The sequence below is a fragment of the Miscanthus floridulus genome, chromosome 11, assembly GCF_019320115.1.
Source record: "Miscanthus floridulus cultivar M001 chromosome 11, ASM1932011v1, whole genome shotgun sequence".
Taxonomy (NCBI): Eukaryota; Viridiplantae; Streptophyta; class Magnoliopsida; order Poales; family Poaceae; genus Miscanthus; species Miscanthus floridulus.
This window is the reverse complement of record NC_089590.1, coordinates 47,123,233-47,193,294: the sequence shown is the minus strand read 5'-3', so window position 1 is coordinate 47,193,294 and position 70,062 is coordinate 47,123,233. Positions and strand designations below refer to the sequence as shown.

General features: G+C 45.4%; 5 protein-coding genes and 2 long non-coding RNA genes across 14 annotated transcripts in view; 3 read left to right on the top strand and 4 right to left on the bottom strand.

Annotated features, from left to right (window-relative positions):
• The window catches only part of LOC136490867 (uncharacterized), a 2,505-nt gene extending 610 nt beyond the window's left edge, over positions 1-1,895 (bottom strand). The window contains exons 1-2 of the long non-coding RNA XR_010767896.1: positions 1,352-1,895; positions 1,167-1,224 (exon numbers count right to left, since the gene is read on the bottom strand). This is a non-coding gene — a long non-coding RNA (uncharacterized lncRNA). The remainder of the gene's footprint in view (positions 1-1,166; positions 1,225-1,351) is intronic.
• A 1,029-nt stretch (positions 1,896-2,924) lies between these two features.
• Positions 2,925-7,110, top strand: LOC136493061 (U-box domain-containing protein 33-like). Of its 3 annotated transcripts, XM_066489096.1 has the most exons (8): positions 2,926-3,283; positions 3,392-3,620; positions 3,715-4,156; positions 4,250-4,372; positions 5,091-5,636; positions 5,916-6,207; positions 6,289-6,632; positions 6,742-7,110. In XM_066489096.1, the coding sequence occupies exons 1-8, from the start codon at positions 3,064-3,066 to the stop codon at positions 6,925-6,927; spliced, it is 2,382 nt and encodes a 793-aa protein (XP_066345193.1). In that variant the 5' UTR covers positions 2,926-3,063; the 3' UTR covers positions 6,928-7,110. The 3 variants fall into 3 exon arrangements, with proteins under 3 accessions (XP_066345191.1, XP_066345193.1, XP_066345192.1); XM_066489095.1 differs by having other exon boundaries at positions 2,928-3,283; positions 5,916-6,632; XM_066489094.1 differs by having other exon boundaries at positions 2,925-3,283; positions 3,715-4,372; positions 5,916-6,632.
• A 558-nt stretch (positions 7,111-7,668) lies between these two features.
• LOC136490604 (elongator complex protein 1-like) lies at positions 7,669-12,971 on the top strand. Its single transcript, XM_066486812.1, has 5 exons — positions 7,669-8,183; positions 8,440-8,757; positions 8,844-11,944; positions 12,115-12,213; positions 12,292-12,971. Exons 1-5 carry the CDS (start codon positions 8,013-8,015, stop codon positions 12,608-12,610), a joined length of 4,008 nt encoding a protein of 1,335 aa, XP_066342909.1. The 5' UTR covers positions 7,669-8,012; the 3' UTR covers positions 12,611-12,971.
• A 20,631-nt stretch (positions 12,972-33,602) lies between these two features.
• LOC136490600 (mitogen-activated protein kinase kinase kinase 3-like) lies at positions 33,603-39,050 on the top strand. 6 transcript variants are annotated; one of them, XM_066486802.1, is made up of 11 exons: positions 33,605-34,262; positions 35,003-35,686; positions 35,869-35,956; positions 36,073-36,135; positions 36,415-36,575; positions 36,669-36,744; positions 37,265-37,324; positions 37,418-37,525; positions 37,619-37,855; positions 38,228-38,334; positions 38,405-39,050. In XM_066486802.1, exons 1-11 carry the CDS (start codon positions 33,853-33,855, stop codon positions 38,655-38,657), a joined length of 2,247 nt encoding a protein of 748 aa, XP_066342899.1. In that variant the 5' UTR covers positions 33,605-33,852; the 3' UTR covers positions 38,658-39,050. The 6 variants fall into 6 exon arrangements, with proteins under 6 accessions (XP_066342900.1, XP_066342902.1, XP_066342903.1 ...); XM_066486801.1 differs by having other exon boundaries at positions 38,402-39,050; XM_066486803.1 differs by lacking the exon at positions 37,418-37,525 and having other exon boundaries at positions 33,603-34,262; positions 38,402-39,050.
• Positions 39,051-39,968: 918 nt separating this feature from the next.
• LOC136494358 (U-box domain-containing protein 25-like) lies at positions 39,969-41,572 on the bottom strand. The gene has a single exon (XM_066490524.1). The coding sequence runs from the start codon at positions 41,344-41,346 to the stop codon at positions 40,165-40,167; it is 1,182 nt and encodes a 393-aa protein (XP_066346621.1). The 5' UTR covers positions 41,347-41,572; the 3' UTR covers positions 39,969-40,164.
• A 12,958-nt stretch (positions 41,573-54,530) lies between these two features.
• Positions 54,531-55,969, bottom strand: LOC136494465 (uncharacterized). Its single transcript, XM_066490623.1, has one exon. It carries the CDS (start codon positions 55,799-55,801, stop codon positions 54,671-54,673), a length of 1,131 nt encoding a protein of 376 aa, XP_066346720.1. The 5' UTR covers positions 55,802-55,969; the 3' UTR covers positions 54,531-54,670.
• Positions 55,970-62,689: 6,720 nt separating this feature from the next.
• Positions 62,690-66,006, bottom strand: LOC136490598 (uncharacterized). Its single transcript, XR_010767820.1, has 4 exons — positions 65,992-66,006; positions 65,313-65,894; positions 64,170-65,215; positions 62,690-63,079 (listed from the first exon to the last, which is right to left on the bottom strand). It is a non-coding gene; the product is annotated as an uncharacterized lncRNA (long non-coding RNA).
• Between the last annotated feature and the right edge of the window lie 4,056 nt (positions 66,007-70,062).

Below are 70,062 nucleotides of genomic sequence, written 5' to 3'. Positions count from 1 at the left end.
TCAAGTATCCCATTTCACCTAGATTATTTTTTTCATAAATAAAAAAAGAAGGGCACATAAGAAAGCATGCCTGCAAATCCTGAAAAATGCAATATAACCTGTGACGTCTAATGATTACACTATTTAAGAAAGAATGTAGCTTTGTAATGTGTTAGTAGTGATTAAATTTGGAAACAAACAATTGAGATCGTGCCACTTTCAGGGCTCAACAAACACCCAGGTAACATTTTCTGTAGCAAGAGATCATTATCTGAACTCTAAACTACTTGGGTTCTAGAAAAAAAAAGTAGGTCCGGGACCTCACCTTGTGGTCACAGATGAACATACAATAGTAACTTGGTAAAGAAACATACTTACTGTACTTTGTTGAATATAAACAAGGATTATTAATTGATTCAGGAACGATATACAGACCGTTAATAGATACACCATCCGTATTTAAATATATGACATTTAGAACAAGCTAATTAGTTCTAGCCTGTCCTCAATGTCATATATTTAAAAATGGAGGGAGTATAATATATGACATTCACGGATTACATTGAATGGCCATGGTTCATTAGCAGATTGACCACTACCAAAGGTTTCTGTTGTCTAAAGTCTTAAAACCTATAAGATGTTCCTTGAACTTGCATGTTTTATATGCTTTACAATAAAGATTACCAATGTTCTTCCGTGTAAAGGTTTCTCTGTTCATAACTTCAACATCAACACAGTATTTTTCAAGTTGTTCTAACCTGGGAACCTTAGAAAACCTTCAGATCATGCAGTTGTTGTCAGCATGGCACTGCACTTTAGCAAAATATTACATTTCCTACTACTGCAAAATTATTGATGCACTCAAGTCAACCATCTCTACTGCAAGTCGGAACTAGGGTTTGCCAGAGCATCGAAATTAAAAATTACAGGGTAGAACCATTTCAATTTTGCTAACCATCGTTTCTGTGAGAAAAGCACTTCTGAAACTACACCCACAGAATCTAAAAAGCCAGACGACTCCACATGTTCATATCATCCTTAGGCCTTAGCTGCAGGACGCATTGAACATCTAGACTACAAAAAAATCGCACATTCTAGCATCCCAGCATTAAACTTGCAGGTCGCAATGGGCATGACAACCAGGCAATCTATGAAACAAAATCACAGAGAGGAAGGGAATGCATTACCCCCGTGCGCAGCCTCTTGATGAGAGGCATCGGCTTCCTCTTTAGACCCTTCTAGGACCTAAATCCAAACATATATTGAAAAAATGAAAAAGCATAAAACGCAATCAAAACAATAGGAAACATCAATCATCCAGCACAGAAATCCAGTCGCCAACAACACCATTTCTGCTGCAGCTAGCGCTTACCTTCTGCGGCATGGTCGAGATGCCTCGGGTCGGCGTTGGCAGCAGCAGCTGCTTGGGATGGAGACGAGCGGCCGGAGAGCCTTCGCGGAAGTTGCCTGCATCGGCGTCATACGACTCTATGGCGCCCACGTAGGTGGCAGTACAACTCCATGACGCCCACGTAGGTGCCGAAGCCCAGGAATGCCTTCCGCCCCACCCGTCCCACCAGCGCCTCCATCCCTCGCCTCCACCAGCGCGGGCATCGGGGGCATCAGCGGCCTGGGAGAGGCCAAGCAGAGGCGGAGCAGTGCCGGCAGTCCCGGCACCTTGCCCACGACGAAGAGGTCCTTTCCCAGCGCCTCCACCTCCTAGATCTGCGCCACCATCTTGCTAGCGTTGAACACGCCACGCTCGCGGTACTCCACGGTCGCGTAGCTACCGGCGGCGTGGACGCTGTTGGCCTGGTCCAGGAACTCCCGCAAGGGCCTTGCGCTCCTTGATCGCGTCGAACTCGGTGACCATGAAGCTGACGTCGTTCTGGGAACCGAAAATCAGGAAGTGGAGAGATTTCTTTTTGGAAACCGAAAATCAGGAGAGGGCGACGCGCGAGATCGGGAGGGGAAGTTTTGTCTGGGGCATGGTGCGGCGATCACACGAGCGAGGCAGGCGTTGAAGCCTGCGTTGAAGCATGGAATTCTCCGTGGCCACACGATCATGGTGAAGCCTTCTGATAGCAGATCTGTGTCATTGGTTTGTAAGCGGAGGTTTTTCTGGGTGCAAATTCTTGGATGAATAGAGCATAGGTCATCTCTGGAAGGAGCAAATTCTTAGATAGACCAAGCATAATTTTGATTGGTCATACTTATAACAAATATATTTATATTTCTAAATTAAAATGTATTTTCTTCATCTTAAAATAAGTACACATCTTGTTTATTGAGGAGTCATTTTTAAAAAAAAAATTGACCAAGTATATATAAGAAAATGTCGATACTTTTAATATGTAATAATTATCATTAGATTCGTAGTAGAATATAGTTTCATAATAAATTTGTTTGAAGATATAAATATTAATATTATTTTTTATATATTTAGTTAAATTTAGAAGAAATTTGGTTGGTCCCTAAACGAGATATGCACTTCTCTAGGAGAGAGGGATTACATAAATTAGATACCTGATGACACTTCTCACGAGATATCCTTAGGCTGTGTTTAGTTCGTGAAATTTAGGAATTTGACTACTGTAGCACTTTCGTTTTTATTTGACAATTAGTATTCAATCATGGACTAATTAGGCTCAAAACGTTCGTCTCGCGATTTCCAACCAAACTGTGCAATTAGTTTTTTCGTCTACATTTAATATTCCATACACGTAGGATGACTACTATATCACTTTTTGAAAAAAAATTTGGGAACTGAACACAGCCTTAGTTTTAATAAATTGTAGCATTTGGCCTCTTTCTTTCGTTTCCAGATTCGCCACCGAGAGTACTGTCAACTTGTCAAGTAGTACCATTATACAATGACGACAAACATAAAGAAAAGATAGACTTTTTATGGGTCAGAGAAGAGTAGGGAATATTACTGAAAGATTCGTTTGGTTCTCTCTTTTTCTAACCCTATACGGAGTAGTAGGTAGTATATTGGTTACTATAAGCAGTTCTGTATATCGGACAAGACAACGCCGTTGACTTCTTCACAGAAACGTCGAAATCACACTTGGATCGCCGGTGATGGAGATCCAGAGCCCGTCGCCGCCGCCCAGCCCCTGCCCACTCCTACGCTGCCGCGGCCGCCGGGAGCAGCACCACGGCGAGGCGTGGGTCCACGTGGCCGTCGGGAGGTCACCGGAGAAGACGCTTGGGCTGATACGATGGGCCCTGCGCCGCTTCGGGTGCGGCCGCATCGCCCTCCTCCACGTCCACCAGCCGTCGCCAGTCATCCCAACCCTCTGTGAGTACTCTCGACGACTCAATCATCATCTGTTGCATTTCTGTAGTTCAACCATTCACCATTCATTCATTGAACAACCAAACTAAATGAGCTGGGGAAAAAAACCAGTAGGAAAGATCCCCGCGGCGCAAGCCACAGAGGAGCTGGTGCTCTCCCATCGCGAGTCCGAGAAGGAGGAGATGAACAAGATCCTTCACACCTACTTCGCCTTCTGCCACAAGGCCCAGGTCCAGACTAGGCTTCTTGTCACGGAGAACGACCAAATCCACGATGGCATCCTTAGCCTGGTCGACCAGTACAGGATCACCAAGCTCATAATGGGTTCTGCACCTGATAAGTATGCTTCTCATCATATCTCTTGAAGCTAGTAGCACACATTATGCTCTACTATTTGTCAGTGAACTGTATCCTGGCCCGCCAAATGCGTGCAGTTGCTTCAAGTTAAAATATGGCAAAGAATCTTTGATGGCCAGCAATGCTCCTGCATTCTGTCAAATCTGGTTCGTGTGGAGAGGAAAGCACATCTGGACCAGAGAAGCGAGTGCGGCCGCCGACAACGCTACCCCTGTTCAGTACCAAGATGATGTGATGACTACAAAGAGAATTAGGTTCAGCTCATATACTAACAACACTGGACCCATACTTGATGAAGGATATCTTGCGTGCGAGGCATTAACAACAGTTGATCTAGATCAAGGCGTCGTTTCAGATTATGATCGATCTAATGATTATGAAGCTTTTGGGGCACATGAAGCCAACCATTTCAACAGTATGAGCATGTCAGATTGGCAAGATGATACAGAAGCTGCACTCAACTTAACATTCTGGTCTGATTCTTCTGTACATGTTGATACATTACAGTTATATTCTAAGGTGGTCACTCTGCTTCATTTATCATTTATATACATATGCATCAGTAACTCATGCTTGAAACTTGTGTTAAACATTATGTGGATAGTATTTCAGGAATTATTGGCCAGAAATGTCAAACAAGTAATGATGGAAGCTGACAGATCAAGGAAAGAAGCTTTTGTTGAGCTGATGAAGCGCAAAGAAATGGAGTCAAAAGCTGTAAGTGCTTTTGCCAAGGTATGTGCCATCTATTCCTCACCATTTAACCTATCGTGTACTCCCTCCATTCCAAATTATAGTTCACTTAGCTTTATCCTAAATCAAACTTTTCTAATTTTCACCAAGTTAGTAGAAAAGTATATTAACATCTACAAGTTCAAATAAATGCATTATTAAGACATTGTATTGCATGGAGAATTTAATGAAACTAATTGTAGATGTTAATGTATTTTTCCATAAACTTCGTCAAAAGTTAAAGAACTCTTTCTTTCTCCAATGCGCAAGAGATCTACGTAGATTTCATTAAGCGAGGAGAAAGGCCAAAAATAGCCAGGTACAACGACCAAAATCGACTGAACATGACCATGACTTCCACGACCAAGATCACTAACCATAAACAATAACCTCAGGAAGGATGATCTTACAGCACCAAACAAACCCCCAAACACCTTATCGGACCAAAATGAAGCCTATACAAAAAAACCATGAAGACCTATATACTCTCCAACCGTCTCAAGAGGCAACATGACCAGACCTAAGACAAAGCTAAAGTGAACTATGTTTTGGAACGGAGGGGTTATTTACATTAGTGCCTTATTCTTGTAACTGTACATAACATTTACTATAACACCAGTTGAAATCCAGATACTCAGCAGTAAACATTTCATGTCAGTTAATGCGAAGAAAACGATTGCACTTGTTCATTTGTCTTAACCATCTCATGGTCTTTATGCAGACAAAAGATTCTGATTCTGCTAAAAAACATGAAATGAAAATGAGGGAGGAACTTGAAGTTGTATTGGTAGCCACAAGAAAGCAGCATGAAGATCTCATAAAGAATAAAGAGAGAGCAGTATCAGGGCTGGACTCATCTATGAGAAGATTAGCTATCCTAGATGCCCATTTTGAAAAAATAAAGCTTCGGATAGATGAGTTTTCAGCAGAGCTTGAAGTGATCCAATCTTCCATAGAAAGTCTTTGCCAGAAGAAACTAAAAATGCAAACGCTCGAAAACAGACACATTCACCAGGTTAAGGGGTGCACATACAGCCATGCCACACTGTCAAATTGCGTCTCAAATGCTTTTGGAGATGATTTGTACAACTTCAGAGAATTTACAATGTTAGATATGCAATCTGCTACATGTAAATTCTCAGAGAGCTTCAAGATATGGTCACAAGGTCATGGGTGTGTTTACAAAGGAGAAATTATGAACAGAACTGTGATGATTTATAAGCTGCACTGCCATAGCATTGAGAGTGTGAGGCAGTTCCAGCAAGAGGTATTCCATGTTTCTCTGATTTTCACACCAATGCACTCTAGAACTTATGGAAGTAATTTTGCGGACATGTGAACACATGGTACTGGTGCATGACACATTTTTCACTGGGCTTGCAAATTTCTGCTTGTTTGCTGCATATCTTAGATCTGATGGCAATGCAGATGTATTTGGAAATTGCTATTGAATTCATGGGAACCTTTTATCAGTTATGTATGTGTCTAAGAACATATCCTTGGTTAGCTGAAGATACTTATTTCTGTTTTTCGTTTTCTATGTCAGGTTTATATCCTCAGCAAGGTGAGGCACCCTCATCTAGTGACACTGGTTGGGGCATGCCCAGAAGCACTGTGTCTCGTTTATGAATATCTGCCGAATGGGAGCCTTCATGACCTATTCAGCAGAAGCAATAGCCGTCCCTTGCCATGGAAAATTCGTGCGCGCATTGTTGCTGAGATCTCGGATGCATTGGTGTTCTTGCATTCCTGTAAACCTCAGATGATCGTACATGGCAACTTGAAGCTTGAGAACATCCTCCTAGATACTGAATGTCATTGCAAGATTGCCGATTTTGGTATTTCTCGGCTATTCACGGATGACATGAAGGATTACCCATCAGGTGGTTCTGAGCTGAAAGGGTCTTTTCCCTATGCAGATCCAGAGTACAAGAGAAGCAAAGTATTAACACCGAAGTCTGACGTATACTACTTCGGCATTGTGATACTCCAGCTACTGACCGGAAAACAAGAGCCTGCAGGGCTTGCTGGTGAAGTAAGGCGTGCTATGTCTTGTGGCAAGCTATCAACAATTCTCGATCCGACTGCTGGGCAGTGGCCTATGGAGGTGGCTGGAAGGCTAGCAGAATTGGGCCTGAGGTGCAGTGAAGACAGCAGCCGAGATCGCCCAGACCTGACTCCTGAGACTGTACGAGAACTGGAACAGCTACACTTGATGAGGCAGGAACGAGCACCCTCCTCTTTCCTGTGCCCAATTATGCAGGCAAGTTCCATCATCTTGCACTATTGTTAACTAGGGAATGGGTATGGGGTTGGATGTGATAATGACAAGGAACTTGGTATTTTTCTTCCTCTTCTGTTTTGGCCTGCAGGAGGTAATGCATGATCCTCAGGTGTGTGCTGATGGGGTGACCTATGAAGGGTGGGCAATCCGTGAGCGGATGGAGACTGGGCAGGGGACGGCGCCTCTGAACAACCTGAAACTAGAGCATCTCAATCTCACACCTAACCACGCCCTTCGGTTTGCTATCCAGGATTGGCTTCGTCACTCTCGCTGATGAAACTTTTGCTCGGCGTTTCTTTTGCTTTTTCGATCTGTATAGATTCACGTGTAAAAGGGAATAGCATATGAATAATTTGAATAGCTGTTCTAAGGTTTTGTCTGTATGAATTGACGAAGAGCTTAGTGCTTCATGAAATGCATTAGGATGTATATATGCGGCAATGCAGCTTCAGGATCAGTCACATAATTTTTAGTAAGCGTTGTTTTCCTATGCCTCTTATATATGGCCCATCCTTCTGTGTAATAATTAATCAGTGTACACTATAATACACATTTAAAGAGCGTCAAATAAGACTTTTTTTCACTGGTGTGGCATGAGATTTACAGATAAGGTAGCAGGATGATCTAAATGATACAGCTTGGGCACAAAAACCAAGTTTTGCTAACTGCCCGCATGTTTTAGATCCACGGTGAACTAGGCGACTAAACCACGGTGAACTAGGCGACTTGCGCATTGCAGGTTATGCACTTAGATTATGTGGGATCATCCTGCAGTGGACAAATCAAACGCACCCTTAGCACTGATTGAGGATACAATTGATATTCAACATGGGGAACTGGGAACTCAGAGATAATGTGTTACACTATAAAGTCCACATGCAGAGGTGTATGGTAGAAAAAAAAAAGTGAAGTGGTAGTTAGCTATTTTTGTTATGGCTGCGTTTTCTGAAATTACTGACGTGGTAGTTAGCTATTGGATGAAAAAATCGAAGGAATTCCGTCAAAAAAAAGCGAAGGAATTCCAAAATTGAATGAAACAAACAACAGAGTCTCCCGAATCATTGTTCTGGGCCTTGTGGGCCGTCTACTTTCTCTCTTCCGGTGGTTTCCTTTCCTCGTGTTGACCTAGCCAATTTCTTCGACCGAACAAAACACAGCCGCCGTGCCCTCTCGGCTCCCGCCCACGGCCGCCGCCGCCGCCGCCGCCTCTCTTCCACCCACAGCCGCTGCCGGCTGCCGTCTCCAGCGGGCCCCAACAAGCGAGCGAGCGAGAGAGATACAAAGGCAAACCAAATAGAAACTCCTCGAACTACCTCCTACTAAAACCCTCGACGTCGGCAGCGCCGCGGCGGCGGCGAGATGAAGAACCTGGGCCTTGTGACGAGGCTCCCGCAGCAGCTCCAGCTCCGGATAGATGGCGAGACCCTCGTCGCCTCCGCCACCGATGCGGAGCGCCGACGCGCCTTCTTCGCCTCCTCCGCCAACTTCATCTACACCGTCTCGCTCCCCGCGTCCTTCACCCAGGAACAGGTCTCCAATTCTACCCCATCCCATCATCCTATTTGATTAGCAGCTGCCGCGTCTTGCGGATCAAGACGAGTTTAGCTTTCGTTTCTAGAAAGCCACAAAGAACACTTAATAAAAAACAAACAACGCTTACTAAAATGTTGCTTTATAGCCAATTATTTTAATTTTTCAGTCTAGGAAAAACATCGCTACGCCAACAACTTCATCTTGTAGCTTTCCATGTCGTGCTGACTATCCTGCTTTCGTCTCACTTCCGCAGCAACCGCTGCAATGGAGCAAAATTGCTGCTCACCACTCCGACATGGAGGAGGTTGTTCTTGATCCTGGAGATTGTATTGTTGCCATGGATTATCTCATGGAGAGGGAGTCTCTACTCCTTGGTTCGTCAGCCGGTTGCCTGCTCTTGTATAATGTGGACGAGAAAACAACTGAAGTTGTCGGAAGACTGGAAGGTGGTGTCAACACCATTGCCTCTAGCCCTGATGGGGCCCTTATCTCTGTCACCACTGGACTCGGCCAACTGCTTGTCATCACACAGGATTGGGAAGTGCTGTTTGAGACTTCTCTTGACCCTCAAGTATGTTTTATATATTAAAGTCTTGCTGAATATACAAGTTCTTTTGTGTGTGTGCTCTCCCCCATTCTAAACATCCTTCTTCTCAGGATGCTAACATTGGCAACATAGACAGTACCGGTGGTCAGATCCGAAGCGCAATTTCTTGGCGAGGGGATGGGAAGTATTTCGCTACACTTGTAGCCCCCGATAGCTCTTCTAGCCCCACAAAACTTAATGTCTGGGAACGTGAATCAGGAAAGGTGCATTCTTCTTCAGATGCCAAAACTTTTATGGGAGCATCGCTAGATTGGATGCCTAGTGGAGCCAAGGTTGCTACAGCTTTTGATAGGAGGACAGAGGGAAAGTGCCCTCTCATTGTTTTCTATGAGAAGAATGGCTTAGAGAGGAGCCACTTTTCTATTGATGAGCCATCCGAGGTTGTCATTCAAGCTTTAAAGTGGAACTGCAATTCTGAGATCCTTGCTGCTCTGGTTTCTTCTGGTCAGCATGATGTTATCAAAATATGGACCTGCAGAAACAATCACTGGTACTTGAAACATGAACTGCAGTATACAAAGGAAGAGGGGGTGAGGTTCTTTTGGGATCCAACGAAACCAATGCATCTGATTTGCTGGACACTGAGTGGCCAGGTCATTATTCACAAGTTTGTTTGGACTACGGCAGTCAGTGAGAGCTCAGTTGCACTTGTGATTGATGGTTCCCATGTTCTTGTTACTCCTCTTATTTTGGGCCTCATGCCACCTCCCATGTCTCTGTTCCACCTTGCATTTCCTTGTGCAGTGAATGAGGTTTCTTTTGTGACCAATAACTCGAAGAGCCACTTGGCTGCTTATCTGTCAAATGGCAGCTTGTCTATTGTGGAACTTCCAGCACCAGATACCTGGGAAGAATTTGAAGGCAATGGGATAAGTGTTGACCCGTGCTGTTCTGACTTAACTTTGAATAACTGTATGCACCTCACTTGGATAGATACACGCACCTTGATTGGTATCTGTTGCTATAGTGAAGACTACTCTTTAACAACAATCAGGTCCAGTGAAACCAGAAACCTTGTAGATAAACATGATTCGCTGTTTTTCATCAATGAGATTGAACTTAGATGTTCTGAGGATTCTGTGCCAGGTTCAGTGAGTTCATCTGGCTGGCAGGCTAGAGTATCAAAGAAAGTGCAATTGGAGAGTTCAGTCGTTGGAGTCTCTCCAAACCCAGCAAAAAGAGGTTCAGCCTTCATTCAAATTAGCGGAGGACGGATTATTGAGTACTGCTCAAGTTTAAATCTGTCGAAAATGTGTCCACCAGCACAATTCAGTAGCATTGGTTCTGACCTCTGTTTTCCAGCATCATGTCCTTGGATGACTGCAGTTCTGTGCTATGAAAATGGTATGGCAGAACCCTTTCTCTTTGGACTCGATGAAAGCGGCAAGCTTTATATGGGCAAAAGGTTGTTGAGCAACAACTGCAGCAGCTTCACATTCTACTCCAGTGCTTATGGAGCCACTGAGCCAGTTATGAGCCACTTGCTTGTGACTACTAAGCAAGATCTTCTATTCATTGTGGATGTCAATGAGATCTTACTTAAAGACATTGAGGTGACAATTGACGGCCTTGTCAGTAGTCCTGCTCGTGGAAAGCAAAGCAAAGAGCACATCACTGTGTGGGAAAAGGGAGCGAAGTTGGTTGGTGTTCTCCATGGTGATGAAGCAGCTGTCATAATGCAAACAACACGTGGTAACTTAGAGTGTACCTACCCCAGGAAGCTAGTCCTTGTTTCAATTGTTCAAGCACTGGTTCAGAGGCGTTTCAAAGATGCAATAGACATGGTGAGGAGGCATCGGATAGATTTCAACATCATCGTTGACTATTGTGGTTGGAATGCTTTTATGAATTCAGCAGCAGACTTTGTTAAACAAGTTAATAACCTTACCCACATCACTGAATTTGTTTGCTCAATGAAGAACAGCAATGTCAGCAGCAAATTGTATGAAGCCTATATATCATTTCCTGATCAGTGTGCAGTCCCAATGGCAGATAATGAAAGTTCACCTGGTTTATTTTTGGGTAACAAAGTCACTTCTATACTTATGGCAGTTCGAAAAGCCCTTGAGGAACAAATAGAAGAGAGCTCATCAAGAGAACTTTGTATATTGACCACTTTGGCCCGTAGTGAACCTCCATTGTTGGAGCAGGCACTGAATAGAATAAAACTCATTCGAGAATCAGAACTTCTTGGGCTTGATGACGCCAAGCGAAAGCTCTACCCTTCTGCTGAAGAGTCACTGAAGCACTTGCTTTGGTTAACGGACACTGAAGCTGTTTTCGGTGCTGCTTTGGGGTTGTATGATCTGAATCTTGCTGCTATCGTTGCTTTGAATTCCCAAAAGGATCCAAAAGAGTTCCTTCCTTTCCTTAAGAGTCTTGAAAGCCTTCCTCCTGCTATCATGAGGTACACGATTGATTTAAGGCTTGGAAGATATGAGAGTGCTCTCAGAAACATTGTTTCTGCTGGCAATGCGTACCATGAGGATTGCATGAAACTCCTTAATGGCAATCCTCAGCTGTTCCCACTGGGCCTCCAGTTATTTAATGAACCAGATAAAAGGAATCAAATTCTTGAGGCATGGGGTGACCATCTTTCTGGAGAGAAATGCTTTGAAGATGCCGCATTGACTTATCAATGCTGTTCATCATATCAGAAATCAATGAGAGCTTACCGTGCTTGTGGGGACTGGAGAGGTGTTTTTACCGTTGCAGGTCTTTTGGAGTTAAAGAAGGAAGAAATTGTTCAGCTTGCACATGAGTTATGTGATGAGTTCCAGGCGCTTGGCAAGCCAGGAGATGCTGCTAGAGTAGCACTGGAGTATTGTTCAGATGCTGAAAGAGGTGTAAGTTATTATATCATGGCAAGGGAATGGGAAGAAGCTCTTAGAGTTGCCTATATGCTTAGCAGGCATGATCTGGTTGAAACTGTCAGAGATGCAGCTTCAGAATGTGCCACATCACTGATATCTGAGTACCAGGAAGGACTGTTGAAGATTGGTAAATATGTAGCACGCTATTTGGCCGTCCGTCAGAGGAGATTGTCGCTTGCTGCCAAAGTCCAGTCAGAAGATCGGTTTATGGACGTTGAAGATGACAACGTTTCAGAAGTGAGCACTAGCTTCAGTGAAATGAGTGCATATACCACAAGGTAAGAGGCTGCACCTTGCACCATTTGGAGTTGCACAACTCGTGTTATCTCTGTTTATCATTCCTCTCTACATACTTTCAGAATATCTTGTTTCAGAAAGAAATCTAAAATTTAATCCTATCTGTGTCATGTTACCTATCAGTGTGAAACTCTGAATTCTGTGTGGACAGGTCAACCAGGGAGTCAAGTGCTTCGGTCATATCCAGCAATGTCAGCAAATCACGAGGAGCAAGGCGGCAAAAAAAGGGTGGCAAGATACGAGCTGGAAGGTCGGCAACCTGCGCTTTTGGTGTTGATTAGGGTTTGTTTGTCGTGTGGACTGACCTTGTCTTTCTTTGTGCATGCAGTCCCGGGGAGGAAATGGCCCTTGTGGAGCACCTCAAGGGAATGGCGCTGACAGGTGGTGCCCAAAATGAGCTGAAGAGCCTGCTTGTGGTTCTAATACAGCTGGGAAAAGAACAAAGAGCCCGTCAGGTGCAGGAGGCCGCCAATAACTTTGAAGTGTCTCAAAGGGCAGCGGTGAAGTTGACCGAGGACACAGTATCTAACGACAAGGTAGACGAGAGCACACGCACCCTTGAGCATTACATAAGAATGCTGAGGGCTCATAGGTCGGGTCACAGCGAGGCCGGTTCATGGCGAATCAAAGCATTGTCTCCCCTGTGACAAGGCGAGCGGTTTAACCAATTAGCAATTTAGCATCGTTTAAATCGGGATGAAGTGTTGTGTTCTTGTGAGTGGCAAAAAAAAGGTCAGGCTTGATCTTATCGATGAACTGTTGTAGCCTCATTTGAAATTTTGGTCACTGGTTGGGCTGTTGGATTGGATTTGTGTTGTACTGGTGGTGGTCTAGGGATTTTATGTTGTGAGCCAATACTAGATTTGTCCACTTTTTTTACATTAACAATCAACAGAATTGCGCTATGTGTAATCATGGGAGCAAATATTAGTGTATATTGTCATGGGAGCAAATAATCCGAGCACGAATATCATGGTAGTATTTTCTTTTTCTTTTATGCTAAAGACCTCTTGTCGAAGGTAACTCAGCTTGAAGCTACGCGTACGGTCTCGGACTCCAGAAGCTGACAGAGCAACTGAGGTCAGCAATGATCTTACTTACCATGACTACATATATACCATCTTCTGACAAACAATGTATACCTTTAATTACCTGTTGACTAGTACGTACGACGTACCACCAGCTTGCGTTAAGCTAGTTTAGTTATGTTCGTTTATCAGCCATGATATAGTGTTTTTCTTTCACAACAAATCAGCAAATATTACTTTCATTTCAGCGAAACTAACGGGCCAGAGGGCAAGAAGCGGAGTACTTAGCTAATATATAATTGGATACAAGGGGTTCATGAAGCAGGATACGTCTGAAAAGAGGGCAAGAAAGTTAACGATGACTTTCCTTATAGCCTAGAGTTGTTGTGAAATGACGTCAGTACACCAACATGCGTCTTTCTACAGATTATCTCATTCGTCCGTACGGATCCGTACGGCGTCCGTACAAGCAGTTAGGATTAGAGATTAGATTAGTGGTTAACTGTGTCACCGAAGGGGCATGTCTCTTGGTGACGAGATGTAACTTCTCTCATCGGTTGTGTCCTTTGGACACACCCCTTCACATGTATATATTCTATGAGATCAATGAAACGCAGGAGTTGTTCCCAAATCTTTGTTCATTTCATTCACTTTACAATACGTTATCAGCCACGTTGCTCTCAGGAACGGGAGAAGGAGAATGACAGAACGACAACAGAGGCACGTATGCCTCTGCACCACCATCGGTAAGCATGGCAAAGATCAACTTACCTTCACATCTTGTTCGTGGCTTGCTCTTCGCCCTTCGCCGCGTCGGTGGAATTCGCCGTGGCCCGATCTGCCACCACGGCCACCATGGACAACGCCGCAGCGTCTTCGAGCGCCTTGGGCCTCGTGTTCGCCGCAACATTGCCCATGGTCATGGCCATGGTCCTTTTGGCCGCCTCTTCGACTCTGTTGTTCGTGGCAGTCGTGCCAATACAGTTCCTCGCAGCCGATGAACTCCTGTTCGTGGCCGCCATGCTTCTCCTCCACGCGATCTTCGTCTGTAGAGCTAGCCACCATCTCCTCGCCTTGGCTTGGACGGTGCCGGCCCCAGCAACGTCGAACCGTGCGTTGTTGAAGCCCCGACGCCACCAGTCATCGAAGCCCCTGCGCCGCCCGTTGAAGCAGTGGTGGCCACGCCTGCCTATGTCCCCATGGAGCCGATGTCGCCGGCACTGGCACCGCCTCGCTTCTGGTGCGACTTCTGCAAGGAGTTCACCTCGATCCCGCACACGCTCGAGTACGCCTACTCATTGCCGACGCCCACACTAGCCTCTCCGACTCCAGTGGCGACAGGCAATGGCGTCCCCCCGCTCGATCCGTGGTTCCTGAACACGCGGGCTGCTCCCGCGCTTGACGCCGTGAAGGTTGAGGAAGAGGAGGATGTGGTGACCGGCCTTGGCATCGGTGACATCTTCAACAGCGCGGTGAGGACTGGCGTCTCACCGTACTTCTTCCTCGATAGGGCCGGACCCTCGGCTCCGCCCCCGGCACGCGCGGGACCCTCGGGTCCTCCTCCGGCGGTGACCCCGCCAACGGCTCCTCCTCCGCCCACAACACGTGTGGAGGCTGCGGCCCGCATGAAGGAGAAGGCTCTCCCGGTGGCTCCTCCAACTTCTGCTGAGGGCAGCGCCACCACGCCCCCAATGCTTCGACGTCTCCTCGGCCACAGGGTGGCGGCAGTCGACCGGCGCCCCAGCATCCGCGCTGGTTCTTGGAACCCGACGGCGCTTGGCCTCCCGAACACGGAGATCCTGAACATGGCGGTCAACGGTGGCGGCTTTTACTCCCCCGACGAGGGGGAGTCCTCTTCCAACTGAAGATGGCGAGCAGTGGCAGCATAGTGGAGCATGGTGGCGAGGAGACAACCAGCGGTGGCGGCCTCCGAGATGGCAGCGGCAGTGAGCAGTTAGGGGTTGAAACCCTAACTACTGCCCGACCCCCCCCCCCCCTTTTAAGGGCTACGCGTGCGACGATGGGCTGGCCCAAGGCCGGTGCTTTGCCCTCCCTCCTCTCCCCTGTGCATGCCGACCGGACTAGGCTGGGCCCAAAATGAAAATGGCTTTTCTTTGGCCTGGCTTCTTATCTATTTTATTTATTTTTTAGCATTAATTCGTCAATGACTATGTTAGTCTCTTATAATTATGTGTTGTAAAATTAAGTACTCTTATGTTTAGTCACTGACTTTAACTATAATTGTACTTGTGATATTTTATCATTGTAAAATATCCATTTATGATATTATTCAAAGTATTTATCTCGGTATATATGGCAAATCCAATAAATAATGTCCTTGTTATTACAACCATGATCTTGCAAATTATTTATTTATTTATCTATTTTGCAATGGATCATTTTATTTAAGCCCTTTTACGCTTCTCAAATTTTAAAGCACTACGCGCTTAAATAATGGATGCGACATTTTATGTGTATTTTTCTCACCAATTTGTATAACGCGCATGTTCTCTATTTGTTTGTTGGCCATACACAAGGTAGCACCATTGTTGCTACTGTAGGATCTACACTAAGTAAACACTTAGTGGCTATCCTCAACGTGCGTACCCAACATCACAAATTAGAACATTTGGTCTACATCTTTTCACAAAGATGACTACCATTAATTCGCATTCATATTGGCCACACATAAGGTAGCACCATAGTTGCTATTGTGGGATCTACACTAAGTCCACAACTTAGTGACTATCCTCAACGTGCGTACCCAATTCGTTTGCGAATTAACTAAGGTCTACATCATTCTTGATGACTACCTTAAGACGTGTTTATATAACTTGCATAATTACTTGGCATCTACTATTAATATAGACTATGCCCAATTTGAGGTCTACACTTTTATGGTGACTACCTCCATTATTTTATTATGCACATGAGATCTTTACACCATTAATAATACAAGATTTATCTTGTCTCTATTTTGCATCCCATAATTACAACACACCACAACATTTTGATAACTTAAAATGTTTTGATGGTTTGCCTCGTGTAGGATCAATGACCATCAAAGAGTTTGATTTGCTTGCTCTAGATGGCCACAATTATCCCACTTGGGCTATGGACATAAAGGTTAGTCTTGCGTCCCATGGATTTTATCGAGCTGTGTTACCCCCCGAAGAGGGTGTTGCGCCTCTTGATGATCAACATGTATACACAGCCCTATATCTCATTAGAAGCCATATTCATCCTGACCTTAAGGCTGAATATTTATTGGAAGAAAATCCATGAAATCTATGGAACTCTCTTAGGCAACGCTATGAACAACAAAAGGCACTTGTCCTGCCTGCGGCCAACTACGAGTGGACGCAACTTCGCTTATAGGATTTCAAAACTATGAGTGATTACAACCATGTTGTTCATAGGATTTGCTCAAAGTTGCAATTCTACGAGAAAGAACCTACAGATGCGGATAAAATAGAAAAGACTATGTCTACTATGCTTCCCTCTAAAAGGATTCTTCAACAACAATACCGTGAAAGGCGTTTCCAGGTTTATTCTGAGCTTATACAAACTTTACTTGAGGTCGAAAACATTCTAAACTTATGGTTTGTAATAATCAGCAGCGCCCCGTAGGGTCTGCTCTATTGCCTGAAGTACATGCCTACACTTAGAATAAACTCAAATTTGGTGGTGGACTTTCTAAGACCCATCCTTAGGGAAATTCCAAAAAAGGTAAAAAAACAACGCGAACGCAATAAGAAATCCCAAACTCGTGTTTTCAACAATGGTAAGAACATTTTCAAATACAGGAATGACAAACCTGTGTGTCAGAAGTGTGGTTGTTATAACCATACTACAAAGAAATGTCGTACCCCAAGTCATCTTGTTGATCTCTACTTAAAGTCTATGGGTCGTGGACGTGCTGCACCAGGACAGAAGTATGAAGCCCACTTGAACATTCGACCTGACACCACCAGGAATGAGGCTGGTTGTTCACAACAAGTTTCAATGGAACCAAGCAACAACAACATACAAGGAGGCGAGGATCTTGCTGATACGGGGAATATGATCATGGAATATGCATCCAACAACATATTTGGAGACTTTGAATAGGCTCCCAATCCCTTAGATTCTCATGTCTTTATGTCCTAGTGATTATAATAGTTAAAATAATTTATGTCCTATGTGTTGTAAATATTTAATAATGTCATCACTATTTAGTTTGAATACCCAATAAATGTATTGTACACATTTGATGTATTGTACATATTTGATATTCAATAAATAAAGTATATATTCTATATATCATCAAAGAGTTTCATATCAAATTCTTTATTTATATATAGTTTCCACAGGGGTCAATCTGATGGAGGAGGAATTATGCCTAGTCGACAGTGGTACCACTAATTCTATACTTAGAGAAACAAAGTATTTTCAAACTCTTACAAAAAGACAAGGAAATATTTTGACAATCGCCGGACGCGATGCTACAATAGTTGGCTCTAGTCGTGCCACTATTGTACTCCCCATGGGTACTCAAATTATAATTGAGGATGTATTATTGTATCCCGATTCAAAGCGTACCTTGTTAAGTTATAGAGATATCCGTTAAAATGGTTTTCATATAGAAACCTGTGATGACAATAATAAGGAAATTCTCCTTGTTACTAAAAATAGCGGATATGACAAATGAATTGTTGAGAAAATTTCCTCTTTTCTGTCTGGATTATACTACATATACATCAAACCCGTACCGTATGTTGCGTACAAGGTAATTTTTCATAATGTTGACACATTCAAAACTTGGCATAAACGCCTTGGCCATCCTGGTATAGGGATGATACGAAAAAATATCAGCAATTCTAATGGTCATGAGTTAGATACTGCTAAATTCCCTAAATCTTTAGATTTTATGTGCACTTCATGCGCTATAGGGAAATTGATCGTACGGCCATCGCCCGTAAAGATCCAAAATGAGCCACTAAAATTTCTTGAACGCATTCAAGGAGATATAATGGGGACGGGGATCCTGATCTTCTGTCAGGTGATGGTAACTATCGTTGTGGCAGAGAATGACACACCGATTCGGCTTCAGATCGAAAGATCGAACCCTGCAATCTTAGCACCACAGCTCCTCTGATTATCAACCAAGTCATGGACCAGGTTGACCTCGCCAAGAAGGCTAATCCCTGCCTGCGCAATGAAGAACACAAGCAAGAATAAGAAAGAACACAACCAAATTGCAGATGAAAGATTAATCTCACGAGTTGGGGTCTCATAAACCGAAGAACGGTGAAACTGTTTCTTGATAAAATAATCTAAGCAAAACTCAAACCCTAAAGTAGGTGGTGGCTACTGATTATATAGCCTAAGAGACGTAAGGGATGTCCAAGGATCCCTCTTCACGTCCTAAAGGTGTCCCAACATGTTACAAGGCCCAATGGCCTAAAAGACGACGATGTAGCGCCGTGACAGATTCTGGACATTAACTTGTTTCGACGATTCCCATTGATTCTAATGAAATTTTGATGTGGGACCACTTCCATTGGTTTCCTTATGAAATTATCTTTCCATCCATATGTGGATCATCAAAAATAGAGTTCGGATGCGTCCTGGGCGTCCGTTTTATTGCAGACTGGTCCTGACGGCCGAGGTAGACTTGAACTCGGATTGGACTGGGCCTTTGGCTTGGCTTGGGCGTCCTTGTTGGCCTCCTAAGGTGGTGGCCAAGGAGGAGGACGTCCAAGGCCATCTCTTAGGTATTCTCCATCTTCTTGGGGTATGCTCCAACTTAGGCCTGGGTCCCAAGGATGTCTAACAAGCCCATGACGACAGTGTAGCTCCTGCCAGAAATAGCGACATAATATATTGGTGATTTGGAGGCCTTACTGATGTGATATTGAGATGGAACCAGATCTATTTGAAAGCTTATCAAACAAGCTTCCCATCAAGTGCTCATTGACCTCGATCGCACTCCGGATGGATAAGTTATGGCCTTCCCAATGAGGCACTGTCGGACTGCCGATGAACCAAAAGTTCAACCTTGATGAACTTTCATTATGAAACACATTTGAACCTACAATCAAATAGTGATATGTACATGTGGAACCAAGTGAATTATAACCAAAGCCACTATGCAAATATAGGAATAAGCGCACCTTATAATCATTGTTCGTATCCGAAGGTGCCATGTCCTCATCAAGATATTTGTGGCCCCATACAACCACCGTCTGGACCGTTTAGGTACTTCATGGTTCTAATAGATGCATCTACTAGATGGTCTCATGTGTGTCTTTTGTCCACACGTAACCATGCATTTGCAAAAATTATTACTCAAGTTATTAGACTTAGAGCACATAATCCTGAATATCAAATTCAATCAATTCGAATGGACAATGCTGCTGAATTTTCCTCAAAGGTTTTCAACGATTATTGTATGGCTTTAGGAATTCAAGTTCAGCACTCTGTCCCATATGTCCATACACAAAATGGTTTAGCAGAATCTCTTATTAAGAGAATTAAACTCATTGCAAGACCGTTATTACAAAATTACAACCTACCAACTTCATGTTGGGTTCATGCAATCTTACACGCCGCTGACTTAATTCAATTACGACCAACTGCATATCACGTAGTCTCCCCATTGCAATTAGTATGTGGGAATATGCCAAATATTTCTCATCTACGAAAATTCGGTTGTGTATACATACTGATTTCACTGCCTAAGCGTACCTCTATGGGCCCACATAGGAACTTGGTATCTATGTGGGATATCAATCTCCATCAATTATCAAATACCACGAGCCTCTTACAGAGGACTTATTCATGGCCCGATACGCTAACTGCATATTTAATGAGGACCATTTCTTGGCATTAGGGGAAGACTTCAAGTATCAAAATGAATGCTAGGAAATCATCTGCAATGCCCAAGGCATCCCCCCCCAGATCCACGTACTCTAGAGACTGAACAACAAGTTCAAAAAATCATAAACTTGCAACATATTACAAATAACCTACCAGAAGCATTTACTGATTATAAGGGTGACACTAAATCCTCTTATCCTGCTCGCAATGCGCCCAAAAGAGTGGAGGTACCAATAAAAACCATTCAGCTCCCACTTCCAAAGAAGAGAGGGAGAAGTACGGCTGCTCATAAGGATAATGCTCTGAGTAAGCATCCGAGGATATTGAGGGCTAAATCCTCCAAATCAGTAAATCCAAGCCAACCTCAAGTTGGTAGACACCCAATAGTGGATAAAAATCCAACATCAGGACCAAATCCACAACCCGGATCAATGGTGCATTCAAATTCTGATCCTGGGATATCGGAACACCCTGACTCCATAGTTTTGGGAAATGTTGAGTCAAATAATGGGATGAAAGAAATTTCCATCAATTACATAGATTCTAGATAATCATACGATTGTAGGACTACTATTGTCGACATGTACTTCTCCGCAGTAATTATAGAAATCTTTCTCAATGATCCAGATCCCAAGACCATGGCAGAGTACAAAATGCGCTCGGACTGGGCTCAATGGAAAGAAGCAATTCAAGCTAAGATAGCCTCGCTCACTAGAAGAGGGGTATTCACATCTGCAATACCTACACCTTCCAAAGTCTTTCCTGTAGGCTTTAAATGGGTTTTTGTTCGGAAACAGAATGAGAACAATGAGGTGGTGAGATATAAAGCGAGGCTAGTAGCACAAGGGTTCACGCAGAGACCTGGCATTGATTACAATGAAACCTATTCTCTAGTAATGAGTGGAATTACTTTTTGATACTTAATATCATTGGCAATTCAAAATCATCTATCTATGCAGTTGATGGATGTGGTAATAGCATATCTATATGGGTCACTTGATTTGGACATATACATGAAGGTTCCCGATGGAATCCAAATTCTGAATTCAAACACAAATCGCAACATGTATTGTGTAAAACTACAAAAGTCGTTATATGGCTTGAAGCAGTCGGGACAAATGTGGTATGACTGACTAAGTGAATTCCTTCTAAAGAAAAGGATACACTAACAATGATGATTGCCCATGTGTTTTCATTAAGAAATCTCGAACGGGATTTTGTATTATATCCGTATATGTTGATGATTTAAATATCACTGGCAGCCCAAAGGATATAGAAGAAGCACGCAAACATCTAAAGACGGAATTCGAGATGAAGGATTTGGGTAAGACCAAGTATTGCCTAGGCTTACAACTTGAGCACTGTCCTTCAGGGATTTTAGTGCATCAATCAGCCTATATCCAGAAAAAATTGGAGAAATTCAATATGGATAAATCATACCCTAATAAAACTTTGATGGTTGTTCGTTCCTTAGAAATAGGAAAAGATCCATTTAGACCATGGGATATTGGGGAAAAGATTTTGAGACCAGAGATCACATATCTCAGTGTCATTGGCGCACTTATGTATCTTGCAAATTGCACCAGGCTTGATATGGCATTTAGACCAGAACTGCCGGATGAAGGAACGAAGCCTACATCACAAGACTTCCTCCAACTACCACCACGTACATCCTGGCACAATGCTGTCGCGGGATTAGCCTACCTCTAATCCCTATCACAAGACTTCCTCTAGCTATGACAAAACACACAAGAACTACAAAACATGCCCGGGGGCTGCTCTACTTCATAAACTACCATGTTCATGACCACCAAGGTTTCAACAGAATATCCAATGAATGAAAACAAGCACTCCGGGACAGTATTTATAGACCAAAGGATCGGCGCACATGGACTAGGAGTACCAACGAAATAAGCCTAACAAAGGACACAGTGAAAAGACAGGACTCAATAATAGATGACTCAGGCGAGAGGAAGCAGTACTCGAAGACGGGCATATTCGGAAGAATATACCAGCACAGTACAACCCATGAACAAAAGGCATTTACACTCAACCACCACCATACAACTACATCTGGCAACAGCAAACCATCAAAGAATATGCCAGGACCTTGCATCTGATTTCTTCCTGAACAAAACAACACGGATATACGCTCGGAGGCTCGACCAGCACCATAGCCTAATCAACACTAAGCTAGGGAACCCGGTTTTCATTTCAACTACTTCCGGAGGCTCAGAACCAAAGACAAAGGACCAAGAATACAAGAAACTCAAGACTACAACGACGACGATACATCAAGACTCTTCATCCGACTTCTTTTCTAAAGAGAAGAACTCGGAGAAAGCGCGGAGCTGCGGGATAAACCCAAAAGCACGAGGCTCGTACACTCAGTGAGTGCAATTTCACCAAAAAGGAACCCGGACATAAGCTCGGAGGCTGCATGCCGCAAAACTACTCGGATGATGGTTTAATCCAAGACTAAAAGGCCGCTTCGGAAGGATGCCGCGAGACTACTCGGACGATGGTTTAATCCAAGTCTTGGGGACTACTTCAGAACACAAATTTTCAAACAACATAAAGGATCAAGACCCTCCAACTTTTTGTTCCAAATAGCAAGAGGCTCGGGGGCTACACTCAGTGAGTGCACTTTTTCTTTGAAAAAGCGCACGTCACCAAAAGACTTCCTCAACACAGACCATTTCAAGACATTACGACAAAAAGAACCCGGAACGAGCCATATTCGAGTTCTTTTTGATAAAACTTCAACGAACAATCGGAACAACTTCAAGACAAGATCCTCCAGCTCCTTATTCCAAATAGCAAGAGGCTCGGGGGCTACAACCAGATGGATGTATTTTTTCTTCAGAAAAGCACTCACCACTTAAAGATCCTAAGAAGCGCTACAAGGTTTCACTCCAGAAAGCACTCGAATGACATCTTATTCCTACTCAACAAGACTTGAAGGGGCAGAGCGAGACTTTTAGAGCTCAACCATGAAGTGCTCGGGGGCTTGTCGATATGGGACCCACAGGATACCCCGCAAGGGAGAGAGAAGATCTAGTTCAACTAGGATTCTTCCCATGTAAATCTTAGTAGTAGAACTATCAAGTAATCCTACTAGGAAATCTCATTGTAAACCGACTAGGACTCTGGCCTCCTGACTATATAAAGGAGGGCAATGCTCCTGTCAAAAGGGAGAACAGAGCAGATCATAATCAATCCAACGCAAAGGCTAAGGCCGACTGGACGTAAGGTTATTACTCGATCTACGATCGAGGGCCTGAACTAGGATAAATCGGCTGTCTCTTGCGTAAACCATCGAGTTCGGCATACGCTGAAGCCCGAACATACTGCCCCGGGTACCCCCGTGGCAGGCTATCGGTGGTAAAACATCGACAGTGATTTATATTAAATACATCTTCACACCAACTAATCGCTGAGCTACTTACGCTATTTCATCATCATTGCTAATTTTTCTCCGGAGTTCATATATTTGTACATCATGTACTACCCGTTCTACATATTTGTATTGCAGGATCATCGTCCAGGTGATCGGATCACCTGGTGCTCAGACTTCACCACCGATCAACTGGTCGGACCGCTAGGATCATCTACTTCATCATCGACCAGTTGATTGGACTGCTCGCCGGTCACTTCTGCTCAATGCTCACTTCACCGCCGATCAGTTGACTAGATTGTTCGTTGCTCGTGCTTCATCGCCAGATACGTTGGTTACTCCCCGACACTCGGATTCTTCATGCTCAAAGACTAAGTAGGCATACTTCATCTTGCGGACATCGCTAGTGACGTCGGGACTCCTCGCTCCTCGGTGCTTGGACATCGCCAGCGACGTCGGGACTCCTTGCTCCTCGGTGCTCGAATGTCGCCAGCGATGCCGAGAACTCCTCGCTCCTTGGTGCTCGATCATCGCCAGCGACGTCGGGGACTCCTCGCTCCTCGTTGCTCGGTTGTCGCCAGCGATGCTAGGGACTCCTCGCTCCTCGGTGCTTGGACATCGCCAGCGACGCTAAGGACTCCTCCCTCCTCGATACTCGAACATCACCAGCGACGCCGGGAACTCCTCGCTCCTCGGTGCTCGGTCATCGCCAGCGACGCCGAGAACTCCTCGCTCCTCGGTGCTCGGTCATCGCCAACGACATCGGGGACTCCTCGATCCTTAGTGCTTGGACATCGCCAGCGATGCCGGGGACTCCTCGCTCCTCGATGCTCGGTCATTGCTAGCGACGCCGGGGACTCCTTGCTCCTCGATGCTCGGTCATCGCCAGCGACGTCGGAGACTCCTCGCTCCAAGGTGATCGGTCATCGCTAGCGACGCCGGGGACTCCTCGCTTCTCGGTGCTCAGTCATTGCCAGGGACGCCGGGGACTCCTCGCTCCTCGGTGCTCGGTCATCACCAGTGACGCCGGGGACTCCTCGCTCCTCGGTGCTTGAACATCGCTAGCGACACTGGGGACTCCTCGCTCCTCGGTGCTCTGTCATCGCCAACGACGTCGGGACTCCTCGCTCTTCGGTGCTCGGACATCGCCAGCTACGCTGGGGACTCCTCGGTGCTCGGATCTTGCTACGTCTCATCGGTGTGCTATCAAGCTGCTCCATGCTGTTTGGATCAGGGTGCTGATCTTGGGCAACACGTCTGGGGTCTTGATACGCGCATGTCAGACGACGTCGGCAAGCTTTCAGACTTCCTTTTTCTTTGACCCTGCTACAAGATTCATTCTTCGTCTTCCGCGAGGCTCGGGGACCAAGTGGGCACACTTTACTTTGCGATGAATGTGCGCTTTTCTCATCTCAAGGCTATGTTCGGGGGCTGTCTGTCTGCTCGGCTGGTCTTCTACTTTCTGACCCTAGCACCACGTGACTACGTCACCTACTGTCAGGCTCAAGGACTACCTATGGGGGTATGGCCCCAGGTATCCACAAGATAAGACATGGGCTGCACCATCAGAGGTGGCCTAGCCCACAAGATCAAGGCGTGCACGGCGCTGCTCGATGTGCACCGCAAGATATTGTATAGTACCAAATAGGCTACTTTTCTTGTAACCCTACCCCTCTAGAGTATATAAGGAGAGGCAGGGGTCCCCTAGTGGGCACGATCCATGCATCTTAATGCAATACATCAGAACACAGGATGTAGGTATTACGTCATACTGATGGTCGAATCTGTCTAAATCTTGTGTCTTGGTGCTTGTATTACCATCTCGCTCTTGATCTCGCTCACCTCTACGATAAATCTATCATCGTGAGATACCTCTCGGTGGACTGCCGAGCATCTTTTGTCGACAGGGGGAGACATCTCATAAATGTTGACTTGTACAAGCATCATATTATACTCTTTTCTTTCACAAGTTTTACTTACAAGGTTTCTTGTTAAAGTTTTTAATGAGGTAATATTAACATAAGCATGTGCAGTGTTATCCTAAACGCTAAACGGTAAACAGTCGGTCACCTACCGTTTAGCCTATTATTCGGGCAAAACGGGTGTTTAAACGGGAAAAACGGCCGTTTAAACGGTCAAAACAACCGATTAAACGGAAACGGTGTACCACCGTGTAGCGTTTAAACGGTGTGTAAACGGGCTAAACGGCCGTTTAGGCGAACAGTGAGCATGTGTCATATTTCCTATTTTTCCCACCGGGATTTTTGTGAAAAATATCAAAGACACATATTGCCCTCACAACTCATCCATGGTTTTTACCTGAAAAGTTTTTTCATGTGAGTTATCCAAGAGGCAATACCAATAATATGCCGTCATATTTTTCTCCTAATTTTTCCACTGGTTTTTTACAGAAGTTTTAGCGACATATCACTTTATATTGCTCCTCATATTTTTTTCTGAAATAGATTTTGGAGAAGTAATCTATATATCGTATCTCCAATATATTTTTTTCCACTGGGGTTTTTAATGGGATACCAATGACATAATGATTTATTTAAATCACAATCATATATGCTATTTTCTTCTTATTTTTATACAAGGTTTAAAGGAGTTTTTATAGCATATCTATACATACATATTCCTCAGATTTTTGCTACGGGGTTTTTCGAGGAATCCAAGCATACAGTTGCATTGATCTCAAAGAAGATTCGATCAAGGGGGAGTGTTGTGAAATAACGCCAGTACACCAACAGGCGTCCTTCTACAGATGATCTCATCCGTCCGTATGGATCCATACGGCGTCCGTATAAGCAGTTATGATTAGAGATTAGATTAGTAGTTAACTGTGTCACCGAAGGAGCATGTCTTTTGGTGACGAGATGTAACTTCCCACATCGGTTGTGTCCTTTGGACACACCTCTTCACATGTATATATTCTATGAGATCAATGAAACATAGAAGTTGTTTTCAAATCTTTGTTCATTTCATCCACTTTACAATAAGAGTGAAGCTAACTCTTGAGTCTTGACTTGACAAACATGAAAAGAGGCGAGATTGCATTAATCACAAGTGTCGTGATCTTCCATTCCATCGGCGTCAACTACCGGAGAGATCGCGCCGATTATTGTAATCTTGCGGTTGGGGGATTAACATCGGACTAATCATATTATAATATAACCAAGCTAGCTAGCCCACTATTTCTTCATTCTGGCCACTGTGACTAGCTATCTATCTATCTGAAGTTTTTGGCTCCTTGCTGCTTGGATTTTTGTTGCCGCGACGCTGGCGATCGATCGGGACGGAAGATATGGGATGGGTGAAGAAGGAAGCAAAGCTAAAGATCGATCGGTCGGCGTGAAGTGACAGGATAGATGCTTAATATAAGATAGTAATCTGCGCGTGACTGTGTCTGCGCACCTAATCCAGCTTTAATTTATGTATCCGAAATGTGATTCCTAGTGTTGCTATCATCAGCCTATCAGGGCATGTATATATGTGCGATTGTATATTCCTATCTTAAAGACTTCAACGATTACTTTGGTTAATCTATCGATCAGACAATCATTACAAATTCAAAAAAAATCAGACAATCATTATATATGCATATATACAAGCCATGATTCCTCATGTGTCGTCGTCGATCGGTCCCAAGATCTGAAATGTAAGGATCTTGATGATAACGCTATATGAACAGGTCAAAATGCTTCCGGCGGCTAGTGCAAATCATTAGACGAATTTTGCTCTCGTGTGTGCCTTGTAATCTTGTGCCAGTTTGCACTTTGTCTACGTTATAGTGCGTGCAACCATTATCCCACGATCTAATTTTCCTCAACTCCCTTGTCTAAGTAAGATGGGCGTGTTTGGTTTGAGGAATCACTCCATTCTAGAGGAGGTGCTCTGTCATGAATCTATTCTTTAAATTTGGTTGAATGACTCAATTTCTCATTCTGTTACTAACTATTAGCCTATGAGGATGAGGTAACAATGCATCAACCTATTCCATTACATAAACAAAATAAAAAAAAAAGTAAGAAATGAGTAGATGATGGATCAACTCATTCCTCAAACCAGACACAGCATACATTTGATGTTTGTTTAAGCTAACTTTCTTCTAATGTTAGATCAGGATCTATGTGTTCAGATGAACTTCCTCTTCCTTATTTTAGCACTATCCCGATAATTCCTTTCTCGCTTCCCTTGTCTCTTCGTTTTTCTTTTCCTGTGCCTAATAGTACCGCCCCAACTCCCTGGCAACCTCAAGCATCCATATGGTGCCAATGGAGTTTGAAACAGTATCAAGGAGACCTGATTTATGGATAAGTAAAATGTTAGACAACTCGTGAAGAATTTGATTGTTTATCTTTTTTTGCGCATAAGAATTTGATTATTTATCATACACGTTCACTGCTAAATTTTTTTTCTTTTAAAATTGTTCACTGCTTGTGTTGGTGAAATGTCTCGAATATTTGTTAAATAGATGGTACGCACGTCAAAAGAATAGTCCAGATCAGCGCACACATAGATATAACAGACTTAATAGCCAACCAACCAATTTTGATCAGATACACTGTGAGCTGGAAAGCAATATATATTAGCAGGCGGCGTACGTAGAAGTGCTACTCAATACTCTATGGCCGCCAAATATATTCTCGTACGTTATATTAGTTCGGGTGCGTGTTGTTGCCTTTTATTATAAAAAGATGATTGAAGTTTCATTTGCCCCCTTAAAATTGCCATCGAATTTACAAAACATTATTGAACTCGACTACTGGACAGTATACCCCTCTTATATTAACTTTTTAAAACCGGATAAATTAGGCCCCTAAAATAGTTCATAGTTCATAGTGACTTTGATGGTTGTTTTGGCTGGCAGTACATAAGTGGCATGTGGGCCACACATATTTTTAGCTTTTTGACATGCCATTTTTTATTGAATATTTGGACTTGTAAATGATCTCAAATGAAAATAATTGCAACTAAAAGGTTTTGACCTCATTGAGCACTACAAATTTGTGAAGTTATAAATCACATTGAAATCTACAGCTTTTGTATATATTATGCTAACACCAGAAGTTGTTTGAAAAAAAAAATCAAAAATGAATTTTAATTTTTGAGAACTTAATACAAATATTTGGGCCTATAAACCACTCTAGATTAAAAATATTGCCAACTAGAAAGTTGTAGAACATATTAAGAGCTACAATTATAGTATAAATTGTGTCAACATCAGAGGACATTTGGAAAGCTCAAGGAAATTAAATTTTAAAATTTGAGAATTTAAAACTAACATTTGGGCCTCTATGCTGCTTCAGATAAAAATATTGTCAACTGGAAGTGCAATTAAGCTCTAATTATGGGTTTTGGTGATAATGACCACGCAATTAGAGAACTAATGAGATTTATCGAGATGACAAGCATGGAATTCATGTTCGAGGATGCTACACGAAACGAAGGAGCCCCAATTATAAATGTGCTACCAAGTGCTTCAAACTCAAAGAATGTTTAAATTCTTTTATATTTTGAATTTGAGTATAGGAAAAGCCGTACTATAAAAGGGGGACACAATGCTTAAGTTAATATGTGCTACCAAGTGCTCAAACAAATACATGCATCCTTAGATTTACAGCTAAGACAGTCTACACTTCACTCTTAACCTTGCTGCCTTACGTGGTGCGGCATTGCCGCACTTGAAAAGAGGCACTACCACACTTAAGTCACGGCACTGCCGTGACTTAAGTGACCATTGGGGCTGAGGGGGTATTTATACCCATCCTCTTTCTCCCTAACGTCTCTCTTCTTCCTCCTACTCATTCCAGCACGTCCAAGCAGAAAAGGAGCTCTCTCTTTCTCCATTATTGACCTTGAGCTCTCGAGTAAATCCATTGATTTTCCCATCAATCCTTGAGAGAAAAGGGTCCAAAACTCGATTAGAGAGCAGCTCCATTGATTCCCCAACTCAAAAGAGTACTTGGTTCACGTTTGGCCGGTGGTTGTGTTTGTTACTCTTGGAGCTTGACTCCTAGCCGGCTAGAGCGTCGTCTGTGGAGCTTGGTAACTTGTGTGGCAGTCCCGAGAGGTTTGTAACCATCTCTTAAAGCTAGTATACCCACCCCTCATCTCAAGAGTTAAGTCTCTTGACTTGAGAACGAGGAAGGGTTAAAAAGCCCTAAGCTTTAGTGGCTAACCTCAACAACGTGGAGATAGGCAAGCCTTGGTGGCGAGCCGAACCACGGGATAAATACTTGCATTTTCATATTGTTAGTTGAGGTGATTTCTAGGATTTCTAGTCGATCTACCTGTATGCGGTGTTCCTACTCATTCTAGCTCTTGATCTGTGACTATAATACCTACAGTAAGCTGAGAAATTTATCTGATCTAAGTTTTCGTTCACTGATTTTGATCTGTGACTCGAAGTTGTCTACAGTGCGACAGTGCCTCTATTCTGGTCCGGCAGTGCCGCAGTCCGACAATGCCGCCCTCCAGAGCGGCAGTGTCGTAGGGTGAATTTAATAAAAGTTTGAGTATTTGTTTTGACAGGCCTATTCATCATCCTCTAGGCCAACCAGAGATCCTACATCAACTATAAAGTTGTACAATATATTGAGAGGTACAACTTTGGCGTAGACCACATCAAGATCCGAGATTGTCAAAAAAATAAAAAAAACAAATACATAACTTAAAACGAATATTTGGGCCTCTTACTGGAACTACAATTTTGATGCAAACTAAATTGAAATTTAAAATCTAGTAACTTAAAATAAATATTTGGGACTCTAAAAATATCTTAAATAAAAAATTTATCAAGTGCTGAGGTCTACAATTATTTATGATATGAAGTTTGTATGCATATGATTTCATATGAAAAATTTATGTTTTTCGATGTAGAAAGAGTGTCCAACTGGCAGGTGGGCTCTACTGCCATGTTAGTAAAAATTTTAAATCACCCAAGAAACCATTTTGAAATGATCATGAAAATATTCTGTTTGGTCCGCGGAAGTTTTTTTTCGGATTCAGCCATTAATTTAGGGTGAATTGGAGTTTACTATAAAAGAATAGAGCAAATAATATTATTCTAATTTGTAGCCGACGCTACCAACATGATCTGATGCCATAATTGCGGTAGTTAATTAAACTTTCGTGCTCCAAATTTAGAGGGGCGTCAGTGATGGCTAACGACACCTTAGAAAATGATTAAAGAGCAGAGGGATAAATTAAATGCAGTCATTATCCACAAGCATCCCCTCGCCTAACCCAAAAAGCATCTCTGCGAGTAGGTGGTGGATGAGCTGTATCATCCGCCGGATTTACAAGTGTTTGCCAAGCATCAATCCCTCCTTGCCCTAATTTAGCAACCGACATGACAAGACGAGCAGTGTTCATCCATGCCATTTGTATCAGAGTTGCCTACCGATCCTTGTTTTTTTCCCGAAAAGAAAAAAAAAGAAAAACAAGTAGCAAAAAAACCCACTTAGCAATCGCCTGCCACGTCAGCAGGGTCCTGCCCGGCCGACCTAATTTTTTATAATTTAGCTATTTTTTTAAAAAAAAGTTATATTTAGCCTTTTGAAAGATTTAAATTTATCTTTGAATCCTAAAGGTCGACACTAGGACTCATGGCACCAAGGTAATATGTCTTGACGCCACAGATCTTGACATCGAGGTGCCTAGCCAAGATCTTAGGTGACATTGACGTGGTCGGTACCTCGACGAATGTTTAGATACTAATAAAGAACATTAAATATAAATTAATTATAAAACCAATTACATAAATAGAGGCTAATTTGTGAGATGAAAATTTTAAGCCTAATTAATCCGTCATTAGCACATGTTTACGGTAGCACTACATTATCAAATTATAGACTAATTAGGCTTAAAAGATTCCTCTCGTAAATTAGTCGCAAGTTGTGCAATTAGTTTCATAATTAATCTCTATTTAATACTTCATGCATGTGTCCAAACATTTGATGTGACAGGAATTTTAGCCGTAGAAACCAAACATGCCCTACATGTCGCGGAGCGCCACGCAATCCGCGCCACGCACACCGGCACTGTGGTTTCACAGGGTCGCCGTACCCAATAGCTGCATGCAGGCTGCAGCGCTCTTTTTTAACACAGTAAGGCTATCCGCACTCGTCCACCTCTATTTTCATCTCTAAAAAGGAATATTCTATCATAGTCATCGAGATTCTCTATTCTATACCCATTTCTCCTGTACCCGTGTTATCTCTATCCCATACTCTATACCCACTATTCCATATTTTATTCCCCTCACTCCCCTTTCTCTCTCTCACCAACTCCCTCTCTCCGCTACCGTGCGCTACAGTGTTTTGCGTGCCTCCCTCAGCCAGCGGTGCGGACAACCTAATGTGCTGCCACTATGCTACATAAGTCCGTCCTCAATAAGCAGCACAAATCGCCAGCTCATGTGGCGTAGTGTACAAATAAGGTACCGTTTAGTTCTCTTCCATTTTGTAAAATTTTTCAAGATTTCTCGTCACATCGAATCTTTGAACGCATGCATGAAGCATTAAATATAAATAAAAAATAAAACTAATTACACAGTTTAGACGAAATTCACGAGACAAATCTTTTAAGCCTAATTAAACTATGATCGGACACTAATTGTCAAATAACAATGAAAGTGCTACCGTACAATTTCGTCAAAAATTTTGCAAACTAAATGAGGCCTAAGAATGGACAAAAAGTACTAGCTATGGACAGCCATGGAGGTAGGCCATGCGGTCAGAAGCACTGCAGTTTAATGGGGTGCGTGCGGACGGCATGCAGCGCCGCAGCCTGTTTGTTTGGCTGTGGCTTGTTGTAAATGATCGTAAATTTTTAGTTGAAATAGTATTTTTTTCTCATACAAACCAGCCAACATTACTTCTTCACGAAACAACAACAATACAAACCAGCCAAACGAATATGCTAGCCGGCTCAGCCATGCGCCTAAGCCGTAGGCAGGGCAGCACATCATAGTGTTTTCTGTCCCCCAAACACTCGGGTCACCGCCGGGCACGAAAACACTCGATTGGATGTAGATCCTGTAATCGAGTGTTTTGATCCATTCATCACTTGATTTTCATGATTATTGGATCCAGATTACATGAATCAAAATCAAATAGTACAATACAAAAACATTAAACAAATAAAATAAAAATTTGCTACATTATTTTTATGGAAGCTAAATTGAAAAAAATTTAAAGGAAAACAAATAAAACATACAGAAAAATAAAAAAGCCAAAAAATATCAGATAATTGATCAAATAATTGTGATCATTCTCATATGCCAATAATTAATTTACACTAATTTACCACAGAACTTACCCGCTAGACAGAAATAGTAAAATATGGTCTTTATAGAGAAATAAAATTGCATACATACATACATACATACATATACAAATTATGATAGAGCCTAATAGCTACCGTTTGTACGCAACGTGGCATAGGGGCCGAGGTGAGAGGATGTGGCCGGAGCCAGCAGTCGCATGCTGTGCTGAACTGCAGTGCTTCTCCATGGCTGTCCACAGCTAGTATTTTTTATGTAGCACAGTAGCAGCGCATCTCACCAGCTACGAGCGTACTGTGTAAAGAAAGAGTGCTGCCGGATGCAGCTTACGGTGACACTGTGAAACTACAGTGCCGGTGTGCGTGGCGCGGTCATCCAAGCTCGGCGTCGCCATGTATTATGGCGTGACATCGAGGTACTAGTCACGCCAATGTTACCTAAGATCTTGGCTACGCGCCTCGGCATCAAAATCTATGACATCGAGACATATTAACTCGACGTCATAAATCCTAACGCCGACCCCAGATCGAAAGATGAGTTTAAGTTTATCGGAAGGCCAAGCGTAAATTTTCTTTAAAAAAAAAAGTCACGTTGTAAAAAAAAAAAAATAGGCCCGGCCGACCGTCGTGGCGTGCGCCACCGAGCTTTCCGCGCGCGCCAAACCCGGGTTCGACTCGACACCACCATCCGCGAAGATTCCATTCCCTTCCGCTTCCGCACGCGAGGAAAAAACGAAAAAGAAATCCCGCGCACGGGCGCGGCGGCCCCAGCTGCAGCCTGCAGCCGCCCGAGCGGGCCAAAGCCACCACGGCGCAAGCGGCCAAAGCCACAAGCCCCGCCACCGCGTCTCTCCACCACCACCGGCCCGGCCAGGACGGCACGCTGACGCCGGGACCCGGCCGCGGCGCGGCGGAGTCGCCGTCGCCGCAGCTGCCACCCACCTGCGCGCAGTAACTCGCGTAGTCGCGCGCGCGCACACACGCGTACACTCCTACTCCTACGCCTACATGACACATTGACACTGCCCTTTCCACCACTTCCGCACCATTTTTTGTAAGGACAAAAAAAGAAAGAAATCCGAAAATATCTCCCCCATTCGTCTCTCTCCTGTCTCCCCCTTCACCTAAAAGCGACGCGCCGTCGGCTTCGGCTCCTACCTCGCGCCTTCCTCGCGCGGCGCGCCTGGCCTCGCCCTCTCCTCTCCCTCCCCTCCCTTCCTATACCTCCACCACGAGCTCGGTGGCGGAACTCTACCCGACGAGCTTGCGGAGGTGGTGCCCCCGGGTGGGCTAGGCGACAGCCAGCGGCGCGATGCCCGCGTGGTGGTCCCGCAGCAAGCTGAGGTCTAGGTCGAAGGCCAAGCCGGGGGGCGCCGGGTCCGTCACCGCAGCGTCGTCCCCGCGCAAGTCCGCGGACTTCGAGTCGCCCTCCCCGTCCCCGTCGCCGACGCAGCGGGACAGGAAGGCGCACAGCCTCGACTTCCCCGGCGCGGGCGCGCACCCCGCGCGCGGCCGGTGCGCCGGCGGCGCCGCGGCGGGGCATGGATCGGTCGGGTACAAGCTCCCGATGCCCGTCGAGGCGGCGGAGCCTGTCGGGACTCTGTACGAGGAGGTGCTGGCGGCGGCGGCGGTCGCTGCCGGTGACGGCTGCTCGTCCGCGGAGGAGTCCAGCGTGTGCTCGGCCGGGTCGTTGGACGAGGTGCACTACCAACATGGGTTTAGGTGAGTGACTCATCGCAGAATGGTTGGTGCCTTTATATGGCTCGATCAATTCCGAATTTGCCGCAGCCTGGTTGTCACTAGAATTTCCCAATTTGGGTTGCAGTAATTACAATTCAATTGCCTGGTGCTCTGATCAAATTGGGGGAGTTGAGTGCCTAGATATGTCGATCTGCAGGCTTGCTTTATTGTCTTCCCCTCAATTTGGCGTGCAACGTATTTGAGGGGGTTTGAGTCAAGGGTAAGAGTTGTGTACTGTGAGGATTCACACCAACTGCACCAGCTGACCTTTTCTAGGTCGTTCCAGTTCGACAATCCTGACCATCTCCCCCTCTCCATCTCTCTCTGGTAAACATAGATTGATGACTGGACAGATCAGGGTACCAAGGCGTGTTAATTAATTGTTGACAAATATTTTTTTTTTTTGAAAGTAAATGTTGACAAATATAATAAATGTAAAATTACAGTAATAACGAGTGAACAGCCATGTCTTTGCTGCTTCATCTGTTCGAAACTAGAGCTATCAACCTTGAAGTACAGGTTAAGGTTTTTTTGGATGATTCTTTGTTTATCCTTGCAAGTTATAATGCACATGGGTTAGTTTGTCTCTTTTTCTTTTGCACTCAGATGTCATTTTGGGGATTTCTCCACTATACCTGTTTAAATAAGTACAATATTTAGAAGCCTTGCATTGCCATGTTGATATGTTCTCTGATGTTTACTGCTTGCTTTGTAATTTCTAGGCCCATGGATCCAGTTGCTTTTGCGAGGGAAAGAAATATGCCTTCTGATTCAGATAGGACCGTAAATGAAGACAAGCGTTTCATGTCTTGTAGTATGCCACGGGAGCATCAGAGGTTCTTTGAGGTTCCTGTGTCTAGTGTTAGAGAACTTCATTTTCAAAGTGATGAACCTTCAACTAGTGAAGCCAATTGTTCACGTGGAAGAATGATACCTGAAGATCTCTTTGCTCCAAGAACGAGGAGTCTCTCTCCTGTCCCAAAAGGCCATGCATTCGCTGTGAGCAATGGAAACTCTAGAGAATTTGGTTTTAGCCCAAGGTCACCAGTAAGAAAGATGGATGGTTTGAGGAGCCCACCACATCCCTTACCTCTTCCTCCAGCTTCTGCTGCTTGCTCTCCTCTTTTTCCAGCTTCTGCTGCTTGCTCTCCTCTTCTTCCAGCTTCTGCTGCTTGCTCACCTCTTCACCCAGCTTCTGGTGCATGCTCGCCTCTTCATCCAGCTTCTGGTGCTTGCTCACCTCTTCCTCCAACCCACAGTCCTTGCTCACCTCTTCCTTCATCTCCCAGTTCCTGCCCACCTCTTCCTGCTTCTCCCACTACCTGCTCACAGTCCCAGTCGCAATGGAAGAAAGGGAAATTGCTAGGGAGTGGTACATTTGGCCAGGTTTACCTTGGATTTAACAGGTATCACATTTTTGCCCCCTTTTTTACATCACAGAAACTTTGTGATATCTAGTGAAAGTTAATGCATTAGAATTGCATCTCATACTACAGTTATTCATTAGAGATATGGCAGTGGAAACAAACTGACATATTCAATTGTATTAAAAAAATTATCCTTAGTTTGTGATTGTTAAACAATGCAGTGAAAATGGGCAGTTTTGTGCGATTAAGGAGGTTCAAGTTATTATGGACGATCCACACTCAAAGGAACGACTCAAACAATTAAATCAGGTACTTGCTGCTGCTGTCTTACCTAATTGGCTTGGTTTGCCATGTCATGAATAGCAAAGTATTTTTTATCTCTTGTTTCATTGACCGATCCACATGATTAATTTTGGTATTGACAGGAAATAGATATGCTTAGACAACTCTCCCACCCGAACATAGTGCAGTATCATGGAAGTGAGCTGGTAAGTTCTATTTCATAAACCATTTCAGTTATCTCTGCAGCATAACTATTAAGTATTTTCTGGATTATTTTCTTTTGTTGCTGTTCGATTGTTTGTTGTTGCTGTCGTTGTTTTGACTTATTTGCATTTCCTTCTATGTTCTACTGTTTGTCCATCTCAGGGGTTAATTTTGTGGTTCTAGTATCATAGTGCTCAGTGTTCATCAGCTTTTATTGGTGTTGTATTACAGCATCCTTGGCCATGCTTACACTTTCTCATTGTACATGTTTCTGTACGCAGAGCGATGAAGCACTTTCCATTTATCTTGAGTATGTTTCGGGGGGTTCAATCCACAAATTACTAAGAGAATATGGCCCTTTTAAGGAACCTGTGATTCGTAATTACACTGGGCAAATTCTTGCTGGTCTTGCCTACTTGCATGGGCGGAACACTGTCCACAGGTTGTTTTGTTGTCTAAAACTGTGTTCTCATTCCATAGGTATAGTCATATGGCACAGAATGCAATAATCATGTCATTCTTATTTTCTTGGCAGAGATATCAAAGGAGCAAACATACTTGTGGGTCCTAATGGTGAAGTCAAGCTTGCTGACTTTGGCATGGCTAAGCATGTATGCAGCGTTTACTTTCTGACCCTCTCTCTCTGTGTCTAGCACTTTCAGTTATCATAATATTTAGTATTTTCTGGACTTATAAAGTCAACTACTGATTTTATCTGAGTGCTCTCCATTTTGTACAACACACGGTAGTCTTTTTTTGCCTGTGCACCCACGGTACAGTTTCAAATTGCAATTGAAGTAGTTCAAGAAATTGCAGTTGAAATAAATATTACTCAATTGCATTAGCATCCATGTTTTCTAATAGAAAGGGAATTAAAGTAGGTGCAAACTTTGATTTAATCAAGTATCCAGTTATCTGCCTAGTGCCTACTCACATAAATGTGGAAAAGAAAAGTTATGGAAGAGTGTCAATGGTCTGTTTCCCTTCTGTGCATGCCCAGCTAAAAGATTCTCAACAGTGAACAAGTTTTTGAATCTTTGATGGTCACCAAAACAAGGATACACACTGATTGTCCTTGCTTTTGTTTTTCCTCTGTAAACCCATTCATTTTTTTTTTACTTTGTTGAACAGATATCATCTTTTGCTGAAATACGCTCTTTCAAAGGAAGTCCTTACTGGATGGCTCCTGAGGTGAGCTATTTTAATACTGAACTTCGTTGATTGTTCGTTGTAATCTGCTATGCGTCTCTGAACAAAGTTCTCCCATCATTGGGAAACCTTCAGGTTATAATGAACAGTAAAGGCTATGGTTTATCAGTGGACATTTGGAGTCTGGGCTGTACCATTATTGAAATGGCGACGGCAAGACCTCCTTGGCACCAATATGAGGGGGTAGGCTTTCACTTAGAAGTTGTGAATTTTCATGATTTCCATGTAACCGCGATGAATAACACTGAGCCAATGTCATCTAATCTTATCTTGCAGGTAGCAGCAATATTTAAAATTGCAAACAGTAAAGATATACCTGAAATACCAGACAGTTTCTCAGAGGAAGGGAAAAGATTTTTGCAGCTTTGCTTGAAACGTAACCCTGCATCTCGTCCCTCTGCAGTCCAGCTGATGGATCATCCTTTTGTTCAGGATCATCCTGCAGTGAGAGCTGCAAAATCCAGTGTATTGAGAAACACGTTGTCTTCTCCAGCAGATGGTAGACACACAATGGTATTGTTTCTAGTTAAGCAATCTCAGTTTTTTATCGTTCTATTTGCTTATCTACTTTCCAAGTGCAATTAAGAAAACTAGAACATCTTGTAGTGGATCGCTGATTTGAGAACTTCACCTTTGGGCGAGCTATTTGATCTTGTTTGAACCAATTATGGCACATTTACCAGTACCTTTTTTTTTGGGTGGTGGTGGTGGGCAGGGGCTAATCTATCGTACTACCTTGACAATGTCAATAAGTGTTACTTTATTTAATTATAAAGTTCAGTGTAGTATTGTTGCTTTACAAGGGGGACAAAAATGGTATCATATTCCTTTCGCAGGATATGTCCTCCTAAATGCTCACACACTTTATCCTTGATCTTGTTGCAGTCCAACAGGGAGTTGCCATCTCGGATGATTATTACTCCTCTGAAGGATGTTGGACTGAGAATGAGAGATTTTACTGGATTTTCCACTGCTGTTCCTTCACCACACAGGTATTCTACTACCATCCTTACCTTGTACCGATTCCTACAATTTTGACTGACAATGTTTGTGGTACAGCAGCCCTATTCCTGGGAGAGCAAATATGTCTACGCCAGTTTCACCATGCTCAAGCCCGCTGCGGCAGTTTAAGCAATCCAACGTGAGGTGCATGCGTTCTCCACCTCATCCAATGCTCTCCCCTGGTCTTGGCAACACATTAAGTTACACGCAAAGTCAGACAAGACGCATTCCAGCTCCTGCCATTTCAGATCCTTGGCTGGATGTTGGCCAGATGAAACTCCAAAGCCCCAATATTTCCCCCAAAAGGTTCTGAGGACGATTTATGAAAAAGAGAACCAAGAGTTCGGTATCTCCATGACAAGGTTGTTATTCAGAGATACAGGAAGCAACTTGTTTGTATAGTTATTACTACGATACGACACTTACCGGAGGTTCAGTACAGCGAAATGGGGCTCTTGAGAAATTGTAACAGGAAGTTCTGTATATTCGTAGGCTTTAAGGTTTGTTGTCGTTCTTGCTATACATAGTTATACGTACATATACGTCCTGATGTAAATCCTCACAAAATCTTACAGATGACTACGGGATGTAAATTCGTAAGCTTGTGTAAGCTGATATTTCTGTGAAGTAGCAATAGTTAGGACTTCCATGGCAGATGTAACCATGTCTTTTCGAATGAATCTGAGGAAGTACCTTTCATTTCCAATCTCTTGATTCAAGCAGGTAATTTTTTGAATAAAAAAACTTAAAGAGAGCGGGGTGTAAAATATATTTTTTCATCGAAAAGCTATAACTTGGACCAGTGTAAAGAACTAATCTACCCGGTTGCTCGTTTTTAATGGCAAAGCCTAGAATCGCAGCTATTTATGACCTTGCCTGGTTGAAAAGGCTTGAGAAAAAGGACTGAAACAAAGGACCATATATAAATAAATAAACAAAAAAATTGCTTGCGACTTTGTCTATTCGAAAGGTTCAAATGGAGGACTAAGTTTGTCTATACAAAAGGTTTAAAAACAGGAGAAAACTAAATTAATCAGCAGGACCAAATTTGTCTATGTGACTTTATCATTCGAAAGGTTCAAATGGAGGATTAAATTTGTCTATTCAAAAGATTTAAAAACAGGACAAAATTAAATTAATCAGCAGGACAAAGTTTGTCTATTAAAAAAGGGTTTAAAAACGGAATAAAATCAAAGAAGGGTTTAAAAACAGAATAAAATCAAAAAATGGTTTAAAAACAGGACAAAATTAAATTAATCAGCATGACCAAATTTGTCTATTAAAAAAGGGTTTTAAAACGGAATATACTAAAAAAGGTTTTAAAACAGAATAAAATTAAAAAAAGTGTTTTAAAAGGAATAAAATAAAAAAGGTTTTAAAAGCAGAATAAAATTCAAAAAAATTGCGATGAGCATGGATCGAACACGCGACCTTCAGATCTTCAGTCTGACGCTCTCCCATCTGAGCTATACCTGCTTTGTGAAGCTGCTGCAAATTTCCTCTAATTACCTTCAAATTTCCAGACTTGGAGCCATGAAATAACCATAGCTATGGTGTCCAGCCTTGCACAAGACCTGTCTGCAAGCCGTGAAATTAGCAGACATTCTTGATGTAACTTGGGGCCATGAAATAACCATATAGCTATGGTGTCGCCTTGCACAAGTCATGAGACCTGGCTGCAAGCCGTGAAATTAGCGGAGGTTCTTGACGCAGCTTACAAAGAAGTAGCTATGAAATTAATTAGCGGACGTTCTTGAAGCAGAAACTTACAGTTTGAAGCCAAGAACATCTAGCATTAACACCTAAACTAAGCGCTTGTTTCACATGGACTTGAAGAGTTTGAGCAGCGACCTCGCCCTGGTCTTGGCCCTGGTGCCGCACTGGCTCTGCAGCAGCAGCAGCACCTGCGTGACCACCCCCGCGCCGGCAGCGTCGCTCCGTGCCGCCCTGGACTCCCTGCACACGGCCAGTAGCGCCGCCACCGCGTGCTCGCTTCCCTCGTTGCTCGACGACATCAAGAACACGTGCCTCACCAGCGCGCGCACCGCGCCGGGCTCGCGCGCCACCGCCCGGAGCCCGGCCTCCGCCGCGGCAAGCGCCTCGAGCGCCCTGAGCGCGCTCCACGCCGCGGCGCCACCACGCGCCTTGCCCGCCGACGCCCACGACAGGCAGCCGAGGAGCGCGGGCACCGCGCCGTGGTGGACGGCGCTGCCGCGCGCCGGCTCGGCGCCGCAGCAGATCGCGGCGATGGCGCGCACCGCGGCGCCCGAGACGCGCTCGTCGCCGTGCCGCAGCAGCGGCAGCAGCGCCTGCCACACGCGCGGCGCGGCGGCGGCGGCGAGCGCCAGGTCCCGCGTCGCGGCGGCCGTGGCGATCGTCTCCAGGAGGCGGCACAGGCCCGACTTGGCCACGGCGCGGCCGCGCGCGGCCAGGAGCCCCACGAAGGACGTGAGACTGGCCTCCGTCTTGAGCATGTTGAGGCAGCCGTGCTGCGGCGAGGCCGGGCTCGACGGCAGCAGGGTGAGCGCGCACTGCAGCGCCAGGTCCTCCTGCTCGGACAGGTCCCGTGGCGTGGGCGCGTGGAAGACGAGCTGCAGCAGCACGGGGAGGAAGCCCAGCTGGAGCATGCACGCGCGGCCGACGTCCGACTCGGAGGCCAGCGCCAGGACCTTCCTGAGCGCGGCCACCTTGGCGCTGGCGCCGGACTGGAGGCAGCGCTTGAGCGCCGCGAGCGACGGCTCCTCCGCGTCGTCGTCGTCGGTGGCGTCGGGGATCTGGTGGTGGTCGGCGGACAGCCAGCGCTCGATGAGGTGGCGCAGGGTGCTGTTGGGCACGAGCGCGGCGTCGCCGAGCGGCTGCATTGTGACCGGGCACGTGCGGTGGCCGGCGGCGAGCCAGCGCTCGATGCAGGGGCGGTCGTACGTCTGCCCCGTGCACAGCGTCACCGGGTCCGTGAAGATGTCCAGGCTGATGGGGCACCGGAACAGGTGCGGGATGCTCATCTTGCGTCTTGCGTGCGCGCACCACCACCAGTCCACCACGGACCGGATCAACAAGACGTAATAATAAAGAAACGCCCAGGGATCATGCTCCGCTGCCGCAGCACAGGCCCGCGATCCAAGAAGGCAACAAGATCCAGATCAGGAGCCAACACCACCACCAGCTGAAAACGCCAACAACTCACAAACAGGGCAGGGCGGCGAGGCGAGAATGCAGCGGCGCGCGGTACCAGAAAAGCTCTTGATGGTATTGCCGCGATCACTCACTCCCATGCATGATGCATCCCCCCATCAAGAATCCATGGCGACGCGACGACGGCGACGTAACAACAGGCGACGAAACTGCGCAGGTGACTGCAGCAGAGTTACTGCACTGTGGTTAGCCGCTGTGACTGTGAGTACTTGAAGTTGCTGCAGGTGAGGTGATGGCCATAAAGCCGGCCAAAACAACAGGAGCTGCCGCAGGCCTGCACTGCACACAAGATGGAGGCAGGCTACAGTGCTGGAAATGTATGGGCTCTCCTCAATCGAAGAAGAGATGGAGAGAGGGAATGGAATGGCGGGATGGGAGGAGCGAGGAGGAACTGGGAGGGGCAAGTGAGAGGGGCCGGGGGCGTGTGCTTTGCTTCATGCATCGAGAGCATCATGGGTTGCAGGAAGAAGATAAAGGCAAAGGCCGAGCCGAGCGGGCGGTCATCGAAAGGGAAAGGTCTAGTGATTGGACCGGAACAGGAGCAGGAGGAGGAGCCAGCCGAGCTGGGCGGGGAAAAGTTTGCGGCCTGAAAACGTGGGGACAGTCAGACTTGGGGACCGGTTGGGACGCAATTCTCACAGATTGGATTTGGAACGCAATTTGCAGTGTTCATTAAGGGAGGCTCTCCCTTTTCCCAGAGCAGGTTTACAAAATCGTAAGGACTTGATTGAATTATGATCTGCCAACTTGCCGGCGTCAGATGGTATAGAAATGACACAATGAATGAATCGACAAAAAAAAAGGATATGACTTTGGGCTCGGTGTTGATCACGATCCGAATTCTATGTAAGTTATTATGAAAAGGGAAGGTTTGTTGATGCAGAGCGTGATCATGTGGTTGTAGGTAGTATTTGAGTTGCATGCATCAATTATAAGATCATCCAAAAGTCAGGAAATGTGGGCAGTATTTTTCTGCAAGGTTTTCCATATGTAATAAACGATGGACAATTAATTAATTTGCTCCATCGGTTTCAAATTATAGTTTACTTTAGTTTTGTGTTTAGCAGAAAAATCGTTGATTTTAAATAAAATTTTAGGAATAATGTATCTACCTCTATAGGTTTGAATAAATACATTATCAAAGTACATTTCATGAAGAATTTTATAAAGCAAATTTCGTATCGGAAATGTTGATAGATTTTTGCATAAAGTTGGCCAAAGTTAAAGAAATTCGACCTCACATAAAGCTAAAATAATTAACATAATTGGAGCTGGCAGAGTTTTAGCTTGTACTTCAAACTAAGGTGAACTTTATTGTTTTTGTTTGTCCAATTCTAACGCCAGAAATTGGCAAGTGTCACTACACAATAAATACTACTTCATCCGTTTCAAATTAGAAGTAATTTTTGTTTTTTCTAGTCTAGGAACATAATATTTGGTATGCATCTAGAATATACCCCACCTCCCCACCCTTTCAAATTATAAGATATTTTAACTTTTCTAGATATAATGCTTTTACTATGTATCTAAATATAGTGTAAATATCTATGTACATAATAAAAACTATATTGTCGGTGCGAAATGTGGCCAATAAGTAAATATTTATAGTTTTGTCGTGCGTTGTGATCAGATGTGGCCTAGCACTCAATGACACATGATTTACACTGGTTCAGGCAACAGTCCATACGTCCGGTTGAGGTCGGTCGGTGACTTTATTCCTGAGCCCAGGTGCTCGAAGTTTGCTGTGAGGTTACAAACAAGTAAAGAATGAGAAGGAGGTGTTAGAGGCCCGGTCGAACTCTGAACCGAGTGGTAGAGAGTGACGGATGCTCAAACGTGCGCTAAGTATCGGAGTGTATGCTCTGCGTGTCCGAGCTTATCAGCTGTTAAGAGCGTGTAGACTGTGTAGCTGACGAGCTCTAGAGCCGTTGGGCTATTGTCCCCGAGTCCTTGAGTCTTCGAGTCTACGGGTCTTCAGGGCTTCGGGGGGGGGGGGGTCGAAGCTCCTGTCCTTTTGGTAGGAGAGAGCTCATCCCCTTTTATAGTTGAAGGAAATAGCCTTACAAGTCAAAGAGAAAGAGAGAGTTCATATAGGCACTGCCTAGTCTTGTTGCCCACGTCATCGGGTACGAGATGGCCGTCGGCGCCCATAATACTATTTATATTCTAACGCGTCTGGCAGGCTCTACCATGTTCGCTTGGTACCGCAAACGACGACGCCCACAATACTGTTCATGCTCTGACGTGTCTGACAGACTCTACCGTGTTCACCTGACATCCTCCGATGGCACCATCCTGCAGGTGCGCAAGGCATGGTAGGGTATGGTCCTCGGTATTACGGTTGACTTGAGCGTCTTACCTTATCTGCTCCACCTGCTCCCCGAGCCCACACTGAGCGGGCGTCCCCGGTTAGTCGTTCCCAGTTGGCCCCAACCGTGTCGGTCAGAAAAGAGCAGCGAGTAGAGGTCCAATGTATCCTCGATTGAAGAAAGGGGGTCGGAGTCGGACTGCGGTGCTACCTCGCCCAGGCCTTCCGATCGGGAACCAGATCATTGTCTTGGTGAGTCATTATGTATCTGAGCTGGCCCAGGCGCGTGCTGTCTGCACCGCCTGTTGGGCTGGGTTTTGCAGGAAAGCGAGTCTATTGGGGACCCCGAGTTTATGAACCCGTCAAGAGCCCCCGAGCCCCTTTGGGACTTCTATGAAGCCGTGGAGGGGTTGTTCACACCCGTTTCGTGTGATATTGTAAAAGCTAGGGGCTTGTGTTTTTAGCTTAATGAAAGCTTGTATTCGCTTTGTAATTCATGTACCCATTGTGCCATGGAGGCGGGCTGTTTATTAGAACTTTGGTGTTTTCCCCTCGGTTTGTTGTACTGCATAGGGTAACCGAGTAGGATTTAGGCGCCCAGGCTCCATGTGGAGGACTGGCAAAGGCCACAGAGGCGCGCAGAGTGGATACGGGCACCCAGCCTCCATGGGGAAGACTGGCGAAGGCCGCGGAGGTGCGCCGGAGGGACATTGGCGCCCAGCCCATGAGGAGGAGACTCGCTGGTAATACGTTTTCTGCCGAGTGTGCGCGAGCGCACCCGGTGGGTGTAGCCCCTGAGCCTACGGATGACTTGGGAGTCGGTCGGAGGCTGAACACCTTGGTACTCTTTTTTGGGGCTATGGACTCTTGTGTCTCTTCCGATCAGGGTGTTCGCCCATGTCTGTTCCGACCGCAACCTGTGCAGTCGGTAGGGTTCCTGAGTCGGGACCTAGCAGCTCAAGCCCCCGAGCCACTAGGGGTCGATCGGGGTCAGTCGCATGATTTCCTGTGTCACCCTGTCTGTGGTTTCTGCAACCAGAGGGGTTGAGCTGACGCCACTTGCCCCGATGGCTCGAGTGGCGAGCTTCAGTGAGCTCATTAATGAGTATGTCCGAGTGAAATCCAGATCCATCGTTCATGACGGGGTCGGCATAGCCCTCATGTGGCACTCCACTTCTTCTTAACCCACCTCCCGACAGATGCTCGAGTCATTCCAGAGAGCGACTCAAGTGGCCCGATGGCCTCCCCTCGATGGAGATTCTATGGGAACGCTCGAGGTCGGGATCAAACGAGAAGGTTGAGATGACTCTATCTGCTCTTGAGCGGGTCAAGCGAGGGCCACTGGGGCTCATCTGTGTTTTCTCCCCTAGCTCTATTTGACGTGAGGCTACCTCGAGCCCTTCGCGGGCTACCCTTTGAACCCCGATCGGTCGCCGCTCATATCGAATGAGACGACTCCCGCTTCGTGACGCAACGCAAAGCGTTGTGATGCTTCAATTGCATATGCAATGCTTGGCTATATGGGATGAATGTAGGGATGAATATATGACTGAATGTATGAATGCATGCATGAGAATGGATGAATGTATGAATGCATGCATGAGAATGGATGAATGTATGCTCATGCACTGGAAAAGTAAAATAGGGGTTGATAAAGTTACCTCGATGGCTGGAGTGATGGGTTTAGGAAGTTTCTATCAGATATGTCCAAGTGGAATCTGGGTCCATTGTTCGTGATGGAGTCAGCATAACCCACATGGGGCATCCCACTGCTCCTTACCTATCTCCTGATAGCCGCTCGAGCCATCCAATCGACCCGGGTGACCCGCTGGCCTCTCCTTGATGCAGATTCCATCGATGGCCCCCTCCAAACTCTGCCTAGGAAGGCGGAGGGTCATTAGTGTGCGGTTGCGCCTCATTTTTGATGCCTTGTTTGCGGTAGTGGTGGCCCCCTCCAAACCCTGTCTAGGAAGGCAGAGGGTCATTTGTGTGCGGTTGCGCCTCATTTCCTGTGCCCGGGTTGCGGTAGTGGTGGGCCCTACCTAGGCCACGTCCTGTTAGCTAGGCAATGTTCTGTCAGGCAGGCCATGTCCCATCAGTCAGGATCACGTCCCACCACATGCCTTTCTGCATTAAATAGGGGGAAGGGGCTGGGTTTTCCTCCCATTCTTTCACCTTTCTACAACCGTTGCCGTTTCTTCTTCCTCCTTTTCACCAAGCCTGTTTGTGTGCCACGGCGGTTTCTAGTAGAGAGGAGAGTAGAGCGAGGGAGAGGAAAAACTCATAGATTTGTTCATAAATCTGAGGTGCGATGTTGAACTAGAGGCCTTTCAACATGGATGAGGAAGTGTTAGCTGACTTTGCTGTGAAGGGGCTGCTTCCATCGAAGGAGGTGGCGCACTGGAGGGCTCCCACTCTAGGGGAGGTTGTTCTATGACCCTAGGCCGATGAGGTCATCTCCTTCCTCGCCTTCCATGATGATGAGGACATCAACACCGATCATACATCCACGCCGTCCACGCCGACACCTGCTGGTCCTATTACTCGTGCTCGTGCTCGAAAAGTTAATCATCAAGTGAGTTCCTTCTTGAGCTCTTGTCCATCCTATTTAGATCTTGGAGACACGTGCACTCTTGTTTTGATTAGGAATCAAGGAGAAGACCAAAAGGGAAAAGGACTCGCGTAGGCTGGATTCGGACTGCAGCACACCTCCAACTTGCGACGGTCGCCACGGTTACATACAGAGTCGGATTGGGGTGATTCTGGACTTGTTGGAAAGCTAATAAAGTCTACTTTCGTACGGATCTAACCTCATACTCATACCTGCTCAGAAGCGGCATCAACAGTCCAAAAATCACCGAGAGGTCTATTCTGTCCAGGGTGCTGCGCCACCTTAAGTTAGCCCAATGGGCTTGTATCGTTTAGAGTCCAGTAGGGACGCGTCCTAGGGTTGGAGCACGACCCAAACTCTCTTGTGGTCGTCCTCCACACGTCATATACCCCTTAGCCGCCACCAGGAACACTTGGGTTTTGTTTAGATCAAGTTTAGCCTTTGCTACTTGCTTGTAGGCGCGCGTGCTGATCCAGCCGCCCGTCTCCTTGTCTTCGGAACCCCACTCAAAATAAGATTCAGTTTGAGGCTTTCAATTTCATCTTGCAAATTCAGTGCTTGTTTCCTTGTTCTTGCTAGTTCTTCGATTGCTTGCAGGACGGGAGCCCTAGTGGCTGGTTGTCGCGCTCCACAAGATCGTGACGGCCTTTGGAGGTGGTGTATTGGTTGCTAAGGCGCGGTCTTGGAAGGCTGTAGTCGGGCCGTGAACGTCATCTCCATCCACCAAATCGAGTGATCTCACGCCTCTTATCGAAAGATCGTCCATAAACCCTAGCGGGTTCATATCACATGAGCTGCCTAGAGGGAGGCCGTGCTTGCAAAGAAGAAGAATAAAACTGAGAAGGTCCGGAGGAGGTTTGATAAGGAGAAGGAGATCACCGGCGGGTCTAGGGTGGTGAGAGCTAGAGCGACGTGGAGGTCGAATTGCCACAACAGCGATGTTCTGGCCAGCCCGAGCAAACTGAGGGGGGTCGTCCCCTCCGTTCAATATGTTACGCTAGACCTGACGGGCATGACCCCGAGCGCCGCTCGTCGGGTTACGCACATGTGGTGGAGTGTGATGCGCCGGGCGCTCTAGCGTAGGTAGGGCTGGCTCTGCCCCCTTTGCCGTAACTCCTCATCGTGCTGCTACGCACGTGCCAGGGCCTACGCATGAGGGTCCAGAGGGGTGCGAGTCTACAAGAGACTCCACTACCTCCGGTGGCTGTCCTAGGGCGTCCGCCATAGCGTACTCTCAAGATAGAGGGTGGCTAGGTGCCATGACGTCGCCGATGCTGGAGCCATCGCTTTTGACCTCATCATCGACGAGGTTGTGGAAGGAGGTGGGAGCATAGCCCGCCATCCCCCATGAACTCGGACATGAGAGGAGGCGGCGTCAACATCCTTCGGAGTCCCCGCGTGCATGAGGGACGCGAAGCCATAGGGGAACCAGTCGTAGTGGGGACAATGGGGTCCCTCTGAAGAGTTGGCGGAAGGTGTTAAATAGTGAGTAAAGAACAAAATATACATCACTTATTGTGGGGTTTGAGCCCAGCATGGGCTCAAGGCGAAGCGCGGGTGTCTCGACGTTGAGGTCATCGAGTGGCCCGGGGCCGGTGGAGGGCGCTCCTCCTCCAGTGGGCGCCGGAACAAGCGCTTCCTCGCAGAGGCGGAGTATGCCGAGCTGGTTGGCGACAAATTCCAAACTCCCGAAGAGGAAGGGTTGGAGTGGCACGAAGACGGGTGGAGCCCACATCCCAACAAGTGGGAGTGTGGGAAACTCCAGCGAGCCAAAGCGAATCGTATCGCTCGAGCCCGCCATGCCGAAGATGGTGGAAAGGTGGGCCATCCGATGACCAAAAGCGTGAACGCACGACGTCCTCCCCACAGACGGCGCCAACTGTCGGTGCGAAATGTGGCCAACAAGTAAATATTTATAATTTTATCGTGCGTTGTGATCGGATATGGCCTAGCACTCAATGACACATGATTTATATTGGTTTAGGCAACAGGCCCTACGTCTAGCTGAGGTCGGTCAGTGACTTTATTCCTAAGCCCAGGTGCTCAAAGTTTGCTGTGAGGTTACAAACGAGTAAGGAATGAGAAGGGGGGGGGGGTTGTAAGAGGCCCGGTCAGACTCTGAGCCGAGTGCAGAGAGTGACGGATGCTCAAATGTGCGCTAAGTATCGGAGCGTATGCTCTGTGTATCCGAGCTTATTAGCTGTTGAGAGCGTGTAGACTGTGTAGCTGTCGAGCTTTTGAGCCGTTGTGCTGTTGTCCTCGAGTCCTCAAGTCTTCGGGTCTTCGGGGCTTCAGGGGGTTCGAAGCCCATGTCCTTTTAGTAGGAGAGAGCGCATCCCCCTTTATAGTTGAAGGGAATGGTCTTACAAGTCAGAGAGAAAAGCGAGAGTTCATACGGGCGCTGCCTAGTCTTGTTGCCCACGTCATTGGGTACGGGATGGCCCTCGGTATGTTCAGACGCGTCTGGCATGCTCTACCATGTTCGCCTGGTACCACAAACGACGGCGCCCACAATACTGTTTATGCTCTGACGCGTTTGGCAGGCTCTACCGTATTCGCCTGACATGCCCCGATGGCACCGTCCTATAGGTGCGCAGGGCATGGCAGGGTACGGTCCTCGGTATTGTGGTTGACTTGAGCGTCTTACCTTATCTGCTCCATCTGCTCCTCGGCCCCACACCGAGCGAGCGTCCCCGGTGAGTCGTTCCCAGTCGGCCCCGACCGTGTCGGGCGGGAAAGAGCAGCGAACAGAGGTCCGGTGTATCCTCGGTGGGAGAAAGTGAGTCGTAGTCAGACTACGGTCCCACCTAGGCCAGGCCTTTCGGTCGGGAGCCTGATCGTTGTCTTGGCCTGTCATCATGTACCTAGGCCGGTCCAAGCGCGTGCTGTCGCTGCACCGCCTGTCAGGTCGGGTTTTATAGGGAAATGGGTCTATTGGGGACCCCGGGTTTATGAACCCGACATATATATTTAGAAAAATCAAAATGTCTTAAAATGGCTATATCTGGATCAATTTAGAAGTGAGAGAGTGCTATGATTTTTGGGACAACGTCGACAAGAGGACAAGTGTGTTCCACACTGGCGCTAGTAATGTAGCTCACCGTGGACCGGTCTGCACTCTTATTAGGCACCACTTCATGTGTCATGATTATTCCATTTGCTAGCTGGGACAAGATCTGGAGAGAGAGGGTGAATATGATGTTAACATGGGGCATGGGCAGAAGGCCATGACCTGACTGAAAAAAATTGAGTGCGTTGGAAGCGTTATGATGAAAACGCGATGAATTCTTCAAGCACTTCCCCATCCCATCTTTACCTTTTTCAACCCCCCAAAAAAACTTAACAATAAAAATAAAAAATTCTAACGAAATTCAGTTGCCACGTGTGACTTGTGGTTGCCCCACTTGTCAGTCAGCAGCCAGTACTGCCTTCTTCAGTTCTGCTACACGACAGAAACGGGCCGAGAATCTGTGTTACCGGCGGACCAAACATCGCTACGTTACAAATCAGCATGCAGCCCGGCCGTTTCGTGGTAAACGATCATGGATTATTTACTGTTGGCTGGTTTAGTGTGAAAGAAAAATAATATTTCAGTTTATAATCTACAATCGTATACGAGCAAACGAACAGGCTGATGATCTGTACATTTGAAAACTGGATAGGTAGCTGCGCCGGTTAATCGCCGTCTCGAGCAGCCCACTGAAGATAAACAATGGGATTCTGTAGTACAGTAGGCGCTAATGTGCAGATTAACGCGGCGGCTATAGCCTATAGGGCACTGCGAAAGTCTCGCTGACAGTGCTGCGCTTTGTGGCGCTGTAGCCACTGCAGGCAGCAGCATTACCCAAATCAAGGGACTCAGCTCCACTGTAGGGCTAGCCTAGGAATAGGATTCACACACTGATCATAGCATGTTTTGTTTGTTATATATATGATCATACTACATGGGGATGATGGCCAAAGCTATTTTGTATTAACTTTGGGTGATTAAAAAAATGAGGAAAGGTTGCACGACCCTAATGATATATACAATGTTTTCCGACTGGCCCTCACATCATGTGGTAAACAAGAAGAAAATTTGAGCTTATTATTAGCATTTGCCAAATAGAAAAAAAAGCTCGGGAGATGTTACGATCGAGTCAGCGGCCAGGGCAGCATGTCAATGTGGAGCACATTTTAACGGCCGATTACTACACGTACTACGACCCTTTTTATTTTGCGAAAGACGGCATGATGGCGTGCAATAATAGAGAGTTTTTGTGGACAATAACACTCCTCCTCGCTCTCGATCGAGCTGCCATGATGGATGGATGGATGCTTACCCGTCTGTGTCTGTTCAAACTGCAGTACTAAATGCGTCGTTACACACGGTTGACTTCAGGGTAGAAAGCAAGAAAAACCAAAGCTACTAATACTGTATCTACGCGTCCAATTTTTCAGGCCACTGGCTTTTCCTCCACCGCAATCTTTTACCGCGCATGTCTTTTTCCTTTTCGTGTATTGGAAAATTAGGCAACGCCACCAGCGCCGACGTTGACCGACTCGCCGTTTTTTTCGAACACACAGGGAGTTTTGTATGGTTCAGACGCAGAAATTACAGTCCAGACGGGCGCCGTTCCTGAAATAAAAGCAGTTTGATTTGATCAGGCGATTGGTAGTAACATATATTCCGTACTATATTAACGTGTAGTTTTAAACGGAGTAGACTTAGACTTGTCTGTAGCTTTGTCCGCATGCGTATATCTGTTCAAAGATTGGACCCTCGCGTGCTGTTAAATGGGCATTACTCTACTCGACTCCAATCCCAGCGTAGAGAATTGCCTAACAATTTTGATGGCGTTCGGCTGGTACGGTTTTGGCTGGTTTTGGATGATTTTGGATGGTTGAATAGTATTCTGTGAGAGAGAATAAGCTGAAACAAGCTGAAACAAGCGGAAACGAGCTGGACCCCTACCAGATATATGTTTATCTGGTTCAATGTCCAGATTGGAAAACCACACTAAATTGTATTTATATTAGACCTTTCTCTCAAAAAAACAAAAGCTCGCAACCTAATACTACGTCCTAGCTATTAGCACCGTCATTATCTAAAAAGCTATTAGCACTGTCTGGAAGCCAGACAAGAGATTGTCCTATTTACCCTCTTCTGAACAATATATTTCGTTTCGTCGTAAACGATCGTAGATTATATACTACTGGTTGGTTTGGTGCGAGAGAAAAATACTGTTCTAGCTTATAATCCACGATCGTATACGAGCAAACGAACAGGCTAGATGTCGTAAGTTAAAGTCCATCACCGGTCCCTAAACTTGTAGCGCTGTGTCATCCAGGTCCCTAAACTCGCAAGTCGACCGTTTTGGTCCCCAAACTTATTCGGCTGTGTCATCCAGGTCCCTAAACATGCAAATCATCCGTTTAGGTCCTCAAACTTGTTCAGTTGTGTTATTCCGGTCCCTAAACTTAGTTTTGAGTCTCATCTGGATCAAAACAGAGTGGGTCTTATCCTGTTCATATTAAAATTGAAATTTGGGACACTAAATGACTTCAAACGAAAAACTTTTCAACTACAAAATTGTAGATCGTATTGAGAACTATAACTTTCATATAGATCATTTCAATATCCAAGATTATTTGATAATTTTAAATTTTAAATTTCAAAATCTATAAATTTACAATAATATTTTGGGACCCTACACGGTTTTAATTAAAAAAAATCAACTACAAAGTTGTAGATCGTATTGAGAACTATAAGTTTCATATAGACCATATCAGTATCCAAGATTTTTTGATAATTTTAAATTTCAAAATCTATAAACATACAATAATCTTTTGGGACCCTAAACAGTTTTAATTCAAAAAAAATTCAACTACAAAGTCGTAGATCGCGTTGAGGGCTACAATTTTGATATAAAGTTTGTCTTCATTCGAGTTCATATGAAAAAGTTATGAATTATTTTTTATATAAAATTTTTAGATCGCCCTATTTTTGACCTAGATGACACTTAAAGCCAAGTTTAAGGACCGGGATGACACAACTGAACAAGTTTGAGGATTTAAACGGGTGATTTGTAAGTTTAGGAACCGGGATGACACAACCGAACAAGTTTAGGGACCGAGATGACACAGATGAACAAGTTTGAGGACCTAAACGGTCGATTTGCGAGTTTAGGGACCGGAATGACACAGCGCTACAAGTTTAGGGACCTGTGATGGACTTTACTCTGTTAAATCTTATATATAATATAATAACAATAAAGACACAGTGAATTTTGTTATTCATCAATGACTTTTTTTTCTTTCTTACGGTGGTTGTGGAAATAGCATGTAACTTGAGTTATTCAATCTGACCCAATCGTCAGTATTTGAACTTGCTAAGTACAAAATTTGCAGTTCATCCACCAGTCAGATGAACTTGTGTTTACCCTCTGTTGCGGTTTATGAATTTGCGTGGTTGACATGTGGAATCATAGCAAGTGTTCAACCTAGTACTGGTAAAACCTGGCCCCATTTTGTAGGTTTTTTCACTAGTCTATTTTGTCGGTTTGTTGATTTTTTCCGCGAGCGTGAACAAATCTGGCAACATGCAAAAAAGAGAAACTTATCCATGACAGAGACATTAGTGACGTAAAACCTACTTATCAAGCACAAGCAGGGAGTGCTATCGCTTTCGCTCGTGTTACTGGAAGCAGACCAAAAGGATAAAGAAAATAATGACGAATGAATTAAGTGCCGGCGAGCAAAGTGGTAGTTCAAAGCAACAGCTTTGAACTAGGGTTGCTCTCCCCTCCCCGGCCGTTCCAAGTCAGATTCCATGGATGACATGAACCCAAGCACGGACTCTGTTCAAAGTTTGTGGTTACTTGCAAGCTGTAACTTTGGACTAGAAGCAGACAGATGCTGATCATGCTCTTGCAGAAATTGTGGTCAACTGAGTGCCTTGCAGCATGCTCGTTCTCTTTTTTTTTTCCCTTGTCGGTTGGAAGCGTTTTGATTCAGTGTACAATGTACATGCATGAATCATCACTAGAACATTCCGGTTCTGGAGAAGAATTTCCCTACGAGGAATCATCAACTGTTCTTTGAACAGCTCGAGCTGCACACGTGTGGAATCTCTCTCTAGTCTGAACCACTCCATCTCCTTGCTACGAGTAGTATATCTTTCAGCCGTGATGCATGTTGCGTTTCTTTAACCGATAAGGTTAGGCCATGAAGCAAGGCAAGGAAAATGGATGAGACGTTGCACGTGCAGCGTTGAATGATTTCTTTGTAGTGCCGCCTTTGATCGATCCATCGACATGTCTTCTAGATGATCCAACAGCCTATTCTGATGAAGCGTCGCTTTCTGCTGCTGAGTTTTGTTGACCGGTGTCTTCGAGAGATGCCATATTGCCATTCATAGTGATAAGAAGCAGGCATGCCTTTCGTGATCCTACCTTTGTTGTCCAAAGACGAAAGCAGTGTCGTTTGGCTTGTGACTGATCTGAAGCTCGAGCCAGCTGCAGCCTGCTGCTTCGGCCTGATTTATCGGGCTGTCAATTTCAGGTTTTTCTTCCTCTTCAGTGTTACAATTTCAGATGGCGATTCTTCCATCCTGTAATGCCATCGTCGTACGCATCTGAATTTGCTACAAATTAAGCGGTGCACGTTGTCCATAGAATTCAGAAAAGAAAAACGTCACAATCACAATTCAGAGGTGGAGAAGCAACGTGCAGTACAACTTCAGACCAAATAGCAAAAAAAAAAAAAAAATACTGATGATTTTGATATAGAAGAAAGGCAAAGGCAAACCAATACATGATTAGTAGCGCCATACATAGAAAGTGTCCTTAGGCTTGTGACTGATCTGAAGCTTGAAGGAGCTCCAGTTTCTGGCTGATTTATGGGACTCTGTCAGTTCAGGCTTTCGTTTCTTTTGAGTGTTACAGTTTCAGATGACGATTCTGTCAAATCTTATAATGCCAGGATTATAGGCATCTGAAGTTCATATAAAATAAATGGCGTGGTTTCAATAAATAAAGTTCAGTAAACAAAACAATGAAAATTCAGAGGTGAATAAGCAACAGGCAAGAGAACAATGTCAGATCAAATTTACTGCAAAAACTACTGATGATTTTCATACAGGATATCCTACTACAAACATTTGACAGATTTGCTATTCAATTGATTTTAGGCAACATGTTGATCTGCCTCAACCAAGATTGTCCTCTATTACAAACTACTGAAAGGATGAAGGGCGACGCTCGCAGCAGCTGGTCCGGCTCCTCTGGTACGGGTGGTGGCGGCGGTGGCTCGGTGGAGACGTGCCTGAAACGGCGTCTGACACTAAAGGTGAGCTTGGGGTGTACTCCGGCGAAGAAGCACGCCGGAGAGGGCTGAGGGGAGCCAAGGGCGTGTACTCTGGGGTGGCCGGCGTGTACTCTGGGATTGCAGGCGTGTACTCTGGCGACGCGGCAAGCAGCGGGTACCCAGCAGACGATGGCGGCGAAGTATAGCAGAAGGCGTTGATGTCGTCAAAGAGCATTGCGTAGTCCGGTGAACAGAGGCCAGAAGGACTCCCGGGCGTGTAGTATGGGATGGGGGCGTCCTCCGGCGACGCGGCACGCAGTGAGTACCCAGCAGACGGCGGCGAAGTGTAGCAAAAGTCGTTGATGTCATCGAAGAGGGCGGAGTAGTCTGGTGAACAGCAGCCGGAAGGACTGGCGGGCGTGTACTCCGGCGACGCGGGCGCACGCGATGAGTAGCCCGTAGACGGCGAGATGCAGTAGCGATCAAAGTCGTTGAAGTAGTCCGATAAACAGCAGGCTGAAGGAGTCCGGGGCGTGTAGTTCGCGGTGGCCGGAGTGTAACCTGGAGACCCGGATCGCTTCGGCGGCGTCAGGGGAGGGGTGGCCGGAGAGTAATCTGGCGATCCAGATCGCTGCGACGACGGCGTCAGGGGCGTGTACTCCGGGGTGGCAGACGAGTAGACTGGCGACCCAGATCGCTGCGACGACGGCGTCAGGGGCGTGTACTCCGGGGTGGCTGACGAGTAGAGTGATCCAGATCGCTGCGACGACGGCGTCCAGGGAGTATACTCTGGGGTGGCCGGTGAATAATCCAGCGATCCAGGTTGTTGCGACGACGGCGTTAGGGGCGTGTAATCTGGAGATCCAGATCGCGGCGAGTCGAGCAGGACGACGTCCGCCGGAAGCAGAACTTCGGAGTCGAAGGCGACGCCCTCCAGCTCCACGAAGCGTTTCCCGCGCACAGTCACCAGGCGGAAGCCGAGCGACGTCCCCAAGTCGTAGGAGGAGAAGGTGCCGGCGGCGGCCGATTTGGAAGCGGAGGAGCCGAACGCCATCGCCATCTCGCGGAGCCGCGGTGGCGGCGGCTGTGGTGGATGGATCGCGGAGGAAGGATATAATGGGTTCGATCCCCGCGGGAGCAAGCGTCGTCTCCGGCTCCGACTCGAATTCCATCCCAGCTCGTCTCCGATTCATCGTCGCGGGGAAGCCAAGCTGCCTGTTTCGTTGTGCACTGCGCCGCCACCAGTAGGACTCGAAACCGCGTGGGCGGATCACCGGATCAGTTCCGTTCGAGCCTGTTCAGTTGTCGCGTGGGCCCGCCTAGCCAGTTGCCCACGTGTCCGTTCTTTCCGTGCCTTGCAACTCCCACTTCAGTTGCATTTCCGTGCAAAACGGGCTGCTAATTTAATTGAGCTGGAGGGATGTTGTCAAAAAAGGAAATTGAGTTAGAGGGCTTATTAAAGTACTGCTCCCTCAATTAAATTTTAAAGTTACCATGAATTAAATTATTTTTAAATTTAATCAAATTTATAAAAAAAACATAAATATTTATGATTTAAACTAGTATCACTAGATACATCATAAAAATATATTTTGATAACCTACTATTTGATGTAATAAATATTGTTTTTCTTCACTATCAAGCTGGTTAAACTCTAAACAGATTGATTTAGTCTGATTCTAGGAATTAATTTATTTTGAGATGGAGACATAAGGTGACTCTAAGAACTGATTTATTTTGGGACGAGGGAGTAGTTCGATTCCAAAAATAGCAAAAATAGAAACTAACGGCCACTGACTTAATGACTGCTTTACCCCATCCTAAAAAGAGCAGAATTATAGTATAGTATCGAGTCAAATGATTTTGAATCCGGCAAATTTATACAAAAAATATAAATGCTTTTTTTATTCCAAATAAGTGTTGTTGTATTCATCATGAAATATATTTTTATTATAAATATTAATGTGTTTATACATTTTGTCAAACTTTTAGTTTGACCAAGTATAGTAGTAAAATTACATCCTTATCAGGATGGAAGTAGTCCATCATATGAAAGCCCAAGTGAATATGTAATTCCTTAGAGGCTCCAATCCCCTCCTGATTCTTCATCTTCATAAAAAAAATAATTCCTTTCAATTTTTTGTTTTTTTTTCATAAGTCTACATGTAATGCCAGTAATTCAATTCGTGTATTTGAACTTCTTACAAATAACTCTAGTAGCTCTTTCACCAGTCACATGAACCTATGTTATTCCTTTAATTTATATGGCGGATTGCTGGCTAGGAATTTTCATGGTTGACTATTGCTATCTGATAAAAAAGCCCAGTATTAGTTAAAACTTTGTTCAACTTGGATGCCCATTGCGTAGGCTTCACGGTTCTAATTTACTGGTTTCACCTCCAACGTTGTGAATAAATATGGTAATATGCAGAAAACAGATGAGGTTTTTGTGACAGGGACATTAGTGAGGTACACCCAATTATGAAGCATGCACTGATTTGGACCAAGGCAAGTGTCAGAAGTTTCGCATTACTGGAACAATACCCGGATGATGCTTCCTCTATTGTTTTTTGTTTTCAAGACACATTGCAAAATGTCTTAAATTTTTTAACAGAGGGAGTAGAAATGATGCTATAGCAAATGAAACGTGAAACTCAGAACGCGCTCAACTGGAGCAAGAACAACCGACTGTTCAAAGTATGAGTATAAATGTCCATGCAGCACGAGTCACGGTGGCCCGGCATGAAGCCCGCATTTTTGGCCCAACCCAAGCACGGCATGGCCCGATGGTCAGCGGGCCCGGGCCGGGGGAGTAGGTTGTGCCTGGGCTGCTACTCAGGCCTGTGGGCTGGCACGGCACGGCCTGACCATCACAGGCAGGCATGGTGGCGGCCCGATAAAAGCAGCGCTGCGCCCCCAATCCTTAACCCTAACTTCAATCCCTCCCCACCCACGCCGCACTCTCTCGCGCCCGGCTCCCCTCCCTCCCCGCGCTGCACTCGCGAAGTCGCGAGTCGCGACCGTCGCCCGCTCCCCACTCGTAGCCCCAACCGCTTCCCACTCTGAGCTTGGGCAAGCGCCGCGCCGCCTCCGCCTCCACCAGTTTCGACGCCGGTGGGTGCCGCGCCTCCGCGTCCACCAGACCCGACTACCACGAGGCCTGAGCTTCGGTGAGCGCGTGGGAGCAGAGCGCGGTGGCGGCTCCCCTTCTGCCTCGGCGAGCGCGTGCAGGTCGTGCCTGTGTGTGGCCGCGCGGAGGCTCCGTCTCCGACTCCGTCACAGTGCTACGACCGCGGCAGTCACCCCATCCTCACTTCCCAATCTCTATCGCAGCTCCTCCCTGCCCCATCCGGCGGGCACTTGCTCGGGTAGCGGGCTAGCCCGGCTTGCTGGGATTGCCGTGCTCATCGGGCCAACCCGGCCCAAAAATCGACCCATAGGGTCGTGCCTAGGCCGATGGCCAGGCACGAAGCCCTCTCCGGCATGGCCTCAATCGGGCCGTGCCTAGCACGGGCCCGTGCTGGGCCGGCCCGGCCCGGCCCGATGGACATCTATAAGTATGAGGCTTCTAGCAAGCAGTAGCTTTGGACAAATAACAAATGCTCTGGCAAAGTTGTGCAACATGCTCGTTCTAGAGTATAGTACTCCCTCCAATCCAAAATTATAAGTTATTCTAGCTTTTTTGGAGAGTCAAAATACCTCAAGTTTGACCAAAATTATATAGAGAATTACAAATATTTATGTCATTAAGTAGGTATATTATGATAATATAATTGAAGAATCAAACGATACTTATTTGATATTATAAATACTATTATTCTATTATATAAATTTGGTTAAACTTAAGATGTTTTCACTCTAAAAAAATTAAAATGACTTAGAATTTGGGATGAATGGATTCCTTTTCCCTGATTTGTTTTGTACATATTTGGTCAGTTTATATACAACATGCCAACATCAGCATCAGTATAATATATAATTTCTACTAGGCTGAACCATCCTCTGAACACTCAATGCAAGTGCCACATGCGTGTGATCTCTCTGAACCACTCCTGAGTCCTTAGCTTCCTCTTATGTACGACGCTATGCTAGTTTGTGTTTCTTTAACCGATATAAGGTTAGGCCTATGAAGCAAGAGAAGAGCGAGATCATCAGACGGCGCACGTGCAGCGTTGACTGAGCAAAGGTTGTCTACGCTAATTCGTGCCGACTTTGGTCCATCGACATATCTTTGTTTTTTTTTTCTTTTTCGAACAGCTCGTCTCCCTCTTTCTGAAGAACATCCCTTTCTACCGCTGAACTTTGTTGACTGGTTTCTGCCAGCAACGCTATGATGCGCAGTGGCAACAACTCACAACTGACAACATGGCTTTCGTGATCTAGTAAATCCTTCTTCCATTTTCCTTTCGAAATTCGAAATTTTAGATAAAAAAGAGGAATGCTTGTTTGCAGGGGAGAATCTATAATGGACGACATCCTCTGTTATGGATTGGCTACGGATAGATGGATTAGCAGAGAGACCCCGGATAGCTGCCCTTTCCTCGGGAACTATCTTAGGATTTTTTTTTCTTGACTCTAACTGATACACGATGATCCTTTTTATAGAGATAACTTATTTGACCCCTAAGTAATATCCTAACCGAATCAATCTAATTTATCTCTTTCCTAACAAACCAAACCAATCTAATCTAATCTGATCCGGTACTGTTCACACGCATAGTGCCGTGTGGGCCCCTGGCCGGCTCCACCCGCCATAACATCCCCGTTGTAACTTGCAAGCCTTGAGGGGCCTTGGCAACCCGGGCTCGGCCTCGAAACAGATGTCCCTCAGCCTCAACACCAGTATCGTCCACCTCCTCCTCATTGTCCTCCTGTGACGGGCTTTTCTTCAGTGACACGGCTGACACCAGTGATGGGCTAGATGCCAAGCTTCACCATGGCCTTTTGCGGCTCTTCTTCTCACTACTCCTGCTTTGCTTTGACTTTGCCACTCTGGCATCCCTTTCTTGTCCATCCACTTCATTCTTATCCTCGTCATCGTCGTCGCCATCAAGATATGCTGGTAGCCAATCTGGACGGAAGGATACCATCGCCATGGCACCTGTCGATCACGGGTTCACGGTCGCTTAGCTTGCTGCACACGCCAAGTTGGAGGTTCCGCGTGCGAGATGGATGCTAATTTGGAGGTCTCTCGCGCTAGTTTTCATGTGAATGGTGAATTTTGGTGCAACAGAAACATTTTTAGGATTCTTTTTTATTCATTTTTTTGGGCATGGATGTTTAAGGTTTAATTGAAGTTTTACAATTCATTAGTAGGTCATTCCAACTTTTCTAAAGAGTCAGAACATTTCAAGTTTGTCAATGCACGGTCAGCGTGTCACGTCAGCCTACAGAACGAGTTAGAACCCGTTTGGATCTGATGATACCTAAAACCAAGTTCATGGACCAAAAAAGAGCATTTGAGAGTAGAGTGACCTAGGTGACACACCTTGCCCAGTAGAAGGATCGGCCTTACATGTGGGGGCCACATCAATGAACAGTCATCGGACCACGTCAGTTAACACAGCAGGTTAGGACCTGGATGATGCCCAAAGCCAAATTCATGGGCCCAGAAATAATATTTTGAGAGTAGAGGGACCTAGATGACACCTCTTGCGGACCGGCCTTGAATTTTTCTCTATGATTTGGCTTGCCGACAGTTGGAAAAAATTGATCTTTTATTAGTCACTCATATTTTCAGGTGCGGCGAAAAGTCAGGGATTGCGATGATCCTACACCAAGTAAGGAATATGGTCAGTGTCTGATTATCAACAACCCTTTGCCATGTCAATTCATTACCTTTCATTGGTCCATACAGGATCAATGGCCTGTCCTAGTGTCTTTCTAGGGATGGCCTTCCTGTGGTCCTGTGATGCTTGATGCTATGTGACAATGAGTTTGGCAGGATTAAAATTGACCTAGCCACTAAGCGCACTTTCAGTTCATCTCTACCCATGGGCATCATTGCCTGTGAGCATAAGAGTACAACATGCATGACGTTGGACCCATTCGGTTTTGCGTACTCGATGAGTAAAACTTGCTGTCATCACCTGAGAAAGACAGCTGGTGCTTGTTTAAAGTAACAATGTAACATATCCTGACTCATCTATGAAGTTCACAGCTATCTATTTCTCTGGTAGGTACAGATGGCTTCCAGAGAATGCCTAGAAAACTAGAGCTATTGTTTTGGTCTAAATTTCTTCTGAAATTGCTTTGCCAGCTTTGTTATTTTTGGAATGACTTTCATGACAGCTTGACAAGGTTTATGTACGTCTTATTTGGATGTAGTCGGATTCGCATCAATCCACATGTGTTAGGTTGGATTGAAGTGAAACTTGAACTAAATTCTACCCCAATCTAATCTAACACATGTGGATTAAGGTAAATCCGATAACATCCGAACATGACCTTAAAGGAAGTTTTTTTTGCATGATGAAGCATATGGGAACCATGCGGTACATGCCAGATGCCACAGTACTATGTAGCCTTCGTGAAGTAACTATGGGAAGGCGTATAGGGTTTGATGCACTTATTACTATAAGCATATGGGTCTATTTGGATTAGGCATGAACCCGAGCTGCTTGGACCATTGCAACCATTTCACACACTACAGATACAATTTGCAGAGGCCATTGGGAAGCCTTTATGGAAACGGCTAATCCACATCCACCTCTATCTCTACATCTCTAGAAGTCAATGGCGGCTAGCCTAGAAATTAATTTCTAAAGGTGGCTGAAAATAGGAGATGTCTCAACACATTGGATTTCTAGAGGCAGCTCAGAATCCAGTTGTCTCTAGAAATCAAATTTCAAAAATCACAAATAGGTCCCAAAACAACAATTTTTTTTAGTTCCGGGCAACCCGACCTGCCATCTCACACGGTGACATGTTTTTTCGCGCATATATGCACGCGTGCGGACGTGGGGCTCGTACTCATGACCTCCAGCTGTCCTTTTTTTTGAAAAAAATATATAAGGACATGCAATGCATATATTTCATCAAGAGAAGTGCTGCCTAGCTCAAGGTTCCAAACTCAAACACGCCCATATAGTGCGCGAATTAGAATAGAGGATCAAACACAATGTGGAACATTTTTTTTTTGCGAGTGAACATAAGAAAAACTAGGAACTAGGAAGTCAGCCATTCATCCATTTACAACTATGATTAAGGTTCTGTTATTTAAACATGCTATTATAAACTAATTGTCACATTAGTGCAAAGCAAATGCAGTAGTAATTACACACACACACACACACACACACACACACACATATATATATATATATATATATATATATATATATATATATATATATATATATATATAGGACTGCGCTAATTAACACCCAGGATACTAAATATTATTCAGTAACCGAGGCCATCCCGCTGCCCACGTTCGCGCAGATAGGAGGGCGCTGGTCGATTTTTTTTTCCTTCTGTGCTCGTTTCCGACCGGTTTTATTTGCTTCCGTCTTGATTTTTTTGCCTGTTTTTTTCAGCCAATTTTTTTCTGAGTTTATGGCCGATTTTTTTCTTTCGCGTCTATTGCCCTCTCGCGCTGGTTACGGCAATTTTTTTTCTATTTCCGATCAATTTCTTTTTGTTTCTGGCCGATTTTTTTTTTTTTTGTTATCATTTTTTTCGCTAGGCCTCCAGGGATGCATATATTTGGCCATATTTTATTGCTATATACCAGGTTCCCTATAATGAATTACTTGTCAAAAATAACAATTCATTATGTAAACTATAAATAGTATTTCAATTTGATCAATACAAACATATCTTGTCAACAATAATAGTCTATGCTGCAAATCAAAAATAGTACTATTTCGTCTATCATAGTTACAAAGAATCTGTAGGCCTACTCTTTGGGACAACTTGAACAAAAAATCTATAGCAAAGAGGCAAGAAAGGAGATGCTTTATGAATTCCACAGCTTGATTCATATAAAAAATAAATAAAAAAAAAACTCCACAGCTTGATCATGTCGAGGACACCTCTGGACGAGGGAGCCGGACAGATGAATAACTCTCAGTGGTAAGTCGCAGAGTGGATTCTAGTTCCTTGAGAAATTTAATTCCTTAACTCCTATGTCACTAACATCCACCTTTGTGTCCCGCACTTCACTATACCATGTCGCCTGCTCGCGTGACCGACTGTTAGTTGAGGGAGGGCTGCTGCATGTCCTCCGCTACACTTCCCTGCTTCATTCGGTCCTCTGCCCTGTTGAGTCCTGACCGATTTCCTCCATCATCCTACCAACCGCTATGTTGTCTATTTTCCCACCAAATTTGTATGACTGGCCAAGAGGAAACACAGGTTATGTTACAACATATATGTTCATTGAAATATACTCAAATTTAAAAGTCAGATACATGAGCACATTTAATTTGGGTATACAGAAAGCTCAATGGGAGATACTAAAATGCTAGGCAAGATTAAGACGAAGGCATAATTTGCATGTAAAATAAGCTGCTAATCTGACTCAGTGGAATATGATAGATAGTTGCAAGGAAAAATAGCTTTGAATTTGCAAGTATTATTCAAGTGGCACCTCAGGTTTAGTTCTGAAAAAAAAATATATGTAGCAAATTAGCAATTGTCAGCACAGAAATCTTCTCTAGCCTCTGGATCAAGAACAATAAAATACACGCAGAGTCAGTATAAACCAAAAAGCTAAAAGGTTCATAAGATCGTGACTTGCAAGGAAACATCTTGAATCAGTGAAAAATAATGTTGAGTACCCATTGGCTTGGAAGTGAAGCGAGCACTTCAACTACGGTTGGCCACAAAATTTGGGCAAGCAAAATTTGAAATACATGTATGTTAATTTGTTCTCTAATTCTGTGTCAAGACATCAGTTCATATACATATAATTTTTAGAAAAAAAAACCATACTCAAGCTTAGATTAGCTGTAAATGAATGTCTATAATTTTGTCAGGTCATTTTGAAAATACTAATTCCAGATTGCAAGAGATTAACATTATAGTACAGCCATAATCCCCTTTGCACCTCTGTTCTGTGGAGCCGGCACAGAAGGTCGACCTGGTTAAAGGAACCTCGTACCTAAATGCGGAATCATCACATTAACATTCTAGACCTAGAGAGGAAAGCAGCTCCTAAACATAAAAAAGGCCACTAAAAATTGCAATCATGTACTGAACATTGTTCTATGCTCTCAAATACAACCCTTTTTGGGTTGTTAGGCATCTTATCGACCAACTCCAACCCGAAACTGAAGGCATTGAGTAAGAATCTATTTAGAATACCGCATTTCAACTATCAATAGCTTAAATTTACAAGATGCACGAGAAATGGATTAAGGCTAGCTTAAATTTACAAGATGCACGAGAAAGGGATTAAGGCGGGTATAGGGGACCTGACGTACCGGAGGACTCCATCTGAGTAAGGCAAGCTTGGCATTCGACATGTGTGCAATCAAGATGTGGCAGCCCAGCAACCGGGCATTGCGCGTCCAAAAACAGAGCATAAAAAGTGAAAATAGAGGGTAAGTACCATTAGGGTACCACAAATTGTACAAATAAGGAAAAAAAGGAATTATCTTCAATACAACAAGAACACAGGGCGCATATAGATTACACACCAATGTTTCCGAAATAGTTGTCCCAAACAACAACCAGTCCACCACTGAAGGCTCTAACACCACAGGCATACACAGAAATGGCTTCTAGATATTCGGCATTGCATATAGAAAAAGAAAGGCGTTGAAAGAACATGATAAATCAAAATTGGAGGGATCGGAAAGGAAAAGTAGTGATGAACAAATGAAGGCTAACTATTATATTTGCATGACAAAGGTAAGTTCAGATTTATTTATAACCTTTCCTATCATTACAGTGCTGCTTAAGCAATAATTCCATGGCTCTGAGATGTTTACTTATTTTAGAAAGATTAGTGAACTGGATTGATTAAAGAGCAAATTACTATTGTATATATGATTCTTTATTCTAAAAATAGAAAGCGCGAGAAAACAGAGGATAGTTAGGAGATAACAACAACATGAATAACACACTAGCAACCCATTAGATTAAACAAGCAAAAGAAGAATAGAAAACTGGACAGGTGGACAGGTGTCAGAAATGTTGACGTGAAAATAAAAAACGAGTAAGATGCATAACTGAACTGGTAAGAAAAATATTAGGCAAAAAGGTCCCTTACAGTAATCTGTAAATGATAGACACAAATAAGCTATATCTAGTAAGCTAAACAGCCGTCAGGCTCAATTCGTGCAACAAGGAAGAAAGAGAATTACCCAGGGGAGCAGATCATAGATCCATTTAATGGCAGATGAGATAATGCCGTGTTGCTGCAGCAGTGCTATACTGCTGTTTTGCATTGCATCTTCGTGCAAATATATTCCAGATCCATGAGCAAAAATATCAGAATCAGACAATCTTCTTTAGGGTCTTCGATCTACACACAACAGGGTAAAGTCAGATCCCCATCCCCAACATTAAAAGGGACCAAAATTGGGGCATCGAATGTGAGTCTGGATGGATGGGTACCATACCAGGGAATGGTTGGGGTGAGCGATTCTGCTCGTACGATCGTCGCGTTGCACGCCTGAAGGAGATGATGCCGATGGCGTCGCCTGAAATTGATCCACCATGGGCAGCGTTCTATGAGGCTGCGGATTAGGTGAGGCCGCCGCCGCCGCCACCGAATCAAAGCAGAGGGGCTCTGTCGACGGACGCTGTGGATGCCGTGGATACGACGCCGAATCCTCAAGTATGGCCAGGACGCCGCCGACGCCGAATCCCTCAGGCATGGTAGCTGCGGATAAGGCGCTACCACCGCCGCAGATTCACTCAACATAGGGATTGGAACAAGGTGAAGAGGTGGAGACGAGAAGACACTGCTGCCAGCTCGAGGCAACAAGATGGGTAGCAGCCGCGGGCCCAGGTGTAGCGGGCTCACCGGCGCCGAACAAGGGAGCAGGGGCGGCGGCGAGCTGAGGTCGTGCGGCGGGGACGGGGATGGGGACGGGGGCGGGGGCGGGGGCGAGCTCAGGCCGTGCGGCGGCGAGCTGGGCTCGTGCTGCTGCGGTGGTGGCGATCTAGGTTTGTGCGAAGAAACCGGCGTCTCCCACGATCTAAAAGTGGAACCAAAAAATAAAATTATTATTAATTAATAAATAAAAAACGGAGGTGGGTGCAGTACAAGAAAAAAAAAAAGAGGGGATGACGGACCAGCGCCCACCGATTGGGTGGCTCGGGGTCGGAGCGGGTGCGTCGGGCGGGCTAGGGTACTGATTATTATTAAGCACCCAGGGCAATATATATCATAGCTATATATATATATATATATATATATATATATATATATTATAGGTGGATCCCATAAATGTCACTATTCTAAATTGCTAACAAAAAAAATAATATGTTTTCTGGATAAGATGTTCCCTTTTCATTTTCAATGCTCTATCAGCTGCTTACTCTTTGTTTCTTTGGAGAATGTTTCACATGTTGTACAATGGTATGTTAGACAGTCTCATGTGTGCTTAAGAAAAATTAAAATAAATTGTGGAAATTCTACAAGGTTTGTGTGGTAATAACTACCTATGACATCTATTGGTGCTCTGCTCCAAAAGCTATAAAAGTTACAATACGTTATAGCGGAGGCTATTTAATTTAGCGTGTTTTATAGAAAACATAAAAAAAAAACCTTAACTAATTATGCACGAAAACATTTAACTAAGGAAAATTTCATGAACACAAATACTCAAATACATATATAGGCTAAATTAGTTAATATTTACTAAATCAGTTTATAATAGCAAGTTTAATTAGTTAAATATATATACATATCTTTGCATCAATTACTTAATATTCACTATATCAGTCAATATACTCATAGCTACAATCAACATTCATATTCATTCAACACTCAATACTTGATGATTTAGTAATTATTTAATGGTTTATTAAGAAAAAAACATGATAGATATGCATAGATTATACCCTCTAGTAAGGAATTTAAATTTTCCTTGGCCATGGTTAGTGGTTCTAAAATATTTTGCGGATAAGCCAAATAGCGGTATTTAGCAGAGCTAAAGTGTCGGTGTTTCGAGTTACCATCAACGAGTAAATTTCTAGTATTGCGTGTCTGAATCGGATGGTGTGCTTAGAGGACACGAGGTTTATACTGGTTCGGGCAGAAAGTTCCTACGTCCAGTTCGTCGCTGCTGCTTGTGTTACTAGCACAGAAAGTTTGTAGTAGGGGTTACAAACAGGCGAGAGAGGGACATGTCCCAAGTTTCTAGTGAAAGGAGTAAAAGGGTGCTGAGAGCTCGGTTGCTGCTCTTGTGTGTATCTAGATCTGATCTGTTCGGGGTTGGATCAGATCCCCTTTATAGGACGCCCTGCTTTCCCTTTATAGGCCAAGGGAAAGCACGGGTTATAGCGGAGGAAAAGAAAAGAACGAGAGAGGAGTCCTTCAGGATCGTCGGATCCTTCTTATCCTTCATGTGGGTCCCACTAACCCTGTAGATGTCAGCAGGGACAACACCATGTCACGGCCCTATCCGTCATTGGCGCCATGCGCAGGCATTGTTTGCCGGTCATGACGTTCCATTCCGTTGTAGCGGACGTCGAAAAGACCTGACGCGTCTATCAACGTTCATATGGGGGTTAGCCAGAACAACATCGGTACACCCAACGCTGTTCCTGATGTAAATCCTTAGGTATGGCCTATCGTGGCCACGGGTTACATAGGGATGTGCCGATCTCTTCCTTGGTGTCAGAGTTTTGACCCCGGCGCATATGCTTGGACCTAGAGTGGTTGGCGGCGGTATGGGTCTCTGTCTGGCGAGATGGAGCCCACGACCTCAGGGTCGGGCGAGGCGGAGCCCACCCTAAAGGTTGGGTGAGGCGGAGTGCAAACCCAAGGGTCGGGCAAGGCAGAGCCCGTGGCGCCGGGGTCAGGAGAGGTGGAGCCCGTGGTCTCAGGGTCAGGCAAGGCAGAGCCCGCCCCAGAGGTTGGGCGAGGTGGAGCTTGCACGCCTAGGGGTCGGTTGGAGCTATAGTCGCGCTCTTGACTGCTCGAATGAATCAATATTGATGGTCATTAGCTCCTCCTCTTCGGGTACCCTAGTATTGGTCTCCGATAGTAGCCCCTAAGCCTACGGAGGAGTAGAATACTCCTTTGGGGGTTTTTGTGAATGGGAGGACTCTGAGGGTCTTGGCCTTCTTTTGTCGGCCATGGCGTGACCTGGGGACGGTGATTCCCTTTTGTTGTGATTGGACCCCTCGGGGGTATAGCCGTGAGATTTGGTGGGTCGGAAAAGGCCTTTTCCTGATTTCGACCCCTATGGGGGTCTATCGTTCTACGACCATGCGTTCGATCTCCGTGCGAGTCCCACTTTCCTTGAGCCCTCGCCCATAGCGGGGGTTCGGTCGAGGGTTGGCTTGTCTTTATGATCGTCTTCCCTCAAGCATTTTTTCTGATAAAAACAGAGGGGCTGAGCCGTGCCATGATTTTCCTCTATGGACGAATCATGGTGCTCGATGAGCTATTAATGGGCTGGTTGGAATGAGGCCCTGACATCCCATTCATGGGGATCCTACTTGGGTCAGCTGGTGACCGACTCTAGATTCTCAGCGGTCAATCCATATAGTTCTCAGGTTCATTCGACCGGTCCCGAGGGCTCTCTATCTTTCTTTGAGAAAAAACCATGGATCGTATCCGGCCGAGACTCGAACATGGGCTAGGATGCCCATGGTCTTATGTGCCCTGGTACTAGCCGCTAGCGGGCCTATCCCTTTCCACCCTCACTCTAAAGGTGCCTGGAGTGGTTGTCGAATCCATCGGTGGGCTAACCTTCGAACTCCTGGGCCTAGACGGGCTATACGAGTTTTTTTAGCTCCGTATCCCTCTTACCTATGATGGGTCATGGCCCGTTTAGGGAGGCAAAATGTTTAGCGAGTTTTCCGAGGGGACAACCATAGGTTGCGTGCACATGCACCGTAGCGAGACATGGTGATACGTCATGGCAGGCATGGAGATCTAGGCGGGCGGTTGGTTTCCTCGCACCTGTTGCCCCTATAAAACCAAAGGGTTAGCCCTCTAGGTTCCATACGTTGCATCCTTGCCTCCATGGCCATGCCGCCACCACCATCGCTTAGGTTTCTTGCCTCCGCATCTCCGCCATCGTTGAGCCCGCATCCATCTGCCCCTACCTCCAAAGGATCCGTGGTGCCATTATGACATTACCTTCTAGCACATGGAGGGCCTCATCCGTTGTGGTCTTCTCTACACGCGGACCTTAGCCGAGGAGTGGTTGCTGCCTGATGATGAGGGTTTTCTGTCACCGCCCGATGGCTACGTGGTGTCGTTCGCCCACTTCCATGGGCGTGGGCTTGCGACCCCACCCACAAATTCCTTCAGGGGCTGCTGCAGCACTACAAGATTGAGCTGTGGCATCTCAATCCCAACGGGATACAGCACATGGCAGTGTTTGTCGCGCTGTACGAGGGATTCCTAGGGATCAGCCCCCACTTTAACTTGTGGAGGCATTTCTTCGCTGTCAACCTCTAGAAGAAGAGGGAGAAAAGCAGCAGGTAGGAGCTACATATGCCGATGGGGTGCGCCGGCATCCAACTTTGAAATAATTAGGTCAGCGAGTACCCATCCATGCGGCTCTCAATGTCCAATAAGGATTGGCACTCATAGTGGTTCTACCTCAAGAATGACACCGCTGCCCCTCTGCCAGAGTTCATTAGGCGCCTAATCAAAGAGGCCCCAAAGCAGTGGAGGAAATGGGGCGTCCTAGAGAAGGACAAGAAGATCTAAGACCATATTGTCGCCATCCACATCCTAAAGGAGAATGACCTAAAGGGGTCAGGCATCATCGGGGCTTACCATGCAAGGAGGGTGGCGCCGTTGATGACGCGCGCGCTCCTGCTATACATGATGGCGCCCAAGGCGTCGTTCGACGGAATGGCACTCGCTGAGGGAACGCTCCCCAACTCTGAGATCACGCAACGCATCAAGGAGGCGATGGAGCCTTTGTGGGACGATGCGGGTGCCACCCTCAACTTCATCTACCTAGTGCCGGGGCTTCCTCCAATGTAGCCAAAGCCAGGCTACGTTGTCTTTGTAAGTTTCTCTTCCTCTTGCCTTCTCTTTAATTGATTTTGCTGACCCCGTGATACTAACATTGAGAGGGGTAGGACCAGCCGAGGGATCTCATCCTCATGGACCACCCGACGCCGCTGCCGAGGGATTCGGCCGTGAGGATGGCGAATCGCACCGAGGGTGAG

Excerpts from the sequence above, each read along its gene's own strand:
- LOC136490600 (XM_066486801.1), top strand. The coding sequence starts at position 33,853 with ATGCCCGCGTGGTGGTCCCGCAGCAAGCTGAGGTCTAGGTCGAAGGCC. Across the intron at positions 34,263-35,002 it reads CACTACCAACATGGGTTTAG|GCCCATGGATCCAGTTGCTT; the intron begins GTGAGTGACTCA and ends TGTAATTTCTAG. Across the intron at positions 37,856-38,227 it reads CAGATGGTAGACACACAATG|TCCAACAGGGAGTTGCCATC; the intron begins GTATTGTTTCTA and ends ATCTTGTTGCAG.
- LOC136493061 (XM_066489094.1), top strand. The coding sequence starts at position 3,064 with ATGGAGATCCAGAGCCCGTCGCCGCCGCCCAGCCCCTGCCCACTCCTA. Across the intron at positions 3,621-3,714 it reads ATGGGTTCTGCACCTGATAA|TTGCTTCAAGTTAAAATATG; the intron begins GTATGCTTCTCA and ends AAATGCGTGCAG. Across the intron at positions 6,633-6,741 it reads TCCTGTGCCCAATTATGCAG|GAGGTAATGCATGATCCTCA; the intron begins GCAAGTTCCATC and ends TTTGGCCTGCAG.
- LOC136494465 (XM_066490623.1), bottom strand. The coding sequence starts at position 55,801 with ATGGCGATGGCGTTCGGCTCCTCCGCTTCCAAATCGGCCGCCGCCGGC.
- LOC136490604 (XM_066486812.1), top strand. The coding sequence starts at position 8,013 with ATGAAGAACCTGGGCCTTGTGACGAGGCTCCCGCAGCAGCTCCAGCTC. Across the intron at positions 11,945-12,114 it reads ATGAGTGCATATACCACAAG|GTCAACCAGGGAGTCAAGTG; the intron begins GTAAGAGGCTGC and ends CTGTGTGGACAG. Across the intron at positions 12,214-12,291 it reads GGCAAGATACGAGCTGGAAG|TCCCGGGGAGGAAATGGCCC; the intron begins GTCGGCAACCTG and ends TTGTGCATGCAG.
- LOC136494358 (XM_066490524.1), bottom strand. The coding sequence starts at position 41,346 with ATGAGCATCCCGCACCTGTTCCGGTGCCCCATCAGCCTGGACATCTTC.